Raw genomic sequence first — 72,089 nt, forward strand, 5'->3', positions numbered from 1 at the left:
TATTTCAAAATAAAAACAACAAAAAAAAGACAGTTGATAAAACTCAGAATAATATAAAAAGTAAGCTAGCACAGCTGATGAGGGAAATTAAAGAGAAAAAAATTCTTGCGAATTTAAAACCATACCTGACATAGAATATAAAATTGATGCTGTTTAAAATTAATTCAGTGATATTGACTTAAGAAAAGTCACACATAAAGCAGTGAAAAATCAAATAGATGAACTAAATGCAAAAAAAAACATTACATGGAGGAAAATAGAGACCCAATATGTTCAAAATTTTTTCTGAAGAAGGAAATAAAACAAGGGCAACAGGGCTTCCCTGTTGGCGCAGTGGTTGAGAGTCCACCTGCCGATGCAGGGGACACGGGTTCGTGCCCCGGTCCGGGAAGATCCCACATGCCGCGGAGCGGCTGGGCCCGTGAGCCATGGCCGCTGAGCCTGCACGTCCCGAGCCTGTGCTCCGCAACGGGAGAGGCCCGCGTACCGGAAAAAAAAAAAAAAAGGCAACAAAAACAAGATATTTCGAATTATAAGAAAATTTTCCAGAAATAAAGGACACAGAAATCTGTAATTAAAAAGTCATCCCATATTCCCCCCAAAAATAATAGATAATTCATTGCTCAATTCGAGGAGAAGAACATACTGACATATTAACAAATCACCAGCCATGGAAAATCTCAGCCACAGTTATCTCAACAGGAATGGATTTCACAAGAGAATGAAGGTATGCTTATACTAAGGTAATTTAAAAAACAGTCTGCCGGTTATCTATGTCAATTTTTTAAGTTGTCAATCACTTGTAAAAAGAAAAAATTCTCATATTTTCAAGGACTGAGGATCTACAACTTTCATAGACTTCATAGGGAATATATACTTGAAGACTGTGCCAGGGTCTGCATGTTTTTGCCCCAGTATAAAACTCTGCCTTCTTTCTTAGTGATGGGATCCCTAATTTTAACCAGGTACATAGCTGCCCAGATTAAAAAATTATACTTTCCAACTTCCCTTCCATCCAGTTGCAGCCATGTTGACCACAAGGGGGCCAGAGTCACAGCAGCCTGGAGCTCCAAGGACTTCATGAAGCCAGTCTCAGCCCTGTCCTGACTACTTCCAGACATCTTTTAATACTAAGTGGCACCAAAAGACACTAAAGCCAGATAAAAGATTAAATCTCAAATGAGCAAACTGTTTGTGAAATAAATTGTAGTGAACATTAAATTTAATTAAACACAGAATAAGCCAAAATGGTTGGGGTAAATAGAGTTAAAATGCCATTACATGCTGTTATAATTCCTGAAATAAAAGATGAGTAATGTATAAATAATTTGGTGACTGTGGATTGGGATAAAATCCAGACTATGTCAGCAAATGGATGTAGCAAATAGATGAATGAGGGTTAGAAAGAAGAGGATACATAAAATGCGCTGATTTGTTCCTCTTTCAAGGGAGAAATTGATACGCTCAGTTTCACTTATGAAATTGATGAATTGAAGAGAAATATGGGACTAAGAGTATTACTTAATATGTTTATGTCAGTTAGAATTAGGTTTGGATGACAGTAAAAGAAAACCAAAATCACAGCAGCTCAACAAATTTAAAGGTTTATTGCTCTTTCAAATAAAATGAAGCTGAAGAGAGGTACTCCAGGGCTACCGTGGTTGTTTCCATTTGGCATGAGAAATATAGACTTATTCTAACCTAATGATTTTCCATCTTTGATGCATGGTATCCATTTTCAAGACTGCCTCATGTTCATAAGATGAACACTGGAGCTCCAGCCATCGTATCTGCTTCCAGACAGAGAACAAGTGGAAGAAATGTTCATCTAAGTTGTCTTATATTCCATTGCTCACACATAAATTAAAGAGAAGATGGAAAATCTAGTCTTTTAGTCAAGCATATTTTTGCCCCTCAATAAAAAGAGGGTTCTGTTCATAAGAAGGAAGATGAAGTATTGCATAGGTAACTGGCAGTCTCTGCCTTAGAAGTAAGTGTAACAACTTGTGTAATGACTATATATTCACACACTAATAAAAGGGAAAAACAGAACTCAGAAGACTCTTAGCAAACTGCTAATATACATTATTTCTTGTTGTTCCACCTTGTTAAGAAAAAAAAGAATGAATTTCTGGATGTTTGGGGTTGAATTGCCATACAAAGATTCATATGTTGCAGTCCTGAGTCCCAGCACCTCAGAACACAACCTTATTGGGAAATAGGGCCATTGTAGACGTAATTGGCTAAGATGAGGTCATACTGGGGTATTGTGGGCCCTAATCCAACATGACTGGTGTCCTTATAAAAACGGGAAATTGGGACACAGGCAAACACTCAGAGAGAATACCATGCGAAGACAAAGGCAGGGGTGTGCTGAAGGTTCTACAAGAAAACGAATGTCAAAGATCGCCAGCAAACCAACGAAAACTTAAGGATGAAGAAGCATGCATAGATTCTCCCTTGCAGTCTCAGAAAGGGCCAACCTAGATGACACCTAGATGACCAGATGGGGTGCTCTAATTAGAGGCCCCTCGGTGAGCACGTGATACATGTCCCTGCTGGGCACGGACGCAGCCCCACGAAACATCAGTAGGTGATGCGTATGTGCAAAGAATAAGGCACTTTTCTTCCAGGGTGCAGGGCTTGAAGAGCAGAGAGTGGGCCGGACCTAAACCCCACTGTCCCGACCATGGGCACTTGACACAGTGCACAAAGCTCACCAGTGGCCCTGCAGCCCTGCAGCGTGAACACATACTATGTGTGTGAAAGTCCAGTGGTGACGGGAGCATGGCGTGAAACTCATTCCTGGAGCTGCCCGTTCCCCTGGCTGGTGGAAGAGAAGGTAGAGAGGGGAGCAGGGAACAGATCACGAAGGACGTAAGTCATGCTGCCAAGTGTGCATTTAATCCTACGGCCCAGAAGTTCTCAAAGTGTGCTGTGCGGGTCCCTGAGGGACTCCTCCCATGGCTCTGCCAGGTCAAGACTGGCTTCATAATAACGCTCGGACGTTATTTGCCTTTTTCACCAGGTTGACATTTGCACTGTTGGTGCAAAAGCAACGGTGAGAAAAACTGCAGGAGCCTGACTATAAGGCTGGTGCATCGTCAGACTCTGACTCTACACACTTGCAGAAAAAATGCCAGTTTCACTTAAGTAGATCCTTGATGAAACACAATAGTATATAATGTACACAGTAATATATGATATAGTATATACAATATATACTGTATAATATATGTAACAGTAATATATGTACTAATCTAGTTAAATCTCAGCTCCTGAGTACACATCTTTCTAATACTTGCTGCGATGAAATGGGAATCATTTATAGAGCACTTCTGCATTTGGAGGTTTCAAGGAAATGCCTGTTTTCCTGTGGGACTGAGCTGTGAGCGCAACTAGCTGCTTTTTCCTGGCACGTTCCTTTTACCTGAAAGAATGGCTGACAACCTATGGCGATTCAGACTCGGGTATTTAGATGACATATTCTCAGAAAGAAGGAAAACAGTGATAAAATCTGAGTTTTCAGTGAAAATTAGAATACTGGAAAGCTTGTATCCACTGCCATGAACTTGACGACTTTACAATACTTGAACATGTTCATAAGGTAGGGGATGACATTAACAAATGTGCTTTTTGAAATTGTTTTGTGGAATGTGTCAACATCTGTAAGACCCATATAACTCAGCAAAGCAATATTTATTTTCTCAGTGGCCAGTGCACAAAGTTATAAAATCATGCATGGGTAAAAGACCCACTCAAAGTGGAATAACGACCAATGGGTTTTAACGTAACAAAGGATAAAAAACTTATTGGTGTGATTTTGGATTCCAAATTGCAACTAACCTTTAAGCAACTATCTCTTGCTGAGTTTCGGTATCCACAATTGTTCAAAAAGGCTATTAAAATACCCCTCTATTTTCCAACTCTATATTTGTGTGAGGTCCAATTTTCTTCATATCCTTCAGCCAAAACATGTAAAAGATTGGATGCAGGAGTAATACAGAGTCCATCCAGCTTCTATTACACCAGACCTTAGGGATATATGCAAAAATGTAAAACAATGCTACCCTTCTCACTAAAGATTTGTCATTTTGTAAAATATATTTTACAAAAATGTATTGATTATGTTAACATACAATGAGCTTATCATTTGTTATTATTAAATGAATTCAAAATAAATATTTTAAAAATTTGTTTTAATTTTAAACAGAAATATCATTTCTATGGAAAAGACCAGTATACATATGAAAGCAATCCTGAAATTTAAAAGTTTGAGCAATTCTTCTACACACACACACACATACACACACACAGAATGACAAAAATAAAATAAAAAAATAAAAGTTCTCAGGGACCTCAGTAATTTTTAAGACTGTCCAGATAAAGGATGATTCGGGGGGGGAAAAGGTATCAGTTATCTGAATATGTTGCCTAGGAGATTTTTATAGATTGAAGCAAAGAGAATAGAACATCATCAACCGGCATGATACACTGGGCACTGGACATCCAAAAAGGGTATGAATCCTACTAGAGATTCCTGTGGAACATTCTTTTTTTTTCTGAACACTTTCTTGTTCAGTGCCATCTCCCACAAAGAAGCGTTTCTTTCTTGCTTTATATCAGATGCAATAAGGAAACAGAGCAACACTGAGATGATAGATGTGTGACCTAGCTCCTTCACGAGTCTGAGGTTTCATAATTAAGGTCAATGAAATGCTGCGCTTTTGACTTAAATTTAAATCTTGGAAAATCATAAATGACTATGTTTCCTATTTTATGTTTTATGGATGTTATGGTCCTTTGCAGAGACTGCAAACCACACATGTAATATCTGCAAATAGCAGATAATATTACAGATATTTCTTTCTTATGAAAGTACGACATGATCGCTGCCCTCAAAAATGTTACAGAAGGAGATTCTCACATATGAAATTATGAAAACATAGTAAACAGAATCGTGTGTTACAAAGGTGCCAAGTTTGGCCAAAATTGGCAAAAGTGAAACCAGAGACAAACTTGGACAAGCGAGCGGGACTCAGTAAGCAGGCACAAGGCAGAAGACCAGCTTCTAAATGGTGAGGCAAAGCCTTGAAGCAAGAATAAATCTTCATTAACTAGGGTAGAACTTCAACAGGGAGAAGATTTCTTCAGCAGGAAAAAGAAAAGGCAAATGGCCTTAAAATACCACCAAAAATTTGAATAATCTTTGGCTGGACCTCACTGAGCACAAATCTTACAGTTTTTGTTGGACTGCATTTAAATTATTAAATCGATGACATTTAAAACAACTTGACATTACTGCTTCAAGACTGCAATTCACTTGAAAATATATGCAATGATATTTGTAAATATTTCTTTCATTTTTCTTTGAAAGCAGGAAATAAAAAATCTTCCAAGAGTTATTTTTGATAGTTTTTAGTTGTGGGGAATAACCGATTTAAGTGATTCAAATATTATTGCTACCTCTTTTTTTTCTTTCTTCCTAAAAGAAAACCTAGATGCCTGAGTTAACATATTAGGGAAAAATGGATAATTTTAATATTGATTTTCAGTGCCTGTAATGATGCTGCAGTTTTTAAAGCATTTTTATTTATTCCATATTTCATGCCAGAGTTTCTCTCCTTGGCTGTCTAAAACATAATTCAGCTGTATCCTTGGGCTTATGTATTTATTCAGCAATGCCTTCTCTAATGGAAAAAGTTTTAAATAGAAATGCTAGAATTCAAAAGTGATTGGAATCCATAAAGGAAAAGAATCTGAAAAAAAATAGGTATATATGTATGTATAACTGAATCACTTTGCTGTCCACCAGAAACTAAAGAACATTGTAAGTCAACTATACTTCAATTTAAAAAAATAAAGACTATAAAAACAAAGAGTGATTGGAGAGCATCTAATTTAATTCCTGACATGCCAGCTTGCACAGAGACAGAAAGAGGGTTCAGCTGTACCGGAGCCTTGTCTTGCAAACTATCTCAGAACTATCTAGAAAATAATGCAAATAGATTCTACATCTATTACTCTGAGATGCTGCTGTTTAATTCTGCAGATAAATATTTGTTTTCCACTCTTACAATGCAACACTAGTTCTTTTCAACATAGGGGTGCCATCTTCAATTATGTCTTTATTACGTATGTTCTCTTTGTCTTGGCTCTCCCTCTTTTTTAATTAATAAACTTTATGTTTTAGAGGAGTTTTAGGTTCACATAAAATTAGTGGACAGTACAGAGAGAGCCATACATGCCCTGTTCCCCACAGACACAGCCTCCCCCATTATCAACAACCCCACCAGAGGGTCATTTGTTACAACTGATGAATCTGAATTGACACATCATAATCACCCAAAGTCCATAGTTTATGTCGGGGTTCACTCATGGTATCGTACACTCTCTGGGTTTGAACAAATGGATAATGACATGTATCCATCATTACAGCATCATACAGAATACTTTCGCTCCCCTAAAAATCCTCTGTACTCCACCTATTCATTCCTCCCCTCTGTGCTCAACTACTGACAGCCACTACTCTTTACTGTCTCCATAGTTTTGCTTTTTCCAGAATGTCACAGAGTTGGAATCATACAATATGTAGGCTTTTCAGGTTGGCTTCTTTCACTTCGTCATATGCATTTAAGTTCCCTCCAGGTCTTTTCACAGCTTGATAGCTCATTTCTTTTCAGTACTGAATAATATTCCATTGTCCGTGGACCACAGTTTATTTATCCACTCACCTACTGAATCTTCGTGGTTCCAACTTTTGGCAATTAGGAATAAAGCTGCTATAAATGTTTGTGTGCAGGTTATTGTGTGGACATAAGTTTTGAACTCTTTAAGTAAATACCAAGGATCTTGCTTACTGGATCATATAGTAAGAAGATGCTTAGTTTTGTAGGAAATTGCTAAATTGTCTTCCAAAGTGACTGGACCATTTTGCATTCCACCAGCAATGAGTGAGAGTTCCTGTTGCTCCACAATCTCACCAGCATTTGCTTGTCAGTGTTTTGGATTTTGGTCATTCTCAAAGGTGGGTAGTGGTATCTAATTGTTTTAATTTGCATCTCCCTGACGACATAGGATGTGGAGCATCTTTTCATGTGCTTATCTGCCATGCATATATCTTCTTTGGTGAGGTGTCTGTTCAGGTCATTGTCCCATTTTTTTAAATCTGCTTATTTATTTTATTATTATTGAGTTTTGAGTGCTCTTTGTATATTTTGAATAACAGTACTTTATCAACCGTGTCTTTTGAAAATATTTTCTCTTAGTCTGTGGTTGTCTTCTCAATATCTTGACATTGTATTTTGTGGAACAGAAGTTTTTAATTTTAATGAAGTCCAGTTTATCAGTTCTTTCATGGTTCCTGCCTTTAGTGTTATATCTGAAAAGTCATATTGACTCTCTTTTTTAGGGACACTAATAATCCATAAATTGGATTACCTTTCTGCTTGTCCATATCTTAATTTTTCATTGTCTTAGTCTCACTCTTATTTGCTTTTGAGGGGAAATTGCAAAGCTTCCAAGTCCTCAGAATGATGTCCTTTTCCTGTGTTATTTATTTTTCCTTTTGGACCATCAGTGTACGGAATAAAACGAATCATAGTCCTTGACTGATAACACACTCTTATCTTTAGTCTATGTATGGCCCACTTTTGTGTATGGATGTATGTATTCATATATTATATAAGTTATTAGTTATTTTTTAATAATATATCAATCATTTAAATATCCACTACTCAATCCACTACTAAAAGTTAGGACATTGGTAAAAGCCTTCATCTTGCTGTATATTTTCCACCACTATTCCATTCCCTGTGCCTCCACCCAACTGAAGTAGTCCTAAATCCTGTTTTAATCATTCTCTTCTTTCCCTTTTATACATTTTATTGCATCTGTATGTAATTGTTTATGAGCTTTTCACCCCCTATATTATCATCCTCAAGTAAAAAAGACTACATGTGCTGACAGTTCCTGATTCTAAAGCATCACAGAACAGAGACACCTGTAACGGCGCTCATTGAGAAAGACAGGATAATTGTATTTCACTTACTGAGCTGACTTGGAATCACTGAGACTCAGACTATGTACACACACACACACACCAGTACCTGGTTCACTGTGAGACACATAGGAAACGTTAATAAGTCACTGAGGAGCTTGACACAGGTGCCCCAGCGGGGAAGGCTCCAACTACATTGGAATTTAACTCCAACGTCATACAAATTTGCAAACACAGGCAAGTATTTCTCTCCAATAAACTAGTAGATCTTAATACCTAATCATCATGCAGAATATTAATACAGAAATGTGGGGCTTCCCTGGTGGCACAGTGGTTAAGAATCCGCCTGCCAATGCAGGGGACACGGGTTCGAGCCCTGGCCCGGGAAGATCCCACATGCCACGGAGCAACTAAGCCCGTGTGCCACAAACACTGAGCCTGAGCTCTAGAGCCCACGAGCCACGACTACTGAGCCCGAGTGCCACAACTACTGAAGCCTGTGCGCCTAGAGACCGTGTTCCGCAGCAAGAGAAGTCACCGCAATGAGAAGCCCACACACCACAACGAAGAGTAGCCCCGCTCACTGCAACTAGAGAAAGCCCACATGCAGCAACAGACCCAACGCAACCAAAACTATAAATAAATAAATTATTTATTTATTTTAAAAAAATACAGAAATGTTAGGAAAAGGAGCCCTATATCTTGAATTTTTCAGGGCAGGTATATTTGGGTAATTTTAGTGTTTTTAGATAAAGATAAGCCTTAAACTCATTGTGATTTATTTGATATATTTTTACGACAGATCATTCTCAAAAACTAACAGAATGGGGGAAGAAGAGTGTTTGTTCATGGGAGTCCAGCCATGGCTCAGAGACGAACTTTCACACTAGTTATATCTCCAGGTCTGCTCGGTACCTCGTGCGCTGCAGGCGCTGGATGAAGGTTTGGGCCTGGTTCACAGACGGTGTTGGAAAGCAATAGCTTTCAGGCAGCTTCAGAGGGTCCCAGTTACTTCATTTGGTTTGGCTTAAGCTCACTGAATTTTGTTTATCGAATATTGTTTCAGTTTCCGCAATCTTCCGCGCAGTGCACTCTGATCATGTATCTTATCCCTCAGAATTCCAGGGGGCGCCTCTGTTGACAGCATCCATAGTGAGCCAGGGCACATGGGCTGCCCTCCTCCCGGAGCACAACGCTCATCTATTAATATAAATACGGCTCTAACGGCTTCTCCTAAGAATTGCTTTTACGGCCCTCATATTTCATGATATAGTAGATGGCTTGGATGGTCACTACGTAACCAGAAAGAACTGGCGTCTGGAACCTGGCCATTTGCCCTCTCCATAAAAAGTCTGAGTCTAACAAGACAAAGTTCTGCTGGGTACACACGTTACCGCAGAATTTGGTATAAGAAGCAAAACCTGAAGTTCATCTTCACCAAAGAACACAAACTCCTCGCTGAAGTGGTAGCTGCAGGTTCCACATTTAAAACATCTAAAGTAGGTTAAGTGGCCACATTTAAAATAATGGCTTCAAATTTTGTTTTAAAGTGCTACTTACTTACAGAAGAGTTTCCCTGTTGAAAATTGATGTTATTCACTCCTTTTCAGTCTTCTTCCATCTCACTCATCCCTATTATTTTCTTACACTTTGCACCCACAATGCTAACATTCATAGGGATACATTTCTGCCCTTTGTTTAGTTCAGAACCCAGCGGGCCGGGCTCTGCACTGGAGCTTAGCGGATACGTGCCCCCATAGTATTATTGAAGGCACACCCAAAGACCCCTCATCTTCACTCTCCGGTCTGTCTGCGGGTAAGAAATATGTATCATTACAGTAGGATTCTATCGGCATTTTGAGATGGCTTTAAGTATCAAAGTCTGCTTTAAAACTGCACATAGGGGGCTTCCGGGAAGATGGCGGAAGAGTAAGACGCGGAGATCACCTTCCTCCCCACAGATACACCAGAAATACATTTACACGTGGAACAACTCCTGCAGAACACCTACTGAACGCTGGAGGAACACCTCAGACCTCCCAAAAGGCAAGAAACCCCCCACGTACCTGGTGCGCGAGGAGAGGGGATTAAGAGCGCTGCTTAAAGGAGCTGCAGAGACGGGCGCGAGCCGCGGCTAAAAGCGCGGACCCCAGAGACGGGCGCGAGCCGCGGCTAAAAGCGCGGACCCCAGAGACGGGCATGGGACGCTAAGGCTGCTGCTGCCGCCACCAAGAAGCCTGTGTGCGAGCACAGGTCACTCTACACAGCCCCCTTCCGGGGAGCCCGTGCAGCCCGCCACCGCCAGGGTCCCGGGATCCAGGGACAACTTCCCCGGGAGAACGCACGGCGCGCCGCAGGCTGGTGCAACGTCATGGCCTCTGCCGCCGCAGGCCCGCCCCGCACTCCGTGCCCCTCCCTCCCGCCCGGCCTGAGTGAGCCGGAGCCCCCGAATCAGCGGCTCCTTTAACCCCGTCCCGTCTGAGCGGGAACAGACGCCCTCCAGTGACCTACACGCAGAGGCGGGGCCAAATCCAAAGCTGAGCCCCGGGAGCTGTGAGAACAAAGAGAAAGGGAAATCCCTCCCAGCAGCCTCAGTAGCAGCGGATTAAATCTCCAGCATCAACTTGATGTACCTGCATCTGTGGAATACCTGAATAGACAACGACTCACCCCAAATTGAGCAGGTGGACTTTGAGAGCAAGATTTATAATTTTCTCCCCTTTTCCTCTTTTTGTGAGTGTGTATGTGTATGCTTCTGTGTGAGATTTTGTCTGTATAGCTTTGCTTCCACCATTTGTCCGAGGGTTCTATCCGTCCTTCTTTTTTTTAAATTTATTTTCTTAATAATTACTTTTTATTTTAATAACTTTATTTTACTTTATCTTCGTTCTTTATTTCCTTCCTTCCCTCCTTTAGACAACGAATCATCACAAATAGAGGAGGTGGACTTTGAGAGCAAGATTTATGATTTTTTTCCCCTTTTCCTCTTTTGTGTGTATGTGTATGCTTCTGTGTGAGATTTTGTCTGTATAGCTTTGCTTCCACCATTTGTCCTAGGGCTCTATCCGTCCGTTTGTTTTTTGTTTTTTTTTCTCTTAATAATTATTTTTTAATTTTAATAACTTTATTATATTTTATCTTACTTATTTTATTTTACTTTATCTTCTTTATTTCTTTTTTCCTTCCTTCCCTCCTTCCTTCCTTCCGTCCTCCCTCCCTCCCTTCTTCCTTTCTCTTTCTTTCTTTCTTTCTACTTTTACTAATTCTTTCTTTCTACTTTTTCTCCCTTTTATTCTGAGCCGAGTGGATGAAAGGCTCTTGGTGCTGCAGCCAGGAGTCAGTGCCTCTGAGGTGGGAGAGCCAACTTCAGGACACTGGTACAAGAGACCTCCCAGCTCCACATAATATCAAACGGCGAAAATCTCCCAGAGATCTCCATCTCAACACCAGCACCCAGCTTCACTCAACGACCAGCAAGCTACAGTGCTGGACATCCTATGCCAAACAACTAGCAAGATAGCAACACAACCCCACCCATTAGCAGAGAGGCTGCCTAAAATCATAATAAGGCCACAGACACCCCAAAACACACCACCAGACGTGGACCTGCCCACCAGAAAGACAAGATGCAGCCTCATCCACCAGAACACAGGCACTAGTACCCTCCACCAGGAAGCCTACACAACCCACTGAACCAACCTTAGCCACTGGGGACAGACACCAAAAACAACGGGAACTACAAACCTGCAGCCTGCAAAAAGGAGACCCCAAACACACTAAGATAAGCAAAATGAGAAGACAGAAAAACACACAGCAGATAAAGGAGCAAGATATAAAACCCACCAGACCTAACAAATGAAGAGGAAATAGGCGGTCTACCTGAAAAAGAATTCAGAATAATGATAGTAAAGATGATCCAAAATCTTGGAAATAGAATAGACAAAATGCAAGAATAGACAAAATTCAGGCTTTTTGTGAACAACAGACGTAACTTGTGCATCCACTATCTTGGACCCAGTGATCCATTCATACTTGTGAGTTTTCTTCTTGCCTCAAAAAAGATTTGATCAATGGAGCTGTTGTTCAGACATGACTGGAGATGAACCAGCAGCCACTAGAAAGCAAAGCCACATGTCACAAGGGAGACGCACGAGCTAAGGTAGTGGGTTCTCCCGGTGGATAAAATGAGCGCAAAAAAGGAGAAAAGGAGGAGAGGCAATCCACCTTCACAATGTTACAGCAGTTCTGTTTGAGCTACTCTTCTCTAGGAATAATATCTTCACTCCTTTATGCGAACATGAATCACAGTATTGCAGCTTGCTTTGTTTTATTGTTCTCAGTAAGTGATGTATGAACGATGTAATGAATGCTTCACTTTGCCTTGGCAAAAAAGTGATTTTTTTCTTCTTCACTTGTTTGGCTGCGTAAGTGCAGTTACTGGCGTAAGCGTTTGGCTCAGTACAGTGACAACGGCCTTATGCCTAAAAAGCTTCAACTGCAGAATGCAAATTCTTTATTTCTAATGACTTCTCTCATGGCACTCAGCAGTGAAGCGGAGCTTTAGAAGGTGGAAGTTATTTGGTAATGACCTTTTTATCTGTTTCAGGGACCAGACTTAAACAGCTAAGTTACCTGGTGTAGATAAAGCATGAGACTGAGGACAAAATTTGTCCTAGAAAATGACTTGATTAAACCAGCAAACTTCTTAAAGCAGCTACATTAGAAAACTTCAGCCATTTATTCAGGATTCATGGGTGATGGTCAGGCGTGAAGTGTCTCTGAGCCAGTGAGAAGGAAAGAAGGGCTCAGATCCCTTTGACTTATTAAATACCAATAACAGGGAGGAGGCACCCAGGGGACATTAGACATACTCTACTTCAGGGCAGCAACAAACTAGACCCATTCAAGCAACATGGGCTACTAGGGCTTCCCTGGTGCGCAGGGGTTGAGAGTCCGCCTGCCAGTGCAGGGGACACGGGTTCGTGACCCGGTCTGGGAAGATCCCACATGCCGCGGAGCAACTAAGCCCACATGCTGCACAGCTACTGAAGCCTAGAGCCCACGAGCCACAACTACTGAGCCTGTGCGCCACAACTACTGAAGCCCGCGCGCCTAGAGCCCGTGCTCCGCAACAAGAGAAGCCACTGCAACGAGAAGCCCACGCACCACAAAGAAGCGGCGTAGCCCCCGCTCGCTGCAAACGGAGAAAGCCCACGCGCAGGAATGAAGACCCAACGCAGCCAAAAATAAAAAAAAATTATATATTTTTAAAAAAGCTATATTGGCCACTGGAATCTCTTTTCTCACTGCCACTGTCTTTGTGTTCAGCTACCTCCACACATGGATTCACCCCAGGACCCCTCCCAGATTCCTGAGTCTAATTTAGATCCTGAAGACTTTGTGTCCTTCTAACAAAGCAATCTCCCCATTGGTTTTAATTGTCTGCCTGCCTCTTGCTGCCTTGTAAATGGTACGGTGCTAATAAACATTTACTGGATAAATAAATTAACGATTCTAATTATAGGGAATAAAGGAAAAGGTGCTTGATTTTTACTAGAGAGACTGGGGAAAACTTCACAAAGGACGTAGCCATTAAGCTGAGGCAGCCCTGCTTAAAACCTGAAAAGTGTCTAAACGATCCCAGGATGAGGTCCAAGCAGACCTTCATGACCTGGTGGCAGGTTCTCCCCGACTCTCTGCTGGAGTCATTAACTCACTCTCCATCCCTCTAAGACTCCTCAGCTTTATCTTTCCTCCTGTTTTCTGCAAACTCACTGAAGCCTCGCTAACTTGTTGTCCTTCACAAGCTTCTCATCACCTTCACAAGAGAGGCTTCCCTCACTCACCTCCCACCTTCACTCCATGCCAACTTCCCAAACCTCACTCAGTGCCTTCTCATATGTTTGTAAAGAAAACTGGGCTTCTCACCAGCATGGCATTTATTACCTGAATTCAGAAACCCCTCTAACTGAAAATAGTTAACCTGTAAAAAATTAATCCTTGAGGATATCTGTAAGTTAAAAATGCTCACGGAGTATAAGTTTGGAGTCCCCCAAACACATACTCACTAATTAGCAGGATGACTCAATTATTCCAATCTCGAAAGCCCACCCTCTCTTCTCTTCCTTGAATACAATCCAGCCATCCTTGCATTCCAATTCTTCCTACTTACCCAGGATCTTTTTAACCAGTGAAGCCAGTTTTAGCTACACTGGAAAGCAGGTGAAGCAGGCTGCCCCCACCACGCCATCTGCAAAATGACACTGGGAAAACCTCACGGCTCTAGAGTCAGCACCTTTTACTTGTGGCCAGTTTGAAACAGGACTTAAAGCTAAAGTAGCAACAAAGCTTCATCAGTAGTGGTTCTTCTGGTATCAAACGAGCACAAAGAAGAAGCACCTAATTGGAGGTGGGGGTTTGAGGAGGTGACTCAATGAAGACATTGCACAGGAGATGGCTCTAAACTGTACCTTCAAAACAAGCAGGAGACAGCTACGTGGAGGAAGCTCTGGGAGGGGAGAATGTTCCCCACTAACATTCAAAGACCTAGAGCATGTTGCTTGCCAGGAGCAACATTGACTTGGATGTTGCTAAAGAAACATGATGTTGGTACACAAAGCAAGCGAGCACACAAGGTGAACCACTCCACTCGGACAGCTGTGAACCATAAACCTGCACAGGGAAACGCTGGAGGCAGGGAGGCCAGAGAGGGGGGTGTAAAATAACTGCAAAATCCAGGAAACAGAGAGAGCAGGGAACATGAGGGGATGTCATGTCACTGTGGAATCTAGAGACAGAAAAGCAGAAATGTGGAATCAGAAAACTCAGCTTTGATGAAAAGGGCACTAAGCTATCCTTTTCCAAATAGCATAGCTCAGCAAATCTGAAGGCCCCTCTCTCAGTATACAGTCGACAGAAGTCAGCAGGTGGAAGGGGTCATGTTCAGTACCAGCACTAACACACTATGTATCTTGCACTTTAAAGAATGATAAAAATGTCCCATTAGCTTCTGTCTTATCTCTTCTGCTGCGTCATAGTGATAGCGGAAAACGGGAATCACATCTGAATCAGTGAATCAGCTCTGGTTTTGGTGAAAGATTGGTTCTACCTCCAGGCTTGATGATGCAGATGTGGGATGAAACTTCCTCATTCCATTGCTAACACTTAGGACTTATCCCATCCGAGAAGCACCAAAAATGAGTGCAGTTGCAGCGTTTCCATCTATTGTTACTATTTCTTGGATGAAGAAGAGAAAAAGAAATCGTAAATAATTACTGAAAAGAACAGGGTATTTCAATTGTCACTATGAAAGTAGATGGAAAAAGATAAGATTTTGTCCCTACACAAAGCTCAGGATTTTGATTCTAATGAAATTGAAAGCAGAAAGAAGCTATTAAAGCCACAAAGTGCTTCAGAAAAAGGGATGTATAGATAACAGCCAATCCACCCTCCTCTCTATTGAGTGGAGAACAATTAAAACCATTTCAGGTTTTCATTCTTGGGTCACATCCCATAGGTGAACTCAGACCAGCCAGAATCAGAAGAGTCTCTTAAAAGCACAGCTACAGGACTTCCCTGGTGGCGCCGTGGTTGAGAGTCCGCCTGCCGATGCAGGGGACACGGGTTCGTGCCCCGGTCCAGGAAGATCCCACGTGCCGTGGAGCGGCTGGGCCAGTGAGCCATGGCCGCTGAGCCTGTGCTCCGCAATGGGAGCGGCCGCAACAGTGAGAGGCCCGCGTATCGCGAAAAAAAAAAAGCACAGCTACATTATATACATATATAACTGAATCACTTTGCTGTACACCAGAAACTAACACAACATTGTAATCGATAATACTTCAATTAAATTTTTTTTAAAAAGCACAGCTACAGCGGCCCCTTTCCCTGCAAGATCAGTTACCACCTCAATGACAGCCCCTAGGCTTACTTGGGATGAGTTATTTTTAGCATATCTATGGAGGCTGCCATTTGGAATCATACAGTGTCAGAACCAGGAAAGGCCATAGTATTACAGTAAATACTCAACTAATTCCTGAGTATTCTCCCTTCTAATAGAAAATCCATTTTCACATACATGGTTCGTACATATGGCACATATTCAGGATAATCAGATAATTAATATTCATTAAATGCCCAGTGGAGTTCCTTTCTCTGTCAAATAAAGGGCATAGGGCTGTATGGTCACTAGTACCACACCATCTGGTTCTAACATTTGGAGACTCTATACGCCGACCGCTGGGCTTGGGGGCTGAGCAGACCCTGTAAAAGACCATGAGTTGCCAGCCAGGCACTGAATATCTCTTTTATTTCTACTGATGCTGTAACTTCTTTTATTATTAAAAGTCATCATGCTATGAGACAAGGGGCACGTGCATATTTTGCAGAGCCTGGAGCTTATGCACTTTGGAGGGTGGTCCTATTTAAGACAAAAAGAACAGGAAATCACAAATACAGAATCAAGAACAGGACCTTGGAAGAGGCCCAGGCAGGTGAGCGGCCTCGGAGCTTAAGCTTCATGAGCTTCATGTTAAATCCATCTGTTCAGCACACATAACAATGACGAACTCCTTGTCTGTCACCTCCTCATAACTATTTTCTTTATTTCTTTATACCACTCCTTGTGTTAAATATAATTTAAGGTGACTTATGGAGCTACAGTCAGTACAACAAGATGAACTTAGGCTCAAAGCAAATAAGCAAGAAGTGTGAACTAAGAAAAATGACATAGGGCTTCCCTGGTGGCTCAGTGGTTGAGAGTCTGCCTGCCGATGCAGGGTTCGTGCCCCGGTCTGGGAAGATCCCTTATGCCGCAGAATGGCTGGGCCCGTGAGCCATGGCTGCTGAACCTGCGCGTCTGGAGCCTGTGCTCCGCAACCGGAGAGGCCACAACAGTGAGAAGCCCGCGTAGCACAAAAAAAAAAGAAAGAAAGAAAGAAAAATGACATAAAGTCAGTACTGGGATCAAGACTCTGAAGAGGTCACCTCCATTTGCTGGGAAGATGCAGAAGTTTAGCTCTAAATTTTCTACCAGTCAATATAAAGTGAGAAACATGGTTAATTATATGAGTTAAATGGATAGTTTAATACATAAGAGCACAGATGGCAGGAAATCCCTCCCCTGGAAGTTTACAGGATGAAGGGTCAGGGGTATAGCTCAGGGGTAGAGCATTTGACTGCAGAATGAAGCAAACCATATCTTCAATGCTCCCGATGGGCTAGCCTCTGTGGAGGCCCTGGCATCATAGCAAAGGCCAGTGGCTAAAGGTATGTCTGTGGGAAGGCCGGCCTCTGTAGTCCAGGAACCCTGCTGCTAGGGTCTCACTTAATCCAAAGTCAGGTCTCACACTGATTAAAGAAATTAAAGATGATACAAACAGATGGAGAGATATATCATGTTCTTGGATTGGAAGAATCAACATTGTGAAAATGACTCTACTATCCAAAGCAATCTACAGATTCAAGGCAATCCCCATCAAACTACCAATGGCATTTTTCACAGAACTAGAACAAAAAATTTCACAATTTGTATGGAGACACAAAAGACCCCGAATAGCCAAAGCAATCTTGAGAAAGAAACATGGAGCTGGAGGAATCAGGCTCCCTGACTTCAGACTACACTACAAAGCTACAGTAATCAGGACAGTATGGTACTGGCACAAAAACAGAAATATAGATCACTGGAACAGGATAGAAAGCCCAGAGATAAACCCAGGCACATATGGTCACCTTATTTTTGATAAAGGAGGGAAGAATATACAATAGAGAAAAGACAGCCTCTTCAATAAGTGGTGCTGGGTAAACTGGACAGCTACATGTAAAAGAATGAAATTAGAACACTCCCTAACACCATACACAAAAATAAACTCAAAATAGATTAAAGACCTAAATGTAAGGCCAGAGGAAAACATAGGCAGAACACTCTATGACATAAATCACAGCAAGATCATTTTGACCCACCTCCTAGAGAAATGGAAATAAAAACAAAACAAATGGGACCTAATGAAACTTAAAAGCTTTTGCACAGCAAAAGAAACCATAACAAGACAAAAAGACAACCTTCAGAATGGGAGAAAATATTTGCAAATGAAGCAACTGACAAAGGTTTAATCTCCAAAATTTACAAGCAGCTCATGCAGCTCAATATCAAAAAAACAAACAACCCAATCCAAAAATGGGCAAAGACCTAAACAGACATTTCTCCAAAGAAGATATACACATTGCCAACAAACACATGAAAGGATGCTCAACATCACTAATCATTAGAGAAATGCAAATCAAAACTGCAATGAGGTATCACCTCGCACCGCTCAGAATGGCCATCATCAAAAAATCTAGAAACAATAAATGTTGGAGAGGGTGTGGAGAAAAGGGAAACCTCTTGCACTGTTGTTGAGAATGTGAATTGATACAGCCACTATGGAGTACAGTATGGAGGTTCCTTAAAAAACTAAAAATAGAACTATGACCATACGACCCAGCAATCCCACTCCTGGACATATACCCTGAGAAAACCATCATTCAAAAAGAGTCATGTACCACAATGTTCACTGCAGCTCTATTTACAATAGCCAGGACATGGAAGCAACCTAAGTGTCCATGGACAGATGAATGGATAAAGAAGATATGGCTCATATATATAATGGAATGTTAGCCATAAAAAAGAAACGAAATTGAGTTATTTGTAGTGAGGTGGATGGACCTAGCGTCTGTCTTACTGAGTGAAGTAAGTCAGAAAGAGAAAAACAAATACGATATGCTAACACATATATACGGAATCAAAAAAAAAAAAAAGATTAAGAAGAACCTCAAGGCAGGACAGGAATAAAGACGCAGACGTAGAGAGTGGACTTGAGGACACGGGGAGGGGGAAGGGTAAGCTGGGATGAAGTGTGAGAGTGGCATGGACATATATACACTACCAAATGTAAAACAGATAGCTAGTGGGAAGCAGCCGCATAGCACAGGGAGATCAGCTCAGTGCTTTGTGACCACCTAGAGGGTGGGATAGGGAGGGTGGGAGGGAGACACAAGAGGGAAGGGATATGGGGATATATGTATATGTATAGCTGATTCACTTTTTTATAAAGCAGAAACTAACACACCATTGTAAAGCAATTATACTCCAATAAAGATGTTAAAAAAGACAAAACAAAATACAAAGTCAGGTCTCAGCCGCAGAGCCCTCTAGAAATACCACTTCTCTCTAGCGGTCTTATTTATAAAGCAGTGGAGAGCAGCAAGCGTGAGGCCGTGCTCCAACCCAATTCGCTGAATGCTGCTCTAACTTACTCCATGGGTAGAGAGACCTCACGTCTACTTTTGAAAATTAAGTAGCCCCAGTAGGTTATGTACCTGAATCAGAGACCAAGAGAGAGCCTCAGATAGTCAACAGTCAACCCCCAAATAATTCTGGGTCTGTTCCCATATGCAGATGAACCTAACTCTCCTGGTTAGTACTATCCCTCCAGTTTCACACATTTCTTAGAGTTGACTATTTATTATCTCATTATACTTTACATTATTGTAGGAATTTTCAGTACCTTTGACCTGCACAAAATTAACCTGGGCTGAAATACAGAGCAGTAGCCTTCAAACTTTCTTGTTCACTGACTCCCCAAAATAATTTTCAAAATCTCACTAGCCCCTCATCCTGCGTGTGTTTTAATTGGCCTGTAAAATTTGTTGATGGAATTCAACAGTTTCAACAGAATAATGCGTTAATACAAATTCTGGTGCATTATTGTAAATATTGACATTAAAAAATAAAGCGTGCATGTCTTTTATACATACCCACTGGAATTTAAGAACAAAATCAATTTGATATGAATAATTACTCATTTAACGGCAGGAAATTTTACTTCGTTTGTTTTTCACCTGGAACTTATATTTCATTCTATATCTACCACAGAATTTTTTCCTACTGTAATACATTTTTATGCATAAAAGTGTTTATTGCTCACCCTCTTATAATTCTCTGATAGGTATTTATATGTGTGTGTATATACATACATATCTATATCTATATCCATATCTATATCTCTATCTAGAGAGAGAGAGAGAGAGAGAGAGAAATTAACTTCCTAAATGTCCTGAACCTCTTCTGCTTCCTCGGCGTGGTCCCTGAACCCATGGTTCCCTACAATTGGGGCTCCATCTTCCGAAAGGGTCTTCCTTTCTCTAAAGAAACGTAGCTGTGTTTGCAGCTGGATAGCTTTCTTCGTTTTCCTCTCCCCCCATCGAAAGCAGGAAGATGAGGGGCCTCTTGTCACCCTTGAATTATCTCAGGCCCTTTGAGTCCAGGCAGGTGGTACTTTCACCAACACCTCTCTTTTAAAGGCTTTGAGAGCCACCCATGGAGTTTTTGAGGTTTCCGCCTCCTAAAATCTACATCCATAATTCATTTTGGAGATGGCGTCTTTCTGCCTTACACATAATAGGCTGCTGGCGGACAGAGCTCTTGCAATTCTTAGCTGCCTTTTCGTCTAGAGGAGAGGTTCTATCCAGGGTGTCTTAAATCTTTCTGAGAGCACAGCGAAGTCTTCTCAGAGCCACCCCCGGATTTGACCTTGACCCAGAGGCCATTTCTGACTTTGGGAATCTTGCCAGCCGCAGCACCTGGAAATGTGAACCGGTTTCATTTTCCCATCCGCAAGTCTTGCCTTTCCTGCTTGCAACCAAGCGGTCCTCCCTGAAGCCCGAGTGCCTCTTCCTGTACCTGATCACGGGCAGCAACAGGAAGGGAAGCAACGTTTTCAAACCTCTGCCTGGACTTACTCATCGTCCCTTTTTCACAGCGCACGTTGCCCTTTTCAAGGAGACTCAGGAAGAAAGACAGGCTCCTCCTACTTCCTGGTTTTGCCTCAGCCTCCAGTTGGAGAACGAAGTTCCCACGTTACCTTCCAGTCCTGAAAGCAAGGGGCGGGTCACCTGTGCACACATTCAGAGAAGGCGTGTGTCACACGCTGCCCTTCACACCACACTTAGATATCTGCCCGGGGATGGCATCCGAATCATGAACTTCAACTCGGAAAGGTAGCAGCCGGGAAGGAGCTGTCACCCATAGTGACGTCAGCCAGGGATGTGCACAATTTAACTGAACAAGAGTCATCATCGTCACCAGTACCGACCCACGTGGCGCAGGGAGCAGCAACAGGGAATTCCTGTCACTTTGTGCAATCGCAGAGAAGGTAAAGCCAGGCGGTTTCTTTTGTTTTTCTTTAAAAGTTCTAAACTATTAGGTTCCTCATGCAAATATTTTCTGCATTCTTTTATTTAATTGGTTGTTTTGCAATGACTCTCATCCCTGGGAACACTTCTGTCTCCAGTACTTATTTCACTTGATACAGAGTGATGGTCATTTGTCCCCCACAGCTTCCGCAACTTGAGTGTCTGCTGTGTACTGGGGGCAGTGAGGCATTGTCGCTGCCCGTCGCTACCACCTAGCGGGGACACTGATACCATGTGGGAAGAGGCACGCTAAGCTGGGCTATCCACGGGATGCTCAGGAACACGTAAGCGCAACAGGAAATCCAGATTGGGAAGGCTCGGGAACGTTCCTAGAGGAGTGGGCTCCTATGCCAAGTGCTGGTGGAGGATGAAAAGAAGATCCAGGCAGATACGTCAGGGCCAGCGTGTTCCAGGCAGAGTGCGGCTTAAATTCCTTCCTTAGTAAGCGAGAATCCAAATGCATGTGCGCACATATGCAGAGGCCTGCCACCAAATACAAGCACAAAAGAATGTGGGCGAGGGAGGTTCACAGAAGAGGCAAGGAGGCAGGAGCTGGACAGGAGGGCTGTGAACGCTGCATACTTAAGAATCTCTGTTTCGAAGAGGCTTACACCAGGATGAAGACAATCGGATACACACTTTGGAACAATCTAGCGAGCACTTAGTTGAGAGGACGGTGGGGGTGGCTGTAGAGGGAGCAGAACCAGGAGACCAGCCAGGGTTCTCAGCCTGGGGTCCATTGATGCAGTCCTGAAACCCAGTGACGAGGCAGGAGAAACGTATGTGCAAATGGGTATCTGATCTGTATCTTCTCCAACTGTTAAAGGATCCAAGATACAACAGGCTTCACAACCCATCTTCTCATCCACCTCCTAGCTTGTGCCCTATTTTCTCACCCCCTCCATCTCTAACTCCACATTTTCACGATCTGGTGGAACACACCCCATTTGGTCTCTGAGCCTCCCCCATGAGGTCCCTGCCTATTCGCTGCTGTCTGTTCCAAGAAATGTTCCTTTTACACTACATTTCTTCAATCCGAACCTTGTCACACCAACCATAGATCTGGCCTCACAGTGGTACAAATTGCAGCTCTGTCCAGGAGAGCAGAATCCTCTGAGGAGGCAGGACGCTTCCCCCAACAGAGCGGGTAAAAGAGGATAACGCAGAAAGGCATGGAATATGGCAGAAAACCAGGGGGGAAATCACAGGAGTTGACTGGCCTTAAGATCAGGGGGGTTCTTGACAAGTAGGATGGAAAAGAGAAAACAGATTCTTCAGAGAAGAACCAAAGGAAGAAAATGATCTGTAATGCATCCAGAGGAATCATGTCTTGGGTGCCCCTTGGCAGAGAGTTTGTCACCTCCACAAAGCTCTTCTGATGGACACTTGGCACAAACTGAACTGTGCTGTCCCGCTCCCCTCCTTCCACAGGGGCCCTCTGTTAGAGCTCGTACCCCATCCTGTGGTCATCTATATGCATTTCCATCCCTGCCTCTTGAACTTGAGCTTTGCTGCTTAGGGAAATTCAAGAAGAGTGAAGTGTCCTCGTATTTGATTTGCCATAATTCAGTCTCTTTCTTCAAGGTCTTTTCTCGGCAGAATAAAGAATCAACAGTGCATCCTGTTCTCAGTCGCCAGTTGTGTACTGGTCACTAAAAGGCCATTCTACCTCCCGTCACATCGGGTTGACCTCTCCCCAAAGAAAACCAACTTCTAAGTAAAATGTAGATGTTATTGACTCCGGGCAAGGATGTGCTGTTGATTAATGACACAAAAAATGATTTTTTCAAAAAAGAAAATCAGACGCTTATAAAGCTATTTCATTGTGCCAGGAATCGCTCTTCCTTAGTTTATAAATATTGCTTGTTTAATTTCATAGCCACTGTATAAAGCGGCTACTGTTATTACCCCATTTACAGAATCCAAGACACAGAAAGTGAGTGACCTGAGCAAGGTCACTCACTAAGTACGTCCATGGCAGACAGTTTGGGTCCATCCTTTAACTACAATAATGCTGCCTAAGGCCTTGGAGTGTGGGTTTCAAAAGAAAGGAAAAAAAAAAAAAAACTTGTTATATAAACTGCAGATTTATTATATCTAATTAGTTTATTATCACTAAAAGGAAAGTGTCCCAAATATTAAGAATGCAGTTTAGAGGTTACGTCTTTGAATTGCACGTCTGAAGTTAGATGATCCAATTTCTTGGGCAACAGATGAAAACAACTTGAATAGCCCAATGTCACAGAACGTTTCAGAATATCTTGCTTTATGGTTTTATCATAGTTGTTTTTTTCTCCCCATAAATACAGCAGAGGCCTTCAAAACAAATTGCTCTCAAATAAGCAATGCCCTATTTTATGTTCTGGTCTCTCAAGAAGTCTTTACCCAATTCTGTGATGTATCTAAAGATATAGAATATTATAAAATAAGAGGTGACTTGTGTTACACTTCAATGAAATTTAACAATTGAGAATTGTTTGCATAAAAACATCAGAACGGGGTGGAAACATAGCATAGTATTATCTGAAAGCAGCAGCAGTCATCAAAAAAGTCGAGTCAGATTCAAACTAGGACCAATCCCTCTTTTGCAATATCACCTTGGAAATCGTGCCCGGGCTCAGTGGCCGCCGTAGACACTGTCTTGAAATGGGGAGCAAAAAGACTTGGAGATCATCTAACTGGAAACCCTAGGAGTTGGGGCAGATGTTCTAGGTTTGAAGGTCAAACTTTAAAACTTGGATGGAGTCAATTAGATTTATTTGCCTTATCACTGACCCTCGATATTTTTAAGAACTGTGGTTTGGGTGCAAGGCTCAATTTCCACCTCTGTGAAAATTTCAGTTTTCCTTTCTGTGGTGAAACTACATCCTAGGTCCGCAGTGAGGATTAAGTTCAGTGAGATGAAGAGTCATTGTTATTTTAGGGGAGGGACCTGAGGGTGATGATCTTGAGAAGCTGGCTTTGGAACCTCAGTCTGTCACTAACTCCCTGACAGAACTCAGGCTTAATCTCCAAGCCTCAGCTTCTTCACCTCAAAGAGGAATAAGCAGGGTTTCCCTGGTGGCGCAGTGGTTGAGAGTCCGCCTGCCGATGCAGGGGACGCGGGATCGTGCCCCGGTCCGGGAAGAGCCCACGTGCCGCGGAGCGGCTGGGCCCGTGAGCCATGGCCGCTGAGCCTGCGCGTCTGGAGCCTGTGCTCCGCAACGGGAGAGGCCACAACAGTGAGAGGCCCGCGTACCGCAAAAAAAAAAAAAAAAGGGGGCTATAGCAGTAGTCTACACAGATGATGATGAGGTGAAGTACACTGCACAGTGCTTGCCATAGAGAAAGCATTCGGTCTCTACTAACAGGAATATTATCCTCGTCATCATTACCGTAGCAGTTGATTTTATAGTCACAAATTAACGAAAGTTAGTTTTTACTTTTTTAAACTATGATGAGTACAAAATCGCATTCATTTCTCCTCCCCCACTTAATCAACTTCTCAAGTGCCCTCATTTTACAATTTTCTCCTTTCTGAATACTCAGACTTTAACATAATTTGGTTGAGATTGCCTAGATACAGACCTGCCCCTTCAGGCAGAAAAATGTATAGGCATCCCTGCAGGTAAACAGGGACCACATGCTTGGGTTCAGGCCGGTAGAACTGAGATCACTGCCATGTACATCATTTCCAGGCCTGGCCTGAAATCCCCTGGGTGACCTCCCTGTCACTGAGGCCTGTGCTGGTGACATCACTGGATGGAAGCGGCTTGGACCCCTGAGTCACAGCCTGGAGGACAGCCTCCCAGGAGAACCATTCAACCCATACTGGACTTTGACACACAGTAGAAATACACTTTGATTGGGGCGAAACTCTTAAATGTCATGCTGTATTTTGATCACCTCACAGCCTAGCTGATTCTAGTAACACTTGAAATCAAGAAGCAGAGTAAAAGCAAGCGTGAGTAGTGAGATAAGATGAAGGAAAGATGAGAGGGAAAATAAGCAATAAATAAAGAAACCTGAGGAAGGATGGAGGTGGAGAGAGGGGACCAGAGGTAGCCCAGGGCGGTACCCCGCGTGAGACAGCAAACATAAGGAGACTGGTTAAATTAAATCAATTGGAATCAATTAACTAATAGAATTGAACGACGCCTGTATCATGAAATCTCAGATCTAGTATTTTCTTTAAATAAAATGAAAAAATGGAAAAGAGTGTTTGGAAAGAAAAAACATGGAAGGAGGGGCCGCTTTGAACAGAAGGACGAAGGAGCACAGTTACGTTGAACAGGAAAGAAAATCAGAGCTGTTCGGAGCTGCAGGAGGCCTGAGACGGTCTAGCTGGACCCCTTTATTCTACAGCCGTGGAGACACCGGCAGAGAAGTGCATCCCTCTGGCGCGTGTCAAAGGAACTTGGTCACAAAGTGATTCTCTGTAGAAGTTCAGTATGGAATCTCTTACTGGGTGGTTCACAAATACCATGTTTATGAAGAGACGGTTTCTCTCACCACGGGGGCCAAGGTGATCGTCGCAAGTTGTAAATGAACTTTTCCAGGAGGCCGCCCACGAAGTTCCCCCAGGAGCATGCGCACCACGGAGGGCCCAGTCAATGACCAAGACGGAGACTCGCTAGAGGTCTTTGCCGGCTCACCTAGGAGGCGAAGGGGCGTGGTGTCCCCCTGAAGGATCCGGACGGGCCTGTTAGGGAAATGGCTCCCTTTCCTCCCTGATGAATTTACCATTCATGAGTGTGTCACCCTTGGACGCTAACAGCCACCCACCGGCCTTCCATCAGTTCTGCGGTACTGATCGGTCTGCAGCGTCTAAGGTTTCATACAGGACTCAAGTGCAGTTTCTGAAGGTATCTTGAGCTAGGCCGTGGTAAATGGGAACTTTTGAAAGGTTGCCTGAAGCCATAACAACAGACAAAGCACAGCTTGCTTCCTCTTCCTTTCAAAGGACGCCTGCTTTATTATCTGAACGGCAATACCCCCAAAGCACCTCACAAGCCTGGGAGAGGAATTGCAAAACAGCAAACAATTCTCAGCCCAAATCTGCGCACATTGAAGGATCCCTCTCTGCTCCCAACTTGTAAACTCTGCACGACGAGATACGTCAAGCGAACTGACGTGAGATGTAAAAAATAAATTAGATTTTGCCTTTCTCCTTCAGTGAACACCACCTATAAATATAGTGCTGTGAACCCGACAGTTTCCCTTTAGAACATGGGAGAGAACATTGCACTCAGCTGCCAGTTCAGTGTAATGTCACCGTTCGTTCACACCACGTGTGGCGTGTCATCATAATCATTATGCAGGCCCGAGGGACACTTCCACAGCTGAATTACTCTATGCTTGCATTAACTATACCTCCACGCTACCACAGAGGTCAGTATGGCACACAGCCTGGTTTCATACGTGAAAGTCTCTTGTTATTTTATAATACATACTGTGCTGTTACAAATACCAGGCGGTTATTATGTATGAGTAAAGAGAAGGGTAAGGGGGAAGAGGCCTACCAAGGTGCTGATGGATGGTCTAGAGCCAGTGGTACAGACAGGCAGGGGGTGGTGCCAAGGCAGGACCCAGGGGCCTGGCTCCTGCTCTGAGCCCTGAGATGCTATCCCCTACCCCTAGGATGTCAGGTGAGGGGATTACTTCCTGTGGCTTTCCACACCCTCGTGATAAATTCCAAATTGTTTTTTACTTATAGCCAAGATTCTATTCTTCCATATTATTTCTCACGTTTATTAATTTTCCCAGTTTTATTGACTATAACGAATTCTATTTATTTAGGTTGTACAATACAATGTGATTTTTTTAAGGTACAAAATGATGATTTAATATACTTATACATCGTAAAATGATGGCCACAATCAATTAACACATCCATTACCTCACTCAGTTAACCTTTGCGTGTGTGTGTGTGTGTGTGTGTGTGTGTGTGCGTGTGTGTGGTGAGAGCATTTAAGATCTACTCTCTTAGCAAATTTCAAGTACACGATACAGTATTATTAACTATGATAACTGTGCTGTACATTAGATCCCCGGAACTTATTCATTTTATAACTAAAAATGTGTACCCCTTGACCAACATCTCACTGTTTCCTGCACCTCTATCCTTGACAACCACCATTTTACTCTTTAGTTCTAAGAGTTTTTTAGAGTCCACATACTTGTGTTTTGTGGTTGTTTTTATATTATATATTTCACACACACACAGACACGTACTAAATCTGAAAGCTCCAAGAGGACAAGGACAGTCTGCATTGAGCCCCACTTCACACCCAGTGAGACACACGGCACCTGAGATTCTTTAGGAGCTCAATAAATACTTGTTGATTCTGAATGAAAATGTTAACCTATTCTGACAGGAGGGAAGAGAGAATTTAAAAACGGGTCTTCCCTTTAAAGATCTCTTTTTAATAGCTTATAATATTTGCCTTTTTTAAAATTTAGATTTAAATTCTTCATGACTAGATTCCACCCAAAGATGTGTTTCTTTTGAAGATAGGAGAAAAAGAAGAAGGGAAAAAAAAAAAAGAATCCTCCTGGTAATGTTTGTATTTTGTGAAATTTGAAATGGTACAGTGTCCAAAACTACTTCTGATTTCATTTGAAGTTCAAGCACTTCAAAGAGAAGTTCATTTATAAAACATCACATCTCTCTGGTCACTCACTGAATATTTACGAGTACCAATCACTTCAGTAGGGTGAAAGTTAATGCAAAAAAATAACTGTGACAGGGAAAAAAATTTAAATGAGTTTTCACAGCCTCTATTCTGCTTTTCCTAACTTTTCCCCCTTTGTCCCAATTCAATATCCAACATACTAAACACAGCCAGTGGAGGCCTTTCTTTCCCTCCGTCTCCAGTCCTGAGTCTTTTAAAATAGGGCTTGTTTGAATTATTCAAGAAAGGCAAAACAGAGAAAACACCAGGAAATGCAAGACCCGCTTTGGGCTGAGTCTGAGTGAGTTTTAGAGAGTTTTGAGAAAAACGGAGAGAGACTAAAAGTATGTGGAAGGCTACAATGAGTGAGGCTGGGGGAATAGATGAGAAAAGATTTTGGAGTTTTGTTTTTTTATTTATGGATCGAACATTTTGACCTTTTTCAAGAGACCAAGTAAAGACTTCAAATTACAGTTGAACTACATAGGGGTGACGAGAACCAACCCTCCACACAGTCAGAAATCTGTATATAACTTGTGGAACTTGGCCCTCTGTATAAATAGTTCCTCCATATCTGTGGCACCACAGCCTCTGAAAAGGGATTAAGAGGTACAAACTACTATGTATAAAATAAATAAGCTACAAGGACATGTTATACAACACAGGGAACACAGCCAACATTTTATAATAACGATAAATGTAGTATAACCTTTAAAAATTGTGAATCACTATGTTGTACACCTGAAACGAATACTATTATAAATCATCTATACCTCAATTTTTAAAAAGATTAAAAAAAATAACACCAGGAAAAAAAATCGTTTCCTGTATCCTATCGTCTGGAGAGTAAATCAACATTATTTTGTAATCTCTATATATTTTTTTTCCTTTCTTCCTCCTCCCTCTAGCTTTCTTTAAGTGATAAAACAGATTCCAGCTGGAACCAGAAACATCAAGAAGAGGAACCACATGAATTTATATTGAACTCTTACCTCTATAAAAACTAGCCGATGTTTGGTCATTTAAAGAAAACCTGGCATTCGGATCACACTCATGAGTAGATAATTGACTGCAGGAGAGAATACAAGCAGCGGAACCATCAAGAGGCTGAAACGGGCTCCTCATGTTCACTGTGCTTTGGACAGAAACTCCCTGAGCCTGAGGAAAAGGAGCCTGGACCCTCCAGAAGGCCCCGTGATCCACAGCATGGGAGCCGCTGAAATAGGCAGGACGGTTAGCAGCCGGATACCCTCAGGAGCTCCTAGCAGAGTTGAAAGCCCTTCTCCAGCTACATTTCCAACTCAGAGCCAGGGCGGATGTCAATAATTAAAAGTCTTACTTGGTAGAAGCCTTTATAGAGTGAATTGTTGATCTCAGTTGGCCCTATGGAGTATGCATTACACTTTCAAAAGTACCGACAAAATCCAAAAAAGCCCAAATTAAACAAATTTTCTTAAAGGTACATTTTCCATCCATCCATTCATTCACTCACTCATTCACTCATTCATTCATTCACAAACATCTATTTGATGCCTACTGTGTGCTTAAGCCCTGGATACACAGAAAACTAATAGATGAGGAGATGGTCCCCTTGGCTCCTGTAGTCCACCCTCAGTTACTCTTGATAATTAGCCCCTAAATTCTCAACCTGAAGATAATCTTCAAACCACAGTCTGCTGAATCCAGCAGTCTTCCCCAAATGAATCTTTTATTCATGTCTCTTCATTAACTTCCTAGGACACGTTCTTCGCTTCCCACCCCACCTGCAAGCTCTCTGAAGCCCCAGGGAGAAATGACCACTCCCCTCGTTCTGCCAGCTGGCGACAGGAACTGCCTGGGTCCTTACCCCACACGCTGTTACTGCATTTGTAATCTGTCCCCTCTGCTTCCGTAGAGCCCTTCTCAGGTCAATCCAGCCTGTTAAGAAAGAGACAGCTGGCTGAAAAAGGAGTCACTTGTGCCAAGCCCACCAAACGGAGACTCAATACCTCATTTCATTACTGTTTCATCTCCTCCCAGGAGGAGTGGAACTTTAAACCAGTTCATCTGGAATGATCTGGTCAGCACTGGTGAGGTCATCGACCAGACGGACCCCTGCCATCCCGTAAAGGAAGGTAACCTTGCCACAGACAATCTGCTCTTTGCCAGTAACTTCCTTGTCCTGCCTCTGTCTAACCATACAACTCTTTCATTTTGTGCAGCTCCTCAGACCTCCTTTCCATCTGCTAGATGGGATGCTGTCTGATCCATGAATAAAGCCAGTAAGATCTTTAAATTTTATCCAGTTGAGGTTTTATTATTTTTTTTAACAAGTCCCACATCTCCTTGTATGTCTAACACCTTGCTGGCATATAACAGATATTTAATAAGTAATGGAGTTAAGTAATGATAATTCTGGGCAGCAAAGTCATTTGATTTGCATGTTCTCTCTGACCTTGTTGAAACCCAAAGGGAAGGAGCCAACACAAGGAAACAAGGTAATAAAACACAAGCTGGGCCTTGAAGGCGCCCTGGATATGAAGTGACCATGCAAAGATGGAAGGTCAAGAGCACTTTTCCTGTAAAATGACCCCACCTGGATGGTGGCATCTACCCCGTGAGAACATCTGAAGACCATGATGAGGTTCATGGAGGAAGGAAGGTAAGGACATGGGAAGGGAGGGATGGACCCACTGAGAGCCCTGAGTGCTGTTGGGGGGGGGGGGCAGGATGTTTGGGGTGGGGGAGGGGAGGGAGAGGGGAAGCCATTCTAAGTGCTTAGAGGGAAGCCGCGCTCAGACATTGTCCCTCACTTAGTTTTTCTCCTCAGTCCTATAACCACTGGGAATAATTTCCACTAACATGTCTTACACAGTAAATGGCATCCTTGCAACGTAGAATCAACTCAACACATTTAAATTAAGTTCAAAAGCAGAATCAAACTGGAGTGGTTCTTTAAACACAGATACACTCTCACACGTTCTCTCTCTCTCTCACACACACACATACACATATACACATACACACAAACACACAGAACAAATCTCCTCCCATAGGTAGGCTTACTTTTCTGGTGTTTTGAATTTATGAAATTGGCTCTAATCTCTCCCCTTCAGAATGGAAGCAACCTAAGTGTCTATCAACAGATGAATGGATTAGGACAATGTGGTATATGTATATAATGGAATACTACTCAGCCATAAAAAATAACAAAATTTTGCCATTTGCAACAACGTGGATGGACTTGGATGGCAACATGCTTAGTGAAATAAATCAGACAGAGGAAGACAAATACTGTATGATATCACTCATATGTTGAATCTAAAAAATGATACAAACTAGTAAATATTTAAAAAAGAAGCAGACTCACAAATATAGAGAAGAAGCTAGTTGTTACCAATGGGGATGGCCAATATAGGGGTAGGAGAGTGGGGGCCAAAAATACTGGGTGTAAGATGGGCTCAAGGATGTATTATACAACACAGGGAATATAGCCAATATCTTGTAGTAACTGTAAATGGAGTGCCACCCTTAAAAATTGTACAAAAAAATTAAAAAAAATTTTTAATGCCTTCAAAGTTATTATTTAAAGGGGAAAAAGAACAGAAGTGGGCAGGAGAGAAAGATTTGGAAGTAGGAAATTGGATAGGGCAACTGAGCTAGCCAATGCCAGAAAGCTGATTCTCCAGCCTGAGTGTAGAAAGCCAGGCATCCCCCAATTTCTACCCACCTGAAGGCTCGGGATGGGTGGCTCTTTGCTTCTCTTCAAGTTGTCTGCCTTGACTGTGCTGAAGAACTAATTTAAGGTAGCTCCATACTCCTGTGGTCCCCACCAGAAAACACGCCAGTTTGGAAAGGATGGGCTGAATGCATTCCCTGTGGATGAGTTGCCCTAACACTGCCCACTGTGTCTCAAGACCCTTAAGGTATTCCCTTAAGAATGGCGATGCTCCAAGCTTTGGTAAGGATGATAGTGAGCATCTCCATCTGGCAGCAAGCAGAATACATTGCTTCTCACATTTATTCCTGGGTAGTAGAAGCATCTAGGCCCACTTGCTATCACAAGAATATGAAACCCATTCGTCTAAAGCTCAACCAAATTGTTATAACATAAGAAGGAGAATGAGAAAGGCCTCCTGATCCCCAAGAGTCCCTGAGGACCGAGGTCACATCTTAACCTCTATTTTCCTGCATCATGGGAGGCAAAGAGCAAACATAGTGCATCCTTCTTGATATGTGAATTTAAAAGTAGATATTTTACCCATGATAAACCATCATGGAAAAGAATATTTTAAAAAAAGAATGTGTATATATGTATAACTGAAACACGTTGCTGAAAGTACAGCAGAAATTAACACAACATTGTGGCAGGAGTGGGAGCAGGACCGTCGGGCCCAGCGGCTAGAGGCCAGACTCACCACACAGACAGCTGTCTTTTGAAAGGGTAAGAAAAAGAAGAGGAAGAGAGAGAAACTACAGGAATCTACATCACAACTGCATGAGAAATTGACATTGGAGATTTGTTCAAGATGGCGAAGTAGGCGCTCACTCCCTCTTGCGAAAGCACCAGAATCACAACTAGCTACTGAACAATCATCGACAGGAAGACACTGGAACTCACCATAAAAGATACCCCACATCCAAAGACAAAGGAGAAGCCACAATGAGATGGTAGGAGGGGCACACTCACAGTAAAATCAAATCCCATAACCGCTGGGTGGGTGACTCACAAACTGGAGAACACTTATACCACCGAAGTCCACCCGCTGGAGTGGAGGTTCTGAGCCCCACGTCAGGTTTCCAACCTGGGGGTACGGCAAAGGGAGGAGGAATTCCCAGAGAATCAGACTTTGAAGCCTAGTGGGATTTGATTGCAGGACTTTGACAGGTCTAGAGAAAACGGAGACTCCATTCTTAGAGGGCACACACACAGTAGTGTGTGCATCAGGACCCAGGGGAAGGAGCAGTGACCCCATAGGAGACTGAACCAGACCTACCTGCTGGTGTTGGAGGGTCTCCTGTGGAGGCAGGGGGTGGCGATGGCTCACCGTGGGGACAAGGACACTGGCAGCAGAAGTTCTGGGAAGTACTCCTTGGTGTGAGCCCTCCCAGACTCTGCCATTAGCCCCACCAAAGACCTGTAGGCTCCAGTGCTGGGTCACCTCAGGCCAAACAGCCAACAGAGAGGAAAGTCAGGCCCACCCATCAGCAAACAAGCAGATTAAAGTTTTACTGAGCTCTGCCCACCAGAGAAACACCCAGCTCTACCCACCACCAGTCCCTCCCATCAGGAAGCTTACACAAGCCTCTTAGATAGCCTCATCCACCAGAGGGCGGACAGCAGAAGCAAGAAGAACTACAATCTTGCAGGCTTTGGAATGAAAAAACCACATTCACAGAAAGATGGACAAAATGAAAAGGCAGAGCACTATGTACCAGATGAAGGAACAAGATAAAACCCCAGAAAAGCAACTAAATGAAGTGGAGATAGGGAACCTTCCAGAAAAGGACTTTTGAATAATGATAGTGAAGATGATCCAGGACCTCAGAAAAAGAATGGAGGCAGAGATCAAGAAGATGCAAGAAATGTTTCACAAAGACCTAGAAGAATTAAAGAACAAACAAACATATGAACAATACAATAACTGAAATGAAAAATATACAAGAAGGAATCAATAGCAGAATAACTGAGGCAGAAGAACGGATAAGTGACCTGGAAGACAAAATGGTGGAATACACTGCCACGGAACACAGCAAAGAAAAAAGAATGAAAAGAAATGAAGACAGCCTAATTAGACCCCAGGAAAAACATTAAACACAACAATTTTGCATTATAGGGGTCCCAGAAGGAGAAGAGAGAAAGGACCCGAGAAAATATTTAAAGAGATTATAGTTGAAAACTTCCCTAACATGAGAAAGGAAATCGCCACCCAAGTCCAGGAAGTGCAGAGAGTCCCAGGCAGGATAAACCCAAGGAGAAACATGCTGAGACACACAGTAATCAAATTCACAAAAATTAAAGACAAAGAAAAATTATTAAAAACAACAAGGGAAAAATGACAAATAACATTCCCATAAGGTTAACGGCTGATTTCTCAGCGGAAACTCTACAAGCAAGAAGAGAGGGACATGATACATTTAAAGTGATGAAAGGGAAGAACCTACAACCAAGATTACTCTACCTAGCAAGGATCTCATTCAGATTCAATGGAGAAATCAAAAGCTTTACAGACAAGCAAAAACTAAGAGAATTCAGCACCACCAAACCAGCTCTACAACAAATGCTAAAGTAACTTCTCTAAGTGGAAAACACAAGGGAAGAAAAGGACCTACAAACACAAACCCAAAACAATTAAGAAAATGTTAATAGGAACATACATATCAATAATTACGTGAAAGGATTAAATGCTCCAACCAAAAGACACAGGCTCACTGACTGGATACAAAAACAAGACCCATATATATGCTATCAACAAGAAACCCACTTCGGACCTAGGGACACATACAGACTGAAAGTGAGGTAATGGAAAAAGATATTCCATGCAAATGGAAATCAAAAGAAAGCTGGAATAGCAATACTCATATCAGATAAAATAGACTTTAAAGTAAAGAATGTTACAAGAGACAAAGAAGGACACTACATCATGATCAGGGGATCAATCCAAGAAGAAGATATAACAATTATAAATATATATGCATCCAACATAGGAGCACCTCAATACATAAGGTAAATGCTAACAGCTATAAAAGAGGAAATCGAAAGTAACACAATAATAGTGGGGGACTTTAACACCTCACTTACACCAATGGACAGATCATCCAGACAGAAAATTAATAAGGAAACACAAGCTTTAAATGACACAATAGACTAGATAGGTTTAATTGATATTTCTAGGACATTCCATCCGAAAACAGCAGATTACCCTTTCTTCTCAAGTGCACACAAACATTTTCCAGGATAGATCATATCCTGGGTCACAAATCAAGCTTCAGTAAATTTAAGACAATTGAAATCACATTAATAATCTTTTCTGACCACAAAGCTATGAGATTAGAAATAAATTACAGTGAGAAAAAGGTAAAAAACACAAACACATGGAGGCTAAACAATACGTTACTAAATAACCAAGAGATCACTGAAGAGGAAATCAAAAATTACGTAGAGAAAAATGACAACAAAAACACGATCCAAAACCTATGGGATGCAGCAAAAGCAGTTCCAACAGGGAAGTTTATAGCTATACAATCCTACCTCAAGAAACAGGAAACATATCAAACAATCTAACCTTACACCTAAAGGAACTAGAGAAAGAAGAACAAACAAAACCCAAAGTTAGTAGAAGGAAAGAAATCATAAAGATCAGAGCAGAAATAAATGAAATAGAAACAAAGAAAACAATAGCATAGACCAATAAAACTAAAAGCTGGTTCCTTGAGAAGATAAACAAAATTGATAAATCTTTAGCCAGACTCATCAAGAAAAGGAGGGAGAGAACTCAAATCAATAAAATTAGAAATGAAAAAGGAGAAGTTACAACGGACACTGCAGAAATACAAAGCATCATAAGAGACTACTGCAAACAACTCTATGCCAATATAATGGACAACCTGGAGGAAATGGACAAATTCTTAGAAAGGTATAAACTTCCAAGACTGAACCAGGAAGAAATAGAAAATAAGAATTGACCAATCACAAGTAATGAAATTGAAATTGTGATTAAAAATCTTAGAAAAAACAAAAGTCCAGAACCAGATGGCTTCACAGGTGAATTCTACCAAACATTTAGAGAAGAGCTAACACACATCCTTCTCAAACTCTTCCAAACAATTGCAGAAGAAGGAACACTCCCAAACTCATTCTATGATGCCACCGTCACCCTGATACCAAAACCAAAGATATTACAAAAAAAAATTACAGACCAATATCACTGATGAATATAGTTGCAAAAATCCTCAACAAAATACTAGCAAACAGAATCCAACAGCACATTAAAAGGATCATACACCATGATCAAGTGGGATTTATCCCAGTGATGCAAGCATTCTTGAATATACGCAAATCAATCAATGTGATAAACCATATTAACAAATTGAAGAATAAAAACCATATGACCATCTCAATAGATGCAGAAAAAGCTTTTGACAAAATTCAACACCCATTTATGATAAAAACCCTGCAGACAGTAGGCATAGAGGGAACCTACCTCAACATAATAAAGGCCATATATGACAAACCCACAGCAAACATCGTTCTCAATGGTGAAAAACTGAAAGCATTTCCTCTAAGATCAGGAACAAGACAAGTATGTCCACTCTTGCCACTATTATTCAACATAGTTTTGGAAGTCCTAGCCACGGCAATCAGAGAAGAAAAAGAAATAAAAGGAATACAAATTAGAAAAAGAAGAAATAAAACTGTCACTGTTTGCAGATGACATGATACTATACATGGATAATCCTAAAGATGCCACCAGAAAACCACTAGAGATAAATATGAATTTGGTAAAGTTACAGGATACAAAATTAATGCATAGAAATCTCTGCATTCCTATACACTAACAACAAAAATCAGAAAGAGAAATTAAGGAAACAATCCCATTCACCATTGCAACAAAAAGAATAAAATACCTAGGAATAAACCTACCTAAGGAGATAAAAGACCTTTACTCAGAAAACTATAAGACACTGATGAAAGAAATCAAAGATGACACAAACAGATAGAGAGATATACCACACTCTTGGATTGGAAGAATCAATACTGTGAAAATGACAATAATACCCAAAGCAATCTACAGATCAATGCAATCCCTATCAAATTACGAATGGCATTTTTTACAGAACTGGAACAAAAAATCTTAAAATTTGTATGGAGACACAAAAGAACCCGAATAGCCAAAGCAATCTTGAGGGAAAGAAACGGAGAGGGAGGAATCAGACTCCCTGACTTCAGACTATACTACAAAGCTACAGTAATCAAGACAGTATAGTACTGGCACAATAACAGAAATATAGATCAATGGAACAGGATAGAAGCCCAGAGATAAACCTACGTACCTATGGTCAACTAATCTATGACAAAGGGACAAGAATATACAATGGAGAAAAAACAGTCTCTTCAATAAGTGGTGCTGGGAAAACTGGACAACTACATGTAAAAGAATGAAATTAGAACACTCCCTAACACCACACACAAAAATAAAATCAAAATGGATTAAAGACCTAAATCTAAGACCGGACACTATAAATCTCTTAGACGAAAACATAGGAAGAACATTCTTTGACATAAATCACAACAGATCTTTTTTGACTCACCTTCTAGAGTAATGGAAATAAAAAAAAAAATAAACAAATGGGTCCTAGCAAAACTGAAAAGCTTTTGCACAGGAAAGGAAACCATAAACAAGATGAAAAGACAAGCCTCAGAATGGGAGGAAATATTTGCAAACGAATCAGCGGACAAAGGATTAATCTCCAAAATATATAAAAAGCTCATGCAGCTCAATATTAAAAAAAATAAACAACCCAATCAAAATACGGGCAGAAGACCTAAATAGACATTTCTCCAAAGAAGACATACAAATGGCCAAGAAGCACATGAAAAGCAGCTCAACATCGCTAATTATTAGAGAAATGCAAACCAAAACTACAATGAGGTATCACCTCACACCAGTTAGAATGGGCATCATCAGAAAATCTACAAACAACAAATGCTGGAGAGGGTGTGGAGAAAAGGGAATGCTCTTGCACTGTTGGTGGGAATGTAAATTGATACAGCCACTATGGAGAACAGTGTGGAAGTTCCTTAAAAATCTAAAAATAGAATTACCATATGACCCAGCAATCCCACTACTGGGCATATACACAGAGAAAACCATAATTCAAAAAGACACATGCACCCCAATGTTCATTGCAGCACTATTTACAATAGCCAGGTTATGGAAGCAACCTAAATGCCCATCGACAGATGAATGGATAAAGATGTGGTACATATATACAATGGAATATTACTCAGCCATAAAAAGGAACGAAATTGGGTCATTTGTAGAGACGTGGATGGACCTAGAGACTGTCAGACAGAGTAGGGTAAGTCAGAAAGAGAAAAACAAATATCATATATTAACACATATATGTGGAATCTAGAAAAATGGTACAGATGAGCCGGTTTGCAAGGCAGAAAGAAAGACACAGATGTAGAGAACAAACATATGAACACCAAGGGGGGAAAGCAGGGTTGGGGGTGGGGGTGGTGCGATGAACTGGGAGATTGGGATTGACGTATATACACTAATACGTATAAAATAGATAACTAATAAGAACCTGCTGTATAAAATAAATAAATAATATTCAAAAAAAGAGAAAACACTACATTGTAAATCAATAATACATCAATTAAAAAACTGATAAAAGTAGATATTTTATCAGTGAAGTTTTATTTTAACTAATTTGTGAAGTGAAGAACTTCAGTGTTTTTTAAGTAGAGACAGTGAACAGAGAAGCAAACCCCTGTTCCATCTGAACAATGAATGGAGAAAATAAGAAAGCAATATTGTTTCTCCCCTTCTCATTCCTTAAGCCCTCCTCATGACTGAAGTTTCAGTGGGTCAAAAGTAAGAAAACATCATGGCTCCGTGAAGCTCAAAGGCACAGCTCAGCCCTCTCTTACGGTTGTGAAAAATGCATGAACTAATTACACCCTAAGCCTCTGAATCACCATGATGATAATAACCTGTAATACGGCTAATTTAGTGGTCACCCTGATCTGGTGGTTAAGAACGTATTTATTCTATTTGCTTCACATCTACTCAGTTATTTTGCCCGCAAAACCAGCTCAAACAGCATCTCACATGGACAAATACACATTGTGCCCCTTATACGTGGTGCCACTTGCAAGTTTGTTCTTCCTGGACCCAAGGTGCTTCTCCATCTAGGTTGGAGACAGAGGGCAAGTAGTAGTGGAAGAAACAAAGAATATTCTAAAACTTCCATGGCTTCTGTTTCTACATGAGCTGGGAAAGGCCTTCTCATAGGAGAAATAATGCCAGGGAGACAGTACTTGCTCAGCATGGAATCCATAGGCCTCCTATTCGGGGACAGCTGTGACTAAGCCACCATTAGTCACAAAGGTCAACAATCTCTTTCTTAAAGACAACAAGGCAGACACGACGGAGTGCAGGAAGGCATGATGGCAACACATCTCTTAGAACAGAGCTAAGTTGGTCTTTTCCAAACAGAAAGAGCTGCAGTCAACACACATTTATTGAGCACCCAATATTTTCAGGCTTGGGATGGTTAACTTTATGCATTGACATGACTGGGATGCCCAGAAAGCTGGTAAAACATTATTTCTGGGCATGTCTGTGAGGACATTTCCAGAAGAGATCAGCATTTGAATCGGTAGATGGAGTAAAGAAGATCACCCTTCCCCAAGGTGGGTAGGCATCGTCCAATCCATTGAGGACCCAAGTAGAACAGAAAGGCAGGATAAGAGCAAATTCTCTCTCTCTGCTTGAGCTCAGACTTCCACCTTCTCCTGCCCTTGGACATCAGAGTTCCTGGTTCTCAGGCTTTCAAGCCCAGAGAGGAACATACAATTTCCAGAAGAGATCAGCATTTGATCGCCAGCCCCAGATTTTCCAGGCCTTCACATTCAGATCGAATTGTACCACTGGCTTTCCTGGGTCTCCAGCTTGCAGAGCGTAGATGGTGGAACTTCTCAGCCTCCATCACTGCATGAGCCAATTCTTAGCATACATCTCCCCTTACGTATCTGCATCTCCTATTGTTTCTGTTTCTCTAGAGAACCCTAATACAGGGCTGTAGATCCAGAGAAGTGTAACATATGAGTCTTTTCTTCCAGTGGTAGGTACAGATGCTAAGCCAATAACCTTGGTAAATGTAAGTATACTGAAAGAGGTTTGTGCAGGATCCCAGGGGAGCACTAAGTATGGGCAGCCAGCATGGGGCTTGAGGTTCAGGTAATGACGAAAGAGCCTCACCGTAAAGAGTCTGGAGGTGTGAGAACAGAAGGATGACAAGGAGGCCGACCAGGCAGTGTGTCTGTCTTCCTGGAAGCTCCTTGACCGAGCCAGGTGTGCAGAAATGCATCCCTAGTGCCTGGCCCAGCACTGCAGCTAGAAGGTGCTGGCTGAACATCTGAAGTCATGGACCTGAAATCATGGGATCTATTCTTGACCAGTTAATTTTCCAGTCTATTTTTCTTTAGCAGTTAAACATTGGATCTGTAATCTAGTGTGTCTTCAAAAGAGCCTCTTTATCCCTGTCTTTCACAAGATACTGACAGTTTCTCGGGGCAGGAGTATGTCTTATTCATCTGTGTATCTACAGGTAGTAGATCAAAGCTTTGTTATTATCGGAGCTCAAAGATACCACTCATGCCGAGCTGCAGTAAAATGAACCGAGAGGTGTAGCTAATGCTGCTTTGTGTTAATTATTTAAACCAAAGACTTGTTGACTGAAGAAAAGATAAGGATAACATAAATTCTATATTATGTATAATATGAAATGCAATAGTCTCAATATATAAAATCATATATGCAATAGTATATATAATATGTTATATATGAAATTATTATATAATTTTATATTTATTTTATAAATTCAACGTGAGATGCCTTTACTGAGGGATCCTTCCTCATTGAAATGGAAGGGATTTATTACTTGACTTGTCAAGGGATTGGATGTGTTAAAGGCAGAAGAAGAGAGATTTGAAGAGCCCCAAAACCAAGCGTAGAGGGAGCAGGCAGAATCTTGTGTTCTGCTCTAGCTTATGACCAGGAAACTGAGTAAAGCATCGTCCTCTCACCAGAAGGCAGCCAGTCCAGAGCAATTTGCATAAATATCCCTGGTAATTTTTCCAGGCTTCCTGTAGGAAGAAAGGCTGGATCTCAAATGGGAGGAAAATGGTCTCCTTTGAGATCTTAAGGACTCACCTGTACAAGCAACATTCTTCTACACTGGAGGGACCGCTCACTGCAAAAAGACAGTGGAAAGGGCTGAGGTGGTAACTGATACGTGAATTTTCTGAAGGCGTGCTGAGCTTCTTTTCCAGGTTGTTCAACTCACCCACAGCATTTCACGTCTCCAATCACGCAAGGTTTTTGTTTGGGGATTTCTTTGTCTTTGGTAGGATCAAGTGCACTGCGTGTAAAATGCATTGAGGTCTTTAGGGAAAGGTGCTGTGTCAATAACTGGTATTATTACCATGTTTCTATCTTGACACAGAACTCATTTCAGTCATGGTATTAGGAACAAAAATAAGGTGCTCAGTTATTGTTAGTTTCCACTTATTTGTTCTGGAGCTTCAAATTCAATTACATTCTGAGATGAACAGGAGATCACTTGAAGAGCTGGATGTATGGTGATCCTATTTACACAATTCTCTTTAACTTCCATGCGCTCATAAGATAATCAAATCCCTCTTCTGTGTTTTAACATTCTAGTGCACTTTGGAAGAGGAAAAGAGAATTATTTTAAGCTGCTCCCTAAAAGTATTTTAAGAATGTGGACTCTGTATATACATATGTGAATACATGGACACACACACACACACGTCAAAACAAATAAAATCTAGATTATTAGTTCATTCAACAAACAGGTATTAACTAACACATAGTAAGCATAGCTTAGGGCTTCAATAATGTCTCAGATTGTAGAGCTATTACCTCCCAAAGATGAATTTACCTTAAATTGACTAGCGCCTTCTTTTTGAGTTACTTATACTGAAGCAAATGTTTTCCCATTATTACAAGACTTTACTTCACAAATTACTTCCCTAATATTCCATGCTGCTCCTCAATTTACAATCAAATGTTTGTACATTGATAAAAGAAATGTTCGCATGTTGAGGTGTGGGGAAGTCATTCTGGCTTACACATGAGTTAACTTGAATTTGATGCTGACTAGAACAGCCTGTCTGTAGCCTATCAAACATACATTGTACACCGGCTTTAATTATTCAAGAAAAGGGCGCATTGACCAGAAACAAAGAATGTCCATGTTAAAAATAAAGATGAAATGCCTCCCTTCCTGGGACACCAGTTCTGGTAACTCCTTTGATATGACCCCCTTCCCAGGCGCCAAGCCCATGCTGACTCGCTATGTACATGCTGGTCTATCATTTTTTTGAAACCTTGAAGGAATGTCTCCCTGACTTCTTTGATATTCTTTGTTCTCACAAGACATGAAACTGTGTTGAAAACCCTGCTTCTCCAGAGCAGTTTCTCAGAGTCATCTGGGAAGCCGGCTTCTGCGCTGTAGTCCTCAGTTTGGCTCAAATAAAACTCTCTTCTATTCCTATTATTGATTGTTTATTGATTATTTTTGTTGACAACATACATGCCCATAAATTAGGATCAGGTCAGACTGGGTCGTGAAAGGAGGTTATTTTCCATGGCAGAACCCACATACGAGGTTTCCATGGGCTGCGAAGATACATTAGACAGAAAACATCCCGGAGCAATTCTGTGGTCAGTGGTTGAAGGCATAAGACAAGGGCCCAACAGTAGAATAAACCCTTGGAATTGGAAGTCAGAGACATCGAGAAAACAGAGCAAGAAATGAAGCAAAGATCAAGAGAAGACATGTTATTTGAGAAAATAAGATCATGAACAAGGATCTGCTCTGATATATTCTATCCTTTATTGGTTAATAGTACAGAAGGTGATTCCTTAAAATTAGGAAGAGTTTCAACATATGGTAACTGGTCTGAGATTTCTTCTTTTAAAAAATCTCAGTTGAGGGCTTCCCTGGTGGCGCAGTGGTTGAGAGTCCGCCTGCCGGTGCAGGGGACACAGGTTCGTGCCCCAGTCCGGGAAGATCCCACATGCCACGGAGCTGCTGGGCCCGTGAGCCATGGCCGCTGAGCCTGCGCGTCCGGAGCCTGTGCACCGCAACAGGAGAGGCCACAGCAGTGAGAGGCCCGCGTACCGCAAAAAAAAAAAAAGGGGGGGGGGGGAGGGGGATTTGGGGCTCATGATAAGGAAGAAATGTCTGTGGATTACAGCATTTCAGAAGCAAAATGACCTCCCTTATGACGTAAACTTCTTAGACCTAAAAAGAGAAAAGTGATTCCTCTGCTTTTAGGTCTGACTAAACCTTCCTCTTGCCTCCAAATTAAGACCCAGAATCATCCCTTCTAGGAGGAATCACTGACCTGCCCACCCCCGCTGTGATTTAGATGTTCCTTTCCCCACCGTACCCTCTTAGTGTTCTTTATATATATTCTGATTAGATCATTTTCACACTATGTTTTAATCACAGGTCTTGACAGCCTGCCCAGATACACTTTACAGGGGAGGAACGAAGGTTTATTCTTCCTCGTGTCCAGAGCACCTAATATACCACAGAACTCAGGAAACAAGGTTGAGGAGATGCCGTAGGCCTGGATTCAGCGCAGTGGGAGTGTCAGCAAATGCAGACAAACTAGCAACCGACTGCAGGTGAGGAGGAAAGGCAAGGCATGATGGGTTTGCCTTTTTAAATGAAAAGTTTAAAACTGAAATCACAGAGGAGGGTGCTTGGGCTGGGAGACAACAGTGGTATTGCTATGATGTCACTTGAGTCAGATAACAAAGAGGGTGCCTAGTCTTCCTGTCGGTTCCACGTCAGGCACTGGACACCAGACCTACTCTGTGGGCATTGTTGTCACGGCCACTTAACAGACGAGCAAGCAGTCTTGGGGAGGCCAAGATGCTGTCGTGACATGGCTAGTAGGTCATTCCGGGACGGGAATCTCACTCTGCCCGACCCGGAAGGACCTTGTCCCAAAGAACTGAAAACAGCCTCCAAAACACATGCACTACAAAAAGAAAACAAAGTGGGCAAGTCACAGTAAAAGAGAAATCAAAATATGAAAAATAAGGTAAAGACAGGAGTGACACTGCCACATGCCGTGAAATGGTTCCAATTAAGGGGGCATGTTTTAGAGGCAAAGAGCCCTTCGCGGTGTACCTGGAACACTGAACTTCACTTCATTTCCTAGCTCACGACTCTGCGGTTGTTTTGCTTGCTAATAACCACAATAAGAAGTACTTTTAACGTTACAGCAAACTTGTATTTTATCCTCTTTTAACGCTTTGGTTGTGACACGACAATTTAAAATATTCCATTACTTACTAATTATATAGTCATGGATACATTTCACTATGTGGTAATTATGCAATCTGCTTGACAGAGTTAACTATGACTTAATCACAACTGTCATATTTTCCTGGCTATCATAGTACATCTACTTATCAATAGCCATATGTATATACTTGAAGTTATATTTATATATACTCTAAGTTTAATATAAAACTGAATATATGTAAATGTGGTCCTTCTTGGTCCAAATTTTATGGATTATTGAAAAGAAACTTTTCAAAATTTCAAACCCATAAAAACATTCCTAAAGAAAACAGGAATAAATGTATGTATGTATACAATATGTACAGAAGTATCACCGTTTATTCATTCATTCAATCATTCATTCATTCAATAGGTATTTATTTCATGCTGGCTCTGACAAGATCTACTCTGGGGACTAAAAACACAGGGTTTGGTGTCATCCAGCAAGCATCCCAAATGCCTGATGTGTGCTGGAAGAGTAGCTGATCCCACACACACGAAGAGTATGCAGCTTCTGAGGCATAGACAGTTCCAGTGAAGTGGGAGAAGTGCTGTTGCAAAAGGAAGCACAGAGCCCTGGAGAAAACCGGGGCCCCTGAACCCACCTGATCGGGTAAGAGCCTGGGAGAGCCCCAAAGGGGAGGTGACACCAAACTGAGTCCTGAAAGTACAGGAGGGCAAGACGGAGGTGGCGCACACCACGCGGCATGTGGGAAATCAAGAGCCTGCTGGTCCCAGCGGGCACCGCAGCCACGAGGCAGGTGGGGTGCGGGCTGAAGCGGGGAACAGGAGTGATGAGCCTCCCAGAATTGGAAAGAGCCCCACAGGCTTCCTGTAAAGCATCTTTGATACTCTCAGAAGGCTCATGTCTGTGTCTGACATTGTCCACAGAATGTTTTTCAAAGGGAAATATACATACTTTTTTTTTTTTTTTTTTTTGTGATACGCGGGCCTCTCACTGCTGTGGCCTCTCCCGTTGCGGAGCACAGGCTCCGGACGCACAGGCTCAGCGGCCATGGTTCACGGGCCCAGCCGCCCCACGGCATGTGGGATCTTCCCGGACCGGGGCACGAACCCGTGTCCCCTGCATCGGCAGGCGGACTCTCAACCATTGCACCACCAGGGAAGCCCTACATACACTTTTGATTATCATTTTTGTAAATACACCAGAAATACATGCTTTTTACTACCTAAAAAAGTGAAAGATGTTTATCCACATATATGGCAGGATAGGAATTACTAAGAATATTCCACACCTATAGTCACCAGGCTTTTACAGCATCATCCTTGAGCTCTTCTGCCAGTGCCAATTCTATCACAGTGAGGAGAAACAGAAAGGAGAAAAGAAACCATGAAACGCAGGAAATGTATAGCCTTTGTACCAACATTGTTTATAGATATTGAAAAACAGGATTTTCCGTCTACAACACGGCAAATGTTCTTATGCTGATTTCACTGTGTCGTGTGATGCATGCAATCCCAAATGAGCAAAAACAATGGCTCCCATTCAGCCAAGGGGTTATATCCCCCAGGGGTCAGGATTTGCACACTGGCCTCTGTTCCCAGAACCGGAAGTGTGTGAGGACCTGATGACCGGCAATGGGGGAGGTCACTGGGGTCACCACCAAATGATGGTGGACAAGAAAAGGCATCAACTTCCCTCTCTTTAAGTTAGAGAAGCCAAATGCAATGCCTCAATCTGTTGATCTTCTGTGGGGAAAAAGATGAAGTAAGAGAAAATACAGCCGGCCTTCTGTATCTTCGAGCCCTACATCCTCAGGGTCAACTGACCTCACATCAAAAATATTCGAGAAAAAAATTCCAGAAAGTTCCAAAAAGCAAAACGTGACTTTGCTGTGCACTGGCGATTATTTGCATATCATTAACATCCTATTTACAGCTATTTGCATATGCATATATAACTATTTACATATACAACTATACACTGTATTAGCTATTACAGGTAATCTAGAGATGATTTAAAGTATTCGGGAGGATGTGTGTAGATTATATGCAAATACTAAGCCATTTTATATAAGGAACGTGAGCATCTGCAGATTTTGGTACCTGAGGGGGGTCCTGGGACCAATCTCCCGTGGATACCAAGGGGTGACTGTACTGTGAATAAAATGGGTCTCACTCCTGAATTTCCTTAGAAAAGTTTAGAGAAACTTCGATTAAAGGAGAACACAGGAGTATTTCTACCAAAATCCAGGAAAATAAAATTCTGAAGACAGAGAAGAGAGACCTCACACACTACTGAGAGGTGAGTGTTATCCTTTACTTGAAGCGCACAGAAACCTAGATTTGAATTCAAGTTCATGCCAAGTAGCCCGACTAGTACAGTCTAGCAGGCACTTGAGACCCCCGGAGAAGTCCCCATCGTCACAAATGCGGGGTTGTAAGGGCAGCTGATCCCACCCCTTGCAGCAGAAGCAAGATGAACACGCTCCTGTCCCGGTCCCATCTGTCCTAACTGATCCAAGGCACAAAAGGAAACTTTTACTTAACTTTTTGTAACATGAAATTTTTAAAAATACACTTATAACCAGTGAAAAGTATTTGTTATTGATCATACCGTCTTTGTACAATTACTAAAGTGAGCTTCTGACTTTGAGATTTCTCTGTTGTGAGTCACGTAGGCAGCTAAGTAGGTCAAGACAACCAGAGCGTGACCATCTTACAGCCACTCATCCCCCAGGAGGGAAGGACCGGCTTGTGTGCTGCTTGCTGCTGAAGCTTATGAGCCATCGGCCCAGGTCCCTCAGCTGTGTCATAACCCACTGTGCACGTGGCCACCATTTGAGGCTAACGCATAGATTCGTGAGACGTGGGGTCAGGGAACCAGCACCCCCAAGCTGATGTCCCTGCTGTTGGCGGTGCTCTGATCCACTGAGTCTCCTTGTCTACTTCTGGCCCTGATGGGGGGGCGGTAAGTCAACCTCCTTGCTTGTTCAGTTGTCTCCACTGGAATCGTGTTGTGTCTTGCCATCCTCCAGGACAGGGATCAGCAAAGCTTTCTCTGCAGAGGGCCAGGTGGTAAGTGTGGTACACTTCGTTGTAACTACTCAGCTCTCCAGGACAGGGATCAGCAAAGCTTTCTCTGCAGAGGGCCAGGTGGTAAGTGTGGTACACTTCGTTGTAACTAACTACTCAGCTCTCCAGGACAGGGATCAGCAAAGCTTTCTCTGCAGAGGGCCAGGTGGTAAGTGTGGTACACTTCGTTGTAACTGCTCAGCTCTCCAGGACAGGGATCAGCAAAGCTTTCTCTGCAGAGGGCCAGGTGGTAAGTGTGGTACACTTCGTTGTAACTGCTCAGCTCTCCAGGACAGGGATCAGCAAAGCTTTCTCTGCAGAGGGCCAGGTGGTAAGTGTGGTACACTTCGTTGTAACTGCTCAGCTCTCCAGGACAGGGATCAGCAAAGCTTTCTCTGCAGAGGGCCAGGTGGTAAGTGTGGTACACTTCGTTGTAACTGCTCAGCTCTCCAGGACAGGGATCAGCAAAGCTTTCTCTGCAGAGGGCCAGGTGGTAAGTGTGGTACACTTCGTTGTAACTGCTCAGCTCTCCAGGACAGGGATCAGCAAAGCTTTCTCTGCAGAGGGCCAGGTGGTAAGTGTGGTACACTTCGTTGTAACTGCTCAGCTCTCCAGGACAGGGATCAGCAAAGCTTTCTCTGCAGAGGGCCAGGTGGTAAGTGTGGTACACTTCGTTGTAACTAACTACTCAGCTCTCCAGGACAGGGATCAGCAAAGCTTTCTCTGCAGAGGGCCAGGTGGTAAGTGTGGTACACTTCGTTGTAACTGCTCAGCTCTACCGTTTAGCATTACGGCAGCCATGGACAATATGGAAATGAGTGAATGTGGGTACAGCCCAGTAGACCTTTACAGACACTAAAATTTGAGTTTCACCTAATTTTCATGTGTCACGAAATATTATTCTTCTCTTGATTTTTTTCAACCATTAAAAATGTAAAAACCGTTCTCAGCACATGGGCCATACAAAAACAAGCAGGATTTGGCTTGTGGGCCATGGTTCACCAACCCCTGTTCTATGAGATTGGAGTTCTTTTTTTTTTTTTTGCGGTACACGGGCCTCTCACTGTTGTGGCCTCTCCCGTTGCGGAGGACAGGCTCCGGACACACAGGCTCAGCGGCCATGGCTCACGGGCCCGGCCGCTCCGAGGCACGTGGGATCTTCCCGGACCGGGGCACAAACCCGCGTCCTCTGCATCGGCAGGCGGACTCTCAACCACTGCGCCACCAGGGAAGCCCAAGATTGGAGTTCTTAACCTGACAACCTGGAATAGCGAGGAAGGTGCCGTGAAAGATGATGACGTTTTGGAAAAGAAAAGGCAAGGAACCCGCAGGGGTTCAGCAAGTTGAGGAAGCTCTCACTGGGAGCTGTTAGCAAATGTTCTTGCCCAAATGATGGAGGCGACACGTGGTCCACCCTTGTCCTGTGTGCTCGTGACCAACAGCTGAGGCAGTGGATAGAATTTGAGAAGTAAGTAGGGTTGAGACAAGCCGCCCAAGTGGTGCTCTGCTATGGGCTCAGGGAAGAAAGTACAACCGTGCACACCGTTAACAATCCCGGTGAGAACCATTCCTGGGGAGCAGCTGCCCTCATACAGAGTGATGAGTGCAGACCTATCGAGAGAACAAGAGGAAGGAAATCAGGACCACTCGCTCAACAGGCTGGGGAGCTGTTAGAGATATGGCTGATGCATCTGTGTGATGAGCGGGTCAAGAAAAGTTATGTTCTTAGAGAGTGAAAGGCAGCAGCTAAGCTATCTCACACTTGACCCTATACGCCAAGCCAATATCCAGACTGTTCAGATTCCAGGAGTTCCATCAAAAAGTGCAAGCAGGGACTTCCCTGGTGGCGCAGTGGTTAAGAATCCGTCTGCTAATGCAGCGATACACGGGTTCGAGCCCTAGTTCGGGAAGATCCCGCATGCCCACCACAAGTACTGAGCCTGCACTCTAGATAGAGCCCATGAGCCACAAGTACTCAGCCTGCGTGCTGCGACTACTGAAGCCGGAGTGCCTAGAGCCCGTGCTCCGCAACAAGAGGAAACACCGCAGTGAGAAGTCTGCTTACTGCAAAAGAAGAGAAGCCCCCTGCACGCAGCAACAAAGACCCAGGGCAGCCAAAAATAAATAAATACACTGAAGAAAAAAAAAAAAAAAAAAGAAGTGCAAGCATTGTCCCTGTCCTCAGAGTCCACATCCCAGAGACAATAGTCAGAAATTGATATTGATTTGAGCTACCCCAGCCAATGAGACAGCACTAGCCCTAGAAGATCAACAGAGCAGTCTAAATTCCTAATGGATGATGGATCATCCTAGGTAATAGACTAGCCTTAGACCATATCCTGCCCACACAAGGAGGTGTAAGGATGGTCACTAACGCTTCCTGTTGGGTTTGGATTAATACCATCTCTCAGGGATTTCCCTGGTGGCGCAGTTAAGAATCCGCCTGCCAATGCAGGGGATACGGGTTTGATCCCTGGTCTGGGAAGATCCCACATGCCACAGAGCAACTAAGCCCGTGCGCCACAACTACTGAACCCCTCGCGCCTAGAGCCCGTGCTCCGCAACAAAAGAAGCCACCACAATGAGAAGCCCGTGCACCACAAGAAAGAGTAGCCCCTGCTCGCTGCAACTAGGGAAAGGTCATGCCATGCACAGCAATGCAGACCCAGTGCAGCCAAAAATAAATAAAAATTAAAAAAAATACCATCACTTAGGTGGACTGTAAGATAGAAAGCTAATGTTTACCCGAAAGAAGACCTGCTGGTCTCCTCTGGGACCTACTCCACTGGAGATCCAGGATCCAGGGGACATAGCTGACATCAGCACTGCTGGTCAGGCTCTTCCTACCAACCAGGATTTGGTTGATAATATCTCAACCAAGTGCTGTATGAAATAAATTGAATTCTGTCCTGGTCTCTGCCTGTGTGTCTAGTCTGAGTTGCTGACAGGGTGGCACACTCATGTGACACCTTGAGTCCAGCCAGGAACTTGTAGGGATGAGCAAGCTGGCTTGTGTGGTGCTTGATAAAAGGTGCTGTGGCACAGTCTGCTCTGAGCATAGTTGCCACGTGGGTCCGTGTAACTCAGAGAAGAACTGGGGTACATGCTGATGTTCCTGGCCTCGCTGTGCTGTGAATATAAACTGTCTTGCTCTGTCTAGTGGGTCTTGGGACCTACTTTCAGCAGCCACGGAGCTGTCTCCAGTCTACTGCTCGCTTAGTCGTCTTGTTATTCTTTGCCATCTGAGAAGAGCTTGGGGTTCTGCCCTGACACTGGGCAACATACAAGAGCAGGAATTTCCCAGGGGGGCCTGTCACACCTGGAGGACATTTGGCTTAAAATCCATCCCATAGCTATATAAAAGAGAATTCAGGATGAGATTTCAAGACGGAGACGGTGGTGCTGGTGCCCCAAGTGGCCTTCATTGATGTGACATTAAAGGCTTCAAGGTACAGAGGGGAAGAGCTGTGGGGAGGAAGAGGCAGGGCTGGAATAGGAAAGAAAGAGGGGGGCCAGGACTAAAGAAGTAATTATAAATTTCTCTGATCCCTGGCTGCTTTGCAATCATCAACCAAGATGAAAACTCTCGGAATTTGGTGTTGGGTTAGAATCACTCAGTCCCTGGGATGAGAAACTGGCAGGAATTTTAAGGCCGAACTGCTGATCTGCTGACACTTTCCTTCACTTCAAAAGGCATGCATTGTCTAATCTGCATAGTTCCACACTTGCGATTTGAACATTAGTTTGTGGAGATAGCAGAGAGCAGGCTTTGCCTAGACGAACAGCTAAAATTGGCCATGGATCCAATTTGTTTGGAATAAATTACCGCTACCATAAGTAGAATAATTCACACATATGATTTTTGTAAATCTTTCAGCTAAATCAGCCAGTCTTCGATAACCTTACTTGGATAATGACTCTCCTTAGACAGCATAATATTTGGGATCCCAGGTAAATAGGAAATTGCAAATGCAACCGAGCAATGATTTTAAGAGTGTATGTGTTGGTGTAAGGAATCCACATATTGTAGTTGTAACATTTTTGTAAACAAAAAAACTTATTTATTTCATATACCATATTTCATATTATCTAAGACTCCGTACAGTATAAAGCACATTATTATTTTATGATTACTAAAAAAGGGAACAAAATACTGCCAACGAAATTGACCTAATTTATTCTTATTTAGAACCCTTCCGTACAACGTAGACCTCATTTCCACCAAAAACTCTTTCGTTTTTTACTTTTTTATACTTACTTACTTAGCTTTACTGTAGTAAGGACACTTAACATGAGATGTACCCTCAACAAATCTTTAAGTGCACGTACAGCATTGCTCAGTATCAGCACAGTGGTGTCTGAATGTTGCAGGATGAAAAATTTGTTTTCTAGGATAATCATAACCCTAGTCTCCAGGATTTTCTTCCAAGCTACTGACACCCATCCTGCAAGTTTCGACGCTCACACTTTTTTAATTTTACTAGTATGTGTCAAAGGAAGATTTTCACGTGACAACAAGGAGGGCATTTAAAATGGCAATTTAACTCAACACATATAGTGCCAACAATGCCCGCGACAACATGCAGGATAGCCATGACCATGGTCATGCATTCACAGGCAAAAACAACCCCATCGTGACTGTTGTGTGACCTACAGCAATTGTGAGGCATCACTGATTATAAGATGTATCACAAATAAAAAATGTGAAAATGTGTCTCCAATTGCCGTCTTCCCATTCTTATTTAAACCCACCCAATTAAGTCAAAATTGTTTGTCAAGATCACACCCTCCACATTGCCAGCCCCAGTGGTCCATTCTCTCTGTTGACCTGTTTGAGTCTTGTGATCTCTTTCTCCTCCCTGACACACTTTCTTCACTCAGCTTCCCAGATCCCACACACCCTTGGATTTCCTCTGAACTGAAGGACCACCCCTTTTCAGTCTACGTTTCTGTCTTCTCCCCACCTCCTAATGTTGCCACAGTCCTGGTCTCTACACTCATACGCGTTGGTGAGATCGTCCACTCTCATGCCTTCAAGTACCACCCATTTAATGGCCACATCCAAACCTGTATCTTCAACCTAGATGCGGTGGACAAAGAATCTCTCCAGCCCTATCACTAAACAAAGGATGTTGTAGCCATTGAGCCATCAGCCACTGCAGCTGCTCCCAAGGGGATTCGGGATGGAGAAATCAGGATGCTGGCCCTAGACGGCTAAGGTGCACATCAAAGGAATGGTTTCAATGAGCCCAGACTCTTGCATCTTCCCATAGATAGAAAAGCGCTAAATCCCTTAACTAGAGATGTCTGGTTTTCTTTAATTAACAGCAAGCTTTTGATGTTCTGACTACCTGCTCTTTGTTGCAAAAACTGCTATATGTCCTGGCTCTTCCCTTACTTCTTGGGAGCAGTCCCTCAGAGCCATCTGAGAGGTTGTATCCTGGGCTTAAACCCTCAATTTTGTCCACCAAATAAAACACAATTCTCAACTTTTAGGTCGCGCAGTTTTTTCAGTCAACAATGTCTCTCCAAAGCTCCAGACTCAAACACCCAACTCTCACTCAAGATCACTGGTTGTCTAACCCAGTGGTCCCCAGCACTTCTGTCAACAGGGAACTGTTTCGTGGAAGACAATTTTTCCACGGATCAGGGGTGGGGGCTGGTTCAGGCGGTAATGCGAGCAACGGGGAGCAATGGGGAGCGGCAGACGAAGCTTCGCTCGATTGCTTGCCGCTCACCTCCTGCTGTGCGGCCCGGTTCCTAAAAGGAGGCGGACCGGTACCCGTTCACAGGCCGGGGGTTGGGGACCACTAGTCTAACTGATGTTTCACTCACAATCAAACTCTTTATCCTCTCCCAAACTTGGTGCGACTCACCTTCCCCAGCTAAATTGATAGCAACTGCATTTTGGCTTCTTGGAATCCCCCAGACGCCTCTAATCTCCTACATCTACACCTAGTCCATCAGTCAGTCTTGTTGGCTCTCTCTTTGAAAAAATCTCCAGGATGTTACCAATCCTCGCCACCTCCATTCCTGCCCCCTGTCTGCACCACCACCATCTCTCAGCTGGATCCCCACCATCCTTCCTAGCAGGCTTCCCTGCCCTTGACCCTTGTCACCTACAGCCACCATCTAAAGTGTTAGGTCACTTCTGCTCAGGGTGTTTCTGCTCGAAACCTCGCAATTTTACTCACAATAAAAGCCAAAGTCCTTCCAATGAGGCCCTAAATCATCTGGCCCCCATGACATCTCTGACCTCCCCTCTGACCACTCTTCTCCTTGCTTCCTGTACTGCAGCCTAGAATGCTCTTCCTCTAGATCTGTCTTAGAAAACCTCCTTCCCACCTTCAAGTCTTTAATCAAACTTATATTCTCAAAGAAGTATGCGCTGAGCATCTATTTGCTCTGTTCTGCTGCTAGCCTTCTCTCACCCCGATCTCCTTCAATCCCCTCACTCTGCTCTACTGAAGAGGGTACAGCACTTACCCCCTTCTAACATACAACTGGCCCTTCAGATCCGCCAGTTCCATACCCGCAATTCAACTAACCACAGATCGAAAATATTAGAAAAAAGTGTTTTTAATTCCAGAAAGTTCCAAAAAGCAAAACTTGAGTTTGCCATGTTGGCAAGTATTCACATAGCATTCACACTGTATTAGGTATTATAAGTAATCTAGAGATGAGTTAAAGTATACAGGAGGGTGTTCATAGCTTATATGCAAAATACCACGCCATTTTATAGAAGGGACTTGAGTATCCTTGGATTTTGGTATCTGCAGGGGTCCTGGAACCAATGTCCCTCAGATACTGAGGGACGCCTGTACTATGTAGTTCACTTTCTATTATGCTCATTGTTTAGTATCTGTCTCCCTTACAGAATGTAAATCCAAAAAAAGCAGGGATCATTGTTTTCTCACTCATGGATGAAGACGAGCATCCAGCATATAGTAGGTGCTCAATAAATCTTTGCTGAATGAATGAAAGAAGCAAGTTGGAGAAGAATGTATAGGAAGCAAGGACTCTAAGCAGCGCTGACCAGGATGTATTAGACACTGGGAGATGAGGCTGCAGGCTGCAGAAGCTGACAGGTTAAGGCGAAAAAAATTGCAGTTGGGGCTAAAAACAATGAGAAGGAGAAGGCATGGAACTGACTGAGATAAAACAGCCGTCTTAAGAGTAGGGTTGTTCCAGATGAATGGATAAAGATGTGGGGTGTGTGTGTGTGTGTGTGTGTGTGTGTGTATAAAATGGACTATTACTCAGCCACAAAAAGAATAAAATAATGCCAGTTGCAGCAACATGGATGGACCTAGAGATTATCATACTAAGCGAAGTCAGACAGAGAAAGACAAATATCATATGTTATCACTTACATAGTATGTGGAGTCTAAAAAAAAAAAGATATAAATGAACTTATTTACAAAACAGGAATAGGCCCACCGACATAGAGAACAAACCTATGGTTACCAAAGGGGAAAGGGTTGAGGAGAGAGAGATAAATTAGGACTTTGGGATTCACATACACACACTACTATATATAAAATACGTAAACAACGACGACCTACTGTATAGCACAGGGAAGTACATTCAATATCTTGTAATGATCTATAATGGGAAAGAATATGAAAAAGAATATATGTATGTATGTATAGCTGAATCACCTTGCCGTACATCTGAAACTAACACAACATTGTAAATCAACTATACTTCAATTTTTTTAAATGTGCTCAAAAGAGTAGGGCTTTTCCAAGAGCCTGTCTTGTAATAAAGACTTACCAGCTCCTCTCCTTTTAAACAGGGCTTGCTATAGTTCTATTTAGAGAAGAAAATCCTTAAATTTATTTTAATTTCTCAGTCTAATCTGTGCATTGGAATGTGTTGCCGTCTCACGATAAAATTTAATAATTGAATATTTACTTTAAATAGGACAAAAGCCAAGGAATGGTAAACAACCTCCAAGTTTGCTCTGTCACATCCACACAGGCACCATTTGAGATTGTATAAGGCCGTGATGGCCATATTTTCTTTTAAGTGCGTTCCTCAGAATCAGTGACTCTATAATCAAGGCATCTATCTTTACTTAGGAAATTCACACGAAACACTTTTCTTCATTTAGTGTCCTTTTTTAAAAGGAAAAAATGGAACAATATTCTCCATTCTCAGATGAAAAGTTGTGGAAGAAGGAAATCTCAGCATGAGCATATAGGAGGAAATAATCAAAGGTAACTTTCGGAATTATAATTGTGATCCCTGGATGGGACTCAGCACCACAGCAAAGAAAACTGCCGACTCAAAATGTTTGCACCCTAGTCCAAAAAGGAACAATTCAAAACCGCTAGATTATAATTTAGCTGACGGTGTTTAAGACAACCAGACTTTGGTGGTTTTTTTTTTTTTTTAGTCTTGCAAAGGGAAAATTGAAGCAAAATCCCACTGAAAGACTCTTTCATGCTTAACCAAAAAGCAGCTCACTAAACAGCTAAATCCTTGATCATACAGCTTTGAAGTGGCAAAAACAGGTGTCAATCCCAGGTCTGACTCTGTTCCTCTCTTCCTTTGCAGATTTAGAAATGTTATGCAACATTTTGTAAGAGGACTCACATTCATGTCTGTCTATTTTTTCTATATTACATGGGCACTGAGGTTTGTGGTATTATTTAAAAGATTTTGAGGGGGACATAAAACGCAATCGACGTTGATCAAAGCTGTTATATTCTACTAAAATTTATCTTGAGTAAAATAGAAGGGCCACAGTACTGGGTGAATGCCTTTATTTTCGATTTTATAGACATTGCTGAATGCATTCTGTCTTTGATCATACTATAATGGCCTCTCCTGAGAACCAAGTATCTTGAAAGTGAAATTTAAGAATCTTTTCAAACATTAACTCATTCTTGTCAGAGCCTCTGAATTTTCCACCAGGAGAGTTATTCCTGGAAGACAATTATTTCTGAATAGATGTTCCAAGCCTTCTATGATCCTTCCCTCCAGACTAAGATTTCTACAGTCGAGTAAGTTTGGCAAACACAGGAGGCACACCATATTTCCTCTCTTGAAAATGTATCATCTACAATAGCATATTAAGGGCTCTATTTACTGAACTAACACGTTTGGAAAATTGGGAAATATGGGCCTTGGGCCTGTGACACACCCGTACCAAGACGTAAAGAGTCCTCAGAGCCTGTGCTGGCCTTATCACCTGTGTGGGAATGTCTCCCTGCTTCACACTCAACCTGGGCTCCTCTGTCCTGCTTGAGTGTGTGTGTCATGTGGCACCTGGCCGCCTCCACTGCTACCTCTGTCCCCGGTGGGGACCGCACAGGGTCCTTCTACTGCAGCACAGGACGGGTCCGTGTAGGCCGTTGCACTGCGTTGGCTGCTGAGAGAGACCCATTGGCCGTGGGAGACGCACTCCCAGAACTGAACCTGACCCTGCTCTGTCTTTTCTCTACATAAGCAAATCCTTGCTCTATCAGTGCTTGGCTGCATTGCTTTCCTTGGGCTCCAGCAGAAAGACGCCACGGGCAGAAGTGTTCTGACGTCCATGACAGACAACAGATGCCACTTGCTTGATAAACACACTTGGGGAAAATCTGCTCTAAATGCAATAGCATTAAAAACTAGAAGAACTCCTGCTACTTTAAATATATATATATATATATATATATATATATATATATATATATATAGGGGAAGATGGCGGAAGAGTAAGATGCGGAGATCACCTTCCTCCCCACAGATACACCAGAAATACATCTACACATGGAACAACTCCTACAGAACACCTACTGAACGCTGGCAGAAGACCTCAGACCTCCCAAAAGGCAAGAAACCCCCCACGTACCTGGGTAGGGAAAAAGAATAAACAGAGACAAAGAATAGGGACGGTACCTGCACCAATGGGAGGGAGCTGTGAAGGAGGAAATGTTTCCACACACTAGAAGCCCCTTCATGGGCGGAGACTGCGGGTGGTGGAGGGGGGTAGCTTCAGAGCCGCAGAGGAGAGCACAGCAACAGGGGTGCGGGGGGCAAACCGGAGAGATTCCCGCACAGAGGATTGGTGCCGACCGGCACTCGCCAGCCCGAGAGGCTTGTCTGCTCCCCTCGCCGGGGCGGGCGGGGCTGCGAGCTGAGGCTCGGGCTTCGGTCGGAGCGCCGGGAGAGGACTGGGGTTGGCGGCGTGAACACAGCCTGCAGGGGGTTAGTGCACCACGGCTGGCCGGGAGGGAGTCCGGGGAAAAGTCTGGACCTGCCGAAGAGGCAAGAGACTTCTTCTTCCCTCTCTGCTTCCTGGTGCGCGAGGAGAGGGGATTAAGAGCGCTGCTTAAAGGAGCTCCACAGACGGGCGTGAGCCACGGCTAAAAGCGCGGACCCCAGAGACAAGCATGAGACGCTAAGGCTGCTGCTGCCGCCACCAAGAAGCCTGTGTGCGAGCACAGGTCACTCTACACAGCCCCCTTCCGGGGAGCCCGTGCAGCCCGCCACCGCCAGGGTCCCGGGATCCAGGGACAACTTCCCCGGGAGAACGCACGGCGCCCTCAGGCTGGTGCAACGTCACAGTGGCCTCTGCCGCCGCAGGCCCGCCCCGCACGCCGTGCCCCTCCCTCCCCCCCGGCCTGAGTGAGCCGGAGCCCCCGAATCAGCGGCTCCTTTAACCCCGTCCTGTCTGAGCGAAGAACAGACGCCCTCCGGCGACCTACACGCAGAGGCGGTGCCAAATCCAACGCTGAGCCCCGGGAGCTGTGAGAACAAAGAAGGGAAAGGGAAATCCTTCCCAGCAGCCTCAGGGGCAGCGGATTAAAGCTCCAGCATCAACTTGATGTACCTGCATCTGTGGAATACCTGAATAGACAACGAATCATCCCAAACTGAGGAGGTGGGCTTCGAGAGCAAGATTTATGATTTTTTCCCCTTTTCCTCTTTTTGTGAGTGTGTATGTGTATGCTTCTGTGTGAGATTTTGTCAGTATAGCTTTGCTTCTACCATTTGTCCTAGGGGGTCTATCCATCCATTTTATTTTTTTTTTCTCTTATTATTTTTTAATTTTAATAACTTTTTAAATCTTACTTTATTTTACTTTATCTTCTTTATTTCCTTCCTTCCCTCCTTCCTTCCTCCCTCCCTCCCTTCTTCCTTTCTCTTTCCTTCTCTCTTTCTACTTCTACTAATTCTTTCTTTCTACTTTTTCTCCCTTTTATTCTGAGCCGAGTGGATGAAAGGTTCTTGGTGCTGCAGCCAGGAGTCATTGCTGTGCCTCTGAGGTGGGAGAACCAACTTCAGGACACTGGTCCACAAGAGACCTCCCAGCTCCACATAATATCAAACGGCGAAAATCTCCCGGAGATCTCCATCTCAACACCAGCACCCAGCTTCACTCAACGACCAGCAAGCTACAGTGCTGGACATCCTATGCCAAACAACTAGCAAGATAGCAACACAATCCCGCCCATTAGCAGAGAGGCTGCCTAAAATCATAATAAGTCCACAGACACCCCAAAACACACCACCAGACGTGGACCTGCCCACCAGAAAGACAAGATGCAGCCTCATCCACCAGAACACAGGCACTAGTACCCTCCACCAGGAAGCCTACACAACCCACTGAACCAACCTTAGCCACTGGGGACAGACACCAAAAACAACGGGAACTATGAGCCTGCAGCCTGCAAAAAGGAGACCCCAAACACAGTAAGATAAGCAAAATGAGAAGACAGAAAACACACAGCAGATAAAGGAGCAAGATAAAAACGCACCAGACCTAACAAATGAAGAGGAAATAGGCTGTCTACCTGAAAAAGAATTCAGAATAATGATAGTAAAGATGATCCAAAATCTTGGAAATAGAATAGACAAAATGCAAGAAACATTTAACAAGGACCTAGAAGAACTAAAGATGAAACAAACAACGATGAACAACACAATAAATGAAATGAAAAATACTCTAGATGGGATCAATAGCAGAATAACTGAGGCAGAAGAATGGATACGTGACCTGGAAGATAAAATAGTGGAAATAACTACTGCAGAGCAGAATAAAGAAAAAAGAATGAAAAGAACTGAGGTCAGTCTCAGAGACCTCTGGGACAACATTAAATGCACCAACATTCGAATTATAGGGGTTCTAGAAGAAGAAGAGAAAAAGAAAGGGACTGAGAAAATATTTGAAGAGATTATAGTTGAAAAATTCCCTAACATGGGAAAGGAAATAGTTAATCAAGTCCAGGAAGCATGGAGAGTCCCATACAGGATAAATACAAGGAGAAATACACCAAGACACAGATTAATAAAACTGTCAAAAATTAAATACAAAGAAAACATATTAAAAGCAGGAAGGGAAACACAACAAATAACACACAAGGGAATCCCCATAAGGTTAACAGCTGATCTTTCAGCAGAAACTCTGCAAGCCAGAAGGGACTGGCATGACATAGTGAAAGTGATGAAGGAGAAAAACCTGCAACCAAGATTACTCTACCCAGCAAGATACTCATTCAGATTTGATGGAGAAATTAAAACCTTTACAGACAAGCAAAAGCTGAAAGAGTTCGGCAACACCAAACCAGCTTTACAATAACTGCTAAAGGAACTTCTCTAGGCAAGAAACACAAGAGAAGGAAAAGACCTATAATAACGAACCCAAAACAATTAAGAAAATGGGAATAGGAACATACATATCGATAATTACCTTAAATGTAAATGGACTAAATGCTCCTACCAAAAGACACAGATTGGCTGAATGGATACAAAAACAAGACCCATATATTTGCTGTCTACAAGAGACCCACTTCAGACCTAGAGACACATACAGACTGAAAGTAAGGGGATGGAAAAAGATATTTCATGCAAGTGGAAACCAAAAGAAAGCTGGAGTAGCAATTCTCATATGAGGCAAAATAGACTTTAAAATAAAGACTATTACAAAGAGACAAAGTAGGACACTACACAATGATCAAGGGATCAATCCAAGCAGAAGATATAACAATTGTAAATATTTATGCACCCAACATAGGAGCACCTCAATACATAAGGCAAATACTAACAGCCATAAAAGGGGAAATCGACAGTAACACATTCATAGTAGGGGACTTTAACACCCCACTTTCACCAATGGACAGATCATCCAAAATGAAAATGAAACACAAGCTTTAAATGATACATTAAACAAGATGGACTTAATTGATATTTATAGGAAATTCCATCCAAAAATAACAGAATACACATTTTTCTCTAGTGCTCATGGAACATTCTCCAGGATACATCATATCTTGGGTCACAGCTCAAGTCTTGGTGAATTTAAGAAAATTGAAATTGTTTCAAGTATCTTTTCCGACCACAACGCTATGAGACTAGATATCAATTACAGGAAAAGATCTGTAAAAAATACAAACACATGGAGGCTAAATAATACACTACTGAATAATGAAGTGATCACTGAAGAAATCAAAGAGGAAATCAAAAAATACCTAGAAACAAATGACAATGGAGACACGACGACCCAAAATCTATAGGATGCAGCAAAAGCAGTTCTAAGAGGGAAGTTTATAGCAATACAATCCTACCTTAAGAAACAGGAAACATCTCGAATAAACAACCTAACCTTGCACCTAAAGCAATTAGAGAAAGAAGAACAAAAAAACCCCAGAGTTAGAAGAAGGAAAGAAATCATAAAAATCAGAGCAGAAATAAATGAAAAAGAAATGAAGGAAACAGTAGCAAAGATCAATGAAACTAAAAGCTGGCTCTTTGAGAAGATAAACAAAATTGATAAACCATTAGCCAGACTCATCAAGAAAAAAAGGGAGAAGACTCTAATCAATAGAATTAGAAATGAAAAAGGAGAAGTAACAACTGACTGCAGAAATGTAAAAGATCATGAGAGATTACTACAAGCAACTCTATGCCAATAAAATGGACAACCTGGAAGAAATGGACAAATTCTTAGAAATTGCACAACCTGCAAAGACTGAATCAGGAAGAAATAGAAAATATGAACAGACCAATCACAAGCACTGAAATTGAAACTGTGATTAAAAATCTTCCAACAAACAAAAGCCCAGGACCAGATGGCTTCACAGGCGAATTCTATCAAACATTTAGAGAAGAGCTAACACCTATCCTTCTCAAACTCTTCCAAAATGTAGCAGAGGGAGGAACACTCCCAAACTCCTTCTATGAGGCCACCATCACCCTGATACCAAAACCAGACAAGGATGTCACAAAGAAAGAAAAGTACAGGCCAATAGCACTGATGAACATAGATGCAAAAATCCTCAACAAAATACTAGCAAACAGAATCCAACAGCACATTAAACGGATCATACACCATGATCAAGTGGGGTTTATTCCAGGAATGCAAGGATTCTTCAATATACGCCAATCAATCAACGTGATACACCATATTAACAAATTGAAGGAGAAAAACCATACGATCATCTCAATAGATGCAGAGAAAGCTTTCGACAAAATTCAACACCCATGTATGATAAAAACCCTGCAGAAAGTAGGCATAGAGGGAACTTTCCTCAACATAATAAAGGCCATATATGACAAACCCACAGCCAACATCGTCCTCAATGGTGAAAAACTGAAAGCATTTCCACTAAGATCAGGAACAAGACAAGGTTGCCCACTCTCACCACTCTTATTCAACATAGTTTTGGAAGTCTTAGCCACAGCAATCAGAGAAGAAAAGGAAATGAAAGGAATCCAAATCAGAAGAGAAGAAGTAAAGCTGTCACTTTTTGCAGATGACATGATACTATACATAGAGAATCCTAAAGATGCTACCAGAAAACTACTAGAGCTAATCAATGAATTTGGTAAAGTAGCAGGATACAAAATTAATGCACAGAAATCTCTGGCATTCCTATACACTAATGATGAAAAATCTGAAAGTGAAATCAAGAAAACACTCCCATTTACCATTGCAACAAAAAGAATAAAATATGTAGGAATAAACCTACCTAAGGAGACAAAAGACCTGTATGCAGAAAATTATAAGACAGTGATGAAAGAAATTAAAGATGACACAAATAGGTGGAGAGATATACCATGTTCTTGGATTGGAAGAATCAACATTGTGAAGATGACTCTACTACCCAAAGCAATCTACAGATTCAATGCAATCCCTATCAAACTACCACTTGCATTTTTCACAGAACTAGAACAAAAAATTTCACAATTTGTATGGAAACACAAAAGACCCCGAATAGCCAAAGCAATCTTGAGAATGAAAAATGGAGCTGGAGGAATCAGCCTCCCTGACTTCAGACTATACTACAAAGCTACGGTAATCAAGACAGTATGGTACTGGCACAAAAACAGAAAGATAGATCAATGGAACAGGATAGAAAGCACAGAGATAAACCCACACACATATGGTCACCTTGTCTTTGATAAAGGAGGCAGGAATGTACAGTGGAGAAAGGATGGCCTCTTCAATAAGTGGTGCTGGGAAAACTGGACAGGTACATGTAAAAGTATGAGATTAGATCACTCCCTAACACCATACACAAAAATAAGCTCATAATGGATTAAAGACCTAAATGTAAGGTCAGAAACTATCAAACTCTTAGAGGAAAACATAAGCAGGACACTCTATGACATAAATCACAGCAAGATCCTTTTTGACCCACCTCCTAGAGTAATGGAAATAAAAACAAAAAGAAACAAATGGGACCTAATGAAACTTCAAAGTTTTTGCAAAGCAAAGGAAACCATAAACAAGACCAAAAGACAACCCTCAGAATGGGAGAAGATATTTGCAAATGAAGCAACTGACAAAGGATTAATCTCCAAAATTTATAATTAGCTCATGCAGCTCAATAACAAAAAAACAAACAACCCAATCCAAAAATGGGCAGAAGACCTAAATAGACGTTTCTCCAAAGAAGATATACAGACTGCCAACAAACACATGACAGAATGCTCAACGTCACTAATCATTAGAGAAATGCAAATCACAACTACAATGAGATATCATCTCATACCAGTCAGAATGGCCATCATGAAAAAATCTAGAAACAATAAATGCTGGAGAGGGTGTGGAGAAAAGGGAACCTCTTGCACTGTTGGTGGGAATGTAAATTGATACAGCCACTGTGGAGAACAGTATGGAGGTTCCTTAAAAAACTAAAAATAGAACTACCATATGACCCAGCAATCCCACTACTGGGCATATACCCTGAGAAAACCATAATTCAAAGAGTCACGTACCACAATGTTCATTGCAGCTCTATTTACAATAGCCCAGAGATGGAAACCACCTAAGTGTCCATCATCCGATGAATGGATAAAGAAGATGTGGCACATATATACAATGGAATATTACTCAGCCATAAAAAGAAACGAAATTGAGCTATTTGTAATGAGCTGGATAGACCTAGAGTCTGTCATACAGAGTGAAGTAAGTCAGAAAGAGAGAGACAAATACCGTATGCTAACACATATATATGGAATTTAAGGAAAAAAAATGTCATGAAGGACCTAGGGGTAAGACAGGAATAAAGACACAGACCTACTAGAGAATGGACTTGAGGATATGGGGAGGGGGAAGGGTAAGCTGTGACAAAGCGAGTGAGACGCATGGACATATATACACTACCAAACGTAAGGTAGATAGCTAGTGGGAAGCAGCCGCACAGCACAGGGAGATCAGCTCCGTGCTTTGTGACCGCCTGGAGGGGTTGGATAGGGAGGGTGGGAGGGAGGGAGACACAAGAGGGAAGAGATATGGGAACATATGTATATATATATAACTGATTCACTTTGTTGTAAAGCAGAAACTAACACACCATTGTAAAGCAATTATACTCCAATAAAGATGTTAAAAAAGTAATAAATAAAAATATACAATGCTGTGATGTCATGAAAGTAAATATATATATATATATATATATATATATATATATATATATATATATATATATATATATATATATATATATATATTCTGGCAGCACTAATAAGTCACTGATGAACCAGATCATCTGATCACAAACTTCTGACGAAGCTGGTGCAGTTGTGTGATAACTGAGAAAGGCGCTCTCGGCCTCACCTCTGCTTCATGGAGATGAAGCCCGCAGCGTTGGAACCGGAGCCCTTCCGTCTACTCAGCAGTAAGAGAACGCTGGGTTTTACACTCGAAAAGTTGGAGAGCTAAGTGGCTATAGTGACGGCAACTATTATGATTAACCGATATTTAGTTCACGTTTGCAGAAGGATTCAGTATTTTTACGGTGGGGTTTCTGAAACAGAGCAGGCAGTGTCCTGTGAATGCACTTTGATGAGGAACAAAATCGTGGTGTCAGCAAATGCACACATCTCGAGAAGGGGCAGAAGGTCATCTGGTCAGAAATCACCAGTTTGGGTGAAATGTCAGAGTTTGGGGCTCATCCACATAATTTTCGCAAGTCATTTAAACATAGAGAATTCAGAAAGTTTCTGAGTTCTACTGTTACTATGAGAAACACCTCTCCGTGGTGTGCGGGACACGGTTAAGGGTGGCCAGCCTGCGGTCACCTGGGGACAGAGCGCCACCTCACGGCACAGGTGTGCGGCAACAAAAACCTGGTTGAAGGCAGAGCGCTTGCTCCTCGCTGGATTGTGGATACATGTTCAAGCCACCACAGCATGAAACTGTTAGCACGGAAAAGCTACTCAGAGGCGTCCAGGGCGTCCCCGCTTCTGGGAACCCGTGCCTGGACCACGTGGGGAAAGCTGACGTCCCGCTGGAGGATCAGAAGAGCCCTGGACCCAGGACGCCCCCTCGACTGCCCTGTGTGGCTGGAACCCCGCTTCTCTTCCATTCCGTGTCCTTTGTGTCCCAGGTCACTGGAGCTGTGTGACGGACACAGAGCCACCTCCTCTGTACATCTGCCCGAGTTGGTGGCTTTCCAGAGAAAGGCGGCCACACGCCGGGGCCCGATGGGAGGCCGAGGGCTGGGACGGGTATTCGGAGGCCTCATTCAGCAGGTGCCCGTTCCGACTGGGTTTTGGAAGCGCAAGGTAGGGATGAGGCCCCTCCTCGGGCCGGCCGCTCCCTGCCTTCCGCCAGCCACCGCCACCCCGGCTCTGACATCCACGGACAGCCACGGTGCTCCGGTCACCACGCCTCCGCTCTGGGCACAGCTCGTCCGTGGAGTCGCACTCCCTCCAGAATAACAGGCAGAGTGCCCACGCTGGCCACGGAGAACGTCCGCCCCCCCGGCCCGTCCCTCCCCTCCCACCGTCGCCCCTCCCACTCCACCTCCTCGGGGCTCTGCCTGCTGAGCCGGGTGACCCTCGCACGCACCACCGCGCTTCCCCGGCGCCCGGACGCTCTCCCCGGGGTCCACATGGCTCTCTCCCGGCGGCTTCCGGCTCCGCGTGGGCCACACCTCCCGGAGAAGCCCTGCCCGATCCCTGTCGGCGAAACAACGGTCGCGGCGCCCTTTCCTGGCGCTCTTTTCTCTCGTTTCCCTCCGCACACACCGAGCACCCCCGCCGCCCTGCACGCTTCGCACGTGGGTTTGTCTCGCTGCCTCCGCGTGCGTCGAGTTCCACAGGAAGCGGGGCTCGGTTTTGACGCCGCTGGACTCACAGCATCCACGGCCGCGCCGGGCACACAGTCGGCGCTCAATGAAGAGGTGTTGCCGTCTGTCTTAGTCTGTTGGAGCTGCTACACCGCAGAAGGGAGACTTAAGCGACAGAAATTTGCGTCTCGCGGTTCCGGAGGCGGGACGTCCAGGATCAGGTTGGCCGTGCGGCCAGCTGCGGGACCAGCTCTCTTCTGGGTCCCGGACTGGGAGTTCTTGGATCTTCACGTGGTGGGGAGAGATCCTGTCTCCAAGCCTCATCTAATCCCCTCAGGAGGGCTCCACCCAAAGGCACACCTCCACCATATGGCGGCGGGGCTTGGGGGGCGGGGGAGAGCAGCATTCCGTCCACAGCACTACTCTGAACGTAGCTGTGCCCTGTATCATGTAATGTGTATAGCTCCATGAAACAAATCGGAAGACTACACTTTGCATTTTCATGGGCTGCAATCTCTAGGCTCTAATTCATTAATTAATTATAGATCCCTTTTATGCATATGAGGCAATAGTGTTGGTTTTTTTAATCATCCGAAATAAAGACTAGTTACGCTCTGTGATTTAATTGTAGCTTTGCATTACCAAGTTATTCCACAGAGATAAATGGACGCTTGTAATTAGGAGTGACTAAGATAAAATTTAATAAGTGTCTTGATCTTTCCCAAGAATCTAATTGCTCAGATTAGCCTGTCATCTCTGAAAGCTGGAAGTAATACAAACAAGTTATATATCACTCTGAGGAACTTACAACATACGGGATTAACTGGGATGGCTAAAAATCAACTACTTTCAGAATCTCATTTGCCTACTGTAGATTTAGGTGCACGGTGTTTTACTCTGTAATAAAAGGTCATTGTAATTTCTCTGGTTATTTTATAAAATTACAGTGATTAATTGGCAGGATGTACTTTATTTTTATCATTATAGTAAAGGAAATTTTTAACAAAATTGGTGTGCCCTTCAGAAAGGCAAAACCCCCCGAAATCTCCCCAACTGCCCAGCCATGCCGACCCAGCTGAAGAGGGAATGCATATGCCACTCCTATTTCCTTATCTGTTATCCCCTAGAGGGGTCTGTACAGGACTTGCCAAATCTCCAAACCTGGGAGCATCTCTCACAACTGGTCACTGGGTACCGAGAGATACATGTGATGGCTGAACTGGGCCTAAACTACTGAACAGGGTCCCCACCTGCCAGCTGGGCCTGGTGCAGTCGGCAAACAGTAAATGTTGACAGTTTTATCCATTCAGCTATCCATTCAGTCATTTATTAACACCAACGGCTCAGGAATCAGACACTGGGAGTCAAGGGCCGCTGAAAGGCCCCCATTCCCCCCGCCCCCGCCCCGGCTGACAGGTAGACTTTTCCAGCATCTCAGAGCCCTGCGTGGTCTCAGCCTCCAATCTGGGTTCATACACCTACCTGTTCTAGTGTCGGGAAATGCCGATGGTCTGTCCCAGTGTCCGCTTGCCTCCCCAAGGCAAAAATGCCCTATGTCAGCCCCCTTGTCACCATAAAGCAGTGATTCTCAGGTAAGAGTGTTTTTCTTTTAAACTCTGCACACCCCGACTGAGAGTTGCCACCTGCGTGTACGTTAGGGCTAGCGCTGTACTGTGCTGTCACACACAGAATACTCCAGAATTCTAGGCCACTGATCCTCCTGCCAAGATGAAGGAGGTGGCGAGGGAGGCGAGGGGAAGAGGCTCCGCCAGCATCCGTGGTTCCGGGGGATTCGCAGGGATGGTGACTCAAATCCTTCTCACCAGCCCTAGTCTCTTTTTTGAGCTCCAGAGCCACACCTCCTCCTCCCTGAAAAACACTCCCACTTCATCTCAGATCCAGAATGTCCAAAACCTCATCTTCCCTGCAAGGAAAGAAGCCCCTGCCACTGGCTCTCATCTGTTTGTTAGCAGAGCAGAGGGGAAACACACAGGTCTTCCCCTTTCTCTCTGGGCACTGTTGGCATTAAGTCCGGTAACATCTCCTCTCCTGCCCCGCACCACCTCCGCCATCCAGCTTCCGTCCTGGCTCACATGCACTGAGACACGCAGCTTCCAGCTGGCCGGCTCTCTCTCCTCTATTCCAACCCAATTCCAATCCAATTCCAAAGTCATCTTCCTGGGTGCTTCTCCAATCCCACTTTCCTCCTAATCAAGGATGTCAGTTATTGCCCACTGCCTATCAAATTAAGTAAATCTCTTCACTCTGGTGTTTTATAATACATTCCTTTTGTTGAGGGAAATAGTCTATAATAGGAATAGAAAAGAGTTTTCTTCAAGCCAAACTGCGAACCATAGTCCTGGAGACACAGATTCAAGAAACACTTGAGTTGTGTTCCGCCAGACTACAAAATGAGGGAGGCTTCTAAAGGCATAAACCACAAAGTTACATAAGTTATTTGTTAAGAATCATAAGTGGGGGACTTCCATGGTGGCGCAGTGGTCGAGAATCCACCTGCCAATGCAGGGGACACGGGTTCGATCCCCGGTCCCGGAAGATCCCACATGCCACGGAGCAACTAAACCCATGAGCCACAACTACAGAGCCCGAGTGGCCACAACTACTGAAGCCCGTGCACCTAGAGCCCGTGCTCCACAACAAGAGAAACCCCCGCTCGCTGCAACTAGAGAAAAGCCCGCGCACAGCAGGCCAAAAATAAAATAATTTCTTTTTAAAAAGTGGATTTATTTTTAAAACAACGAATCATAATTGGAGCTGGCAAGAAGTAAGGGTGCTTGTTAAGTAAGGATTGGTTGGGGTCTGAAATGGTTTCATAGTTACAAGGGGAGACCTGGAGACCATAAGGTTGCAGCTGGCTGCTGCTGGCAGGTATTGTTTCCAGAAGGGCTGGCATTGCCCTCGAGTTTGATACAGTTCTGAAAATTCAAGTTCTCGGTGATGCAGGAACACGTCTGCAACCGCATCCACACTGGTCACCTGGCTCCCTGAACCACAGTTACACCATTTCAATCTTTTAATTCATTCTTTTAATGGATAAAGCAGATGTACAAAGCGTGTTTCACCAGCCACAAGGCAAGCTGCTCTAGTTAGCATCAAGTTCAAGCCAAGTCATCTATAAGCCAGAATGGCTTCCCCACACCTCAATATGTGAACATTTCTTCTATCACCTTCAAAGGAGTATTTTAAAATTGGCACTCCTCAATACTATGCCAGTTTTGTATCATTTTAACACACATACACAAATAAGTCTATTCCCTGAACGTTTTTCCTGGCCTTCCTCGTCCATTCCTTTGCCCCAGAGTCTGTGAAGCCCTTCTCACTTTTCAAGGATAATCTCAAATGGTCCCTCAATGACCTCTGCATGCCTCCCTACCCCATGTACCTCTCTCCTCTCTGAATCACACATTGCTTTCGTTTATCTCTTATGGACTTTATCTTATTCATCTCTGTAATAAAAGAATTTAAGGATCTATGTTAAGTTTCTTAGGGGCAAATCCTAAATCTTAGGCATCTTTCTCTTTCCAACTCCTAACCCATCTAACACATTGTACATCTCAATGTATATTTGCTACATTAACTTGAAAATATCTCAATGGGAGGAATATTCACATTAAGGGTAAAAGGAACACACCCAAAATACAGCTGACACCACTCAGAATCTAGAAGTCGGGGCTCTGAAATACATTACTCATAAACTTCAGTCCTCAGCCTGTTTCAGCTTGAAATGAACTGAACTACTGAATTGATTTCCTTAACTGGACTAAAACCCGTTGATCTGGAAGCCTGTGGTTGGGGAGAATGTTATTTCAACTGATTAGCCTGTGGGGAAATAGAACTCTCCATCTGATACCAGCAGCCTCTTATAAAAACGTCCCTTCCAATATTCACAGAGTCATGAATATTTGTAAAGTTTGCAAAAATACAATCAAGAGAATCACTGCCACTTTTCTCTCCATCTTCTCTGTCACACTTCTGATTACCTCCTGAAGTGAAAGATCCCTTGGGTATTGCTGACAACCAGCTAAGGCGAGGGATGTTGAGTTGGGCTCACATTTAGTTTGTGTTCAGTGCAATCTACGTATGTGGTTGGTAGACATTTGAAGTAACTGGGTTATTGCTAACTGTCCTGGTGAAGGAATGGCTTCTAGAAATCTCCCACCACCCACTGTGACAATTCTCCTGGCAATGAGACACAAAAGTGCAGGGTCAGAGGTCAAATGAGATACACTTACGTGACATATACTTCCCCTGTACCTGACACTGGAGTATGTAAGTAACAGAAATTAAGGAGGTTTGAAATGTACAGAACCCGAAGCTAATCTATGGAAAATTCTTTTAATCGTCAGATACGTAAAACTGTATGTAAAAAACCAGATTCTCATAAATGTCTAGTCACAATGCACAGTCTGCTTTGTCAGCAATAGACCTGATAAATGGCAGCATCTACAATTATAAATGCACCGTATTTTTTGTTGTTTTGGATGGGATCCAAAAAATAAAATTTATCCAAAGTCTGTGTTTATAAGGCAAAAACCTGTTACAATACTACATACAAGGATGCCCTCATGTGAAATCTCACATTTCAGGTATTGCAATTTATCAGATTGGACAGTTTGGTGTCATCTAACGCGTCTCATCTGGATGAAGCCCGGTGGGTCCAGTCAAAGTCACCTGACATTTGCCACCGGCAGTAGGTAAGCGGCCTATTGTAACGGACGCTTTGAATGCTCGTGATTGTGTCTTAATCAATTTATAGAACTTTTATATTTTAGGGAATTCATTTTGTATGACTTTTCAAAATCATTGGTCATACCAAATTTCAGACATACTAGGAAATGAGTGCCTTCAATTCATAAACTTATTTAAGATCAGTCATTGCTTAAGAAAGCTTGAAATGTCCTGACATGTTAAAGCTCATGCATAAAAGAAACTTGATAAAGGTTTTCCCAACTATGATAAAATTCCTAATATTTGTCGTGACATATTCAGTTACAAATTGTGCTGCTGGAAGATACATATCTAAACATCAATAATAAAATACAAATTTTGATCAGTCATGCTAGAAAAAACTCTCTTCCTCTTATAAAACCTAGTGCTATAAAATCATTGTCATATAAAAGGCCAATCAGAATATGAGCCATAATTTGTACGAAAAAATACTATCGAGGTCTGTAGTATGTACATATCTATAACTATAGGTAACTACATACCTATAACTAGAGGCAATTAATTAAAATATTGTTATTTTTATGGATTGTGTGATGTTTGTGGTATTCGTCACCTTTTGAAAATTTGAAATTTGTGTTTATTCCAAATAAATATTCAATTTCACTTTTTTTTTATTTGAATTTTTGTGTTCTTCTTCTTAAAGAAGATTCTCCCAAGTATAATGAGCTTTAGGACCCACAAAACAGAGAATCTACCTGGAAACTCTCACAAAAGGACTCTGGACATCACTTCGTTCATTCAACAAACTATAAATAAATAAACAATAAAATAAACAATAAAATAAATAAGCAGATTGTACACAGGTGAGATAACGGTGATCACTTTGAGGAAAGCAGAGAGGGAAGCAGGGGAGGTCATGCGGAGGAAGAGTGGCCTGGTAAAGACGATGTAATACTGGGGTTTAAATATATATTTGGTCTTCTTCTCAGTCTCCAGCAGAGCTCCGAAATGAGATCAGAGGAAAAAAGGTGTATTTTGTTATGTTAATGAGGCGACTTTTGGAAAGCCCTGAAGGATGGGGGCTGGTAACCAGGAAGCAACCATGCAACTGGAGGGTTGGAACTTTGAGTCCCACACCCAACCACCAGGGAGCGGAGGGCGGCTGGAGGTTGAGTTCAGTCACCAGTGACTAGTGATCTACTCAATCATGCCTGCCTAATACAGCCTCCAGAAAAACCAGGACGGCGCCCAGAGGCCTCCCGGTGGATGAACACATGGAGATGCTGGGAGGGTGCATACCTGGAGAGGGTACACACCTGGAGAAGGTGCACACCTGGAGAGGGTATACATCTGGAGTGGACGCACACCTGGAGAGGGCACATCTGGAGTGGACACACATCTGGAGAGGACATACACCTGGAGAGGGTGCACACCTGGAGAGTGTGGCACACCCGGAGAGGACATACCTGAAGAGGACACACCTGGAGAGGGTTTACACCTTCAGAGGGCACACCTGGAGAGGGCATGATGGAAACTCTGAGTCCCTTCCCCAGGCCCTGACCTGCATATCTCCAATCCGACTGTTGATTCATATCCTTTAATATCCTTTGTAATAAAGCTGTAATCCAGTGAATAAACCAGTCTCCTGAGTTCTGTGAGCTGCTCTAGCAAATTAGTGGAACCTTTGATTCATAGACAGGTGGTCAGAGATGGAGGGTTGCTGTAAACTCCAATTTGTAACTGGTCTGTCAGCAGCACAGGTGACAACGTCTGAAGTGCATGGTAGCCTTGTGGGACTGAGCCCTTTACCTGTAGAAGCTGATGCTGTCTCCAGGTAGATACTGTCAGAATTGAGGAGAACTGTAGGAT

This window comes from Phocoena phocoena, chromosome 21 (genome assembly GCF_963924675.1).
Source record: "Phocoena phocoena chromosome 21, mPhoPho1.1, whole genome shotgun sequence".
In the NCBI taxonomy this organism is placed as follows: domain Eukaryota; kingdom Metazoa; phylum Chordata; class Mammalia; order Artiodactyla; family Phocoenidae; genus Phocoena; species Phocoena phocoena.